Source organism: Calypte anna, chromosome 1, assembly GCF_003957555.1.
Source record: "Calypte anna isolate BGI_N300 chromosome 1, bCalAnn1_v1.p, whole genome shotgun sequence".
Taxonomy (NCBI): domain Eukaryota; kingdom Metazoa; phylum Chordata; class Aves; order Apodiformes; family Trochilidae; genus Calypte; species Calypte anna.
Genome location: NC_044244.1, coordinates 75,383,145 through 75,435,453, shown reverse-complemented (window position 1 = coordinate 75,435,453; position 52,309 = coordinate 75,383,145). Strand labels below are relative to the sequence as shown.

Below are 52,309 nucleotides of genomic sequence, written 5' to 3'. Positions count from 1 at the left end.
CAGCTCCAGGAATGCGTGCCCAGCCTCACGCTGGAGAAACCCAGCTGAAAACAGCCCTGCTACCTGCAGCATACTCCTTTGACAGCACAAATTAGCATGTTAGAAAAAAACTAGGATTCACAGGGCTTAGCAGGATCCTTTGCTGATTCAACTTCCCAAGTTGCTGGTACCCCTAAATTCACCAGCTTGGGTACCCCCTGCAGCAAGGCAGGGCAGAGGGCAAGGGTATCTGCAGCACCGGTGCAAGGGCTTCAGAGTTTTTTAGATTGATTTGAGCTTACTAGTTCAGCTTCAGCTTGTTTTCTCAAATGACAAGGCAGTGGTATTTAGGAGCCCTTTGAAAGGAAGGACAGAGGACATAGGTAAAAGTGAGACCAATTTGCTGGGTTTGTACTGCCAAGTAATTAATTTGATTGTCACATGCTCTCCAAAGTGGTTATACAGATATGGTTTTTGTTTTACTTTCTTTACACATACACATGAAAAAATACTCACACACACAAGCATATAAAGCACTCAAGGTGCTGTCCAGAAAACATCTAAAAAGTTCCAGTGCTAAAATGTGTACACATACATGCAAACACTTTCAGAATTTCAAGGTTTTTTTTTTCTGTAAACTCAAGGCACCATTTGATCTCTGTTCAAAGCTGTACAAGTGACCCTCAGATGTTACTTCTTCCCTCATCTTATTTACTGTGCAATATCTAGAGCAGCTGGACAAATTTTCAAGATCCCTACCAAGACAGACACAGCAGTCTTTCACATTTTAATTCAATTTCTTTCTAACAGCATCTTGGTAGGGATAAAAACTCTTCACCAACCAAGGCTGTTTTTTTCAACAGATTCCTCCTGGGGAACATAAAGCCCTAAGACAGCAGAGCTGCCAAACGTTACATTCAGCCCTCTGCTACTGCTGCAGTACATGCTTGAGACCTTCTGTCTTCTTGCTCTAAAGCAAAAACTTTCTTCTTCAGAAGCAGTCTTAACATTTTTCCTTTTTAAAGATCAAGGGCTATATAAGCATGATTATTGACAATGACTTTAACATCCGCCGAGCTGACCAATATTCCCAGCTGGAGGTACAACTTAAAACTAGCACAGCATGGCAAAATCTCTCTGCCATGGGGAGTGTGTCTTAGCTCTGGTGGAGCAATGGAATTACATCAGTTTGTGCATTTAGACAGAACAGTGTTAAAGAAACGTGTCATTTCACATTAGCCGTGCAAATGCCAGAGAAGTCACTCCAGTGTTAATCTCCAGGACTCAGGACAGATTCTCACAACTCCTACTATACACAAAAGTACTCTAAACCACTTCTGTGCAACCTAGCTCCATTTAGAGACCCCTTAGGGACAGTCTCTTAGCTATCACCTTCCTATCTCTTTTCTTTTTTTTTTCTCCCCCACGTGTATTCAGGGCCAGCCACTGAGGAAAACATAATGGTGTAAAGAAGCACTATGGCAGCTGGGAGAGAACTGCTTTTTCTTCAGCAGTCTCAGGTACTCAGACTTATGACAGAGAAGCCCATGTAGCGCACACCTTCTGGGTACAGAGAACTCAGTAAGACAAATCCACTGCCAGATACAAGAAGTTGGAAATGCTATTTGATTTATGGCCATAGGATTATTTTTAAAAGATACTATAGTCAGGAAAGAGCTTAAGATGTTTGCTTTCCTTTCCATCTGTTGTAGCTAACAACAAAAAGAGCTGGATTAGAACTCTGAATATGAACTCTGGAAGATCCTGAGAACACCTACCCCCTGCAGGAAGCCGATTGTGTCACACAGAGTTAAGTGGCATGCCCAGAAACCCCAACAATTTGGTGGTGTGCTCAGAGTTTGGAAAGGACAGACCTCACCTTTCTTCGCTGTGGCTATTGGAAGAGCTGACGTAACACTAATGGCTCATCCATGGTAGCAAGGAGAGCAGGCATTGCCTGTCTTTGGAAAGGGGACCCAGACATTCCTCAAGGGTTGTAACTCAGATTGGATTAAAGAATGCCTTGGACCAACGAGCTGCTTAAAATTGTACATTGCATAAGACACCACCTCTTGCAGATCACAGAGAAGACAGAAAACATGACTTGCAGGTACTGGTTAATCAGTCCACCCAGATGCACAAACTTTCCTAAGCAGTTATTCTAGCCAGCTACATGAATGTGCTGATACTAGAGAAGAGACATGTATTTGCCATTCAAGCAGCATCCTAGGATGACCAACACAAGCTCCATGTTTATTCCTACTAAAACCATAAGCCACATGAAAATCTTAGACACATCAAAACCACAGTGCAGTGTTAGAGTGCAGCTGGTTACCCACATTGAGAAGTGAGAGAGGTTGGTACTCACCCTGGAGAGCACACAGAAAGTCTCACAGCTCTGCCTGGTCCAGACTTTATATGCCCCTATCTCAAGGTCACTGGTGATAACTGTCTAAAAGCATCAGCAGTTTTGTTCCATGCCTATATTTGTCCACCGGATCCCGGGTGAGGAGACAATGCCTGAGGGGGGGACATATGTGGCTTGGACCTGGCAAAGGCAGGGGGGAGTGGGGTGGGGACAGGGGGTGGGAAGGAGCAGGAATGTCAGTGGGGAGTGGCACACCACCCCTGCCACACCATTCCTTCTCCATGACTTCATGGAAGAAGCTTTTCCTGCCTCTGTGTTTTCCCAGGGGCAACTATTGCTTTCCCGAGCGCCTCAGAACTCTGTTACTAAGAACTCAGACTTGGGGGACTGAAGTGGAAATAGAGGCTATTCAGATGTAACTCCCCTAGGAGATGAAAATCAAAGCTTCTGTCACAAGGTATAAGTGTTTAAAAAAGGAATTCTGTTATGTGAACCTAACACCTTCAAGCAGCAAAGCTAGGATGGGAGTTATCTCATCCCAGTCAGGCACTTTAAATCCCCTTCTTGGTCCCCTAAGGTTTAAAGAGCCAAGCTTATAGGCTCAGGTGTTGGATAAATAAGTGTGCCTCAGTTTATGAACAAGGCAAGAGAGTGCAGAAATTAAAACAATATATTGATTCTGCCTGGAAAATGAATCACAGGTAACGAGCAAAGTCAGCATCAATTTTAGTGAATGTTTTGCTTTAGGAAACTCATTTATGAGACTGAGTTTAGGCAGTGTCTGGTCGTAAACTTTTTATCGTAAACTCATTTTTCCTGTAAAATATGCACCATAAGTAACTCAGGTGTCGTGTCACTCCAGTCCATAAATAGCAAAAAAACCCTGACACATCCAGATTGATTTGCTTTTACCAGCATGGGATAGATACATAGGTTTCCTTTGGGTCTAGCATAAACTGAATAAAAAAGCACAAAGGAAAATAAATTTTGTGGATAATGCTTGTTGGCCACAAAAGAAGGGCTTCTGAAAACTCAATTCCAGGGAAGCAAGGGGGAGCAGGGAGAGAGTTTATCCATAGCTTCACAGAGTTCTTAGATACCCACAGGTGCAAGTGGTTTGGTTTGTGACCAGGCAAGAAGAAAAATGTTTGCATACTGACTCTGCTATTTTTAAAGCTGTTGTTCTGATGACTGGACAGTGACAGGTTGCACAGACAAAGTGGGTTTGTAAGAAACAGAGGAATTTGTGGAAGTGATAGACTCAAAGACAGGAGATTGATGTGGCGGGTCTGAGAATCTGAGTGCTTTGGTAACCTGGTATTTTTAGCATTTGGGGAATGCAACCAAGAGACACAGAATCACCGTGGCTTCACGAGATACACGGCCACCTCCAGACAGAGTTAAGTTGAGGAAAGGGCCCTCTGCTACAGCTTGGGGTCAAGTTTTAAGACCTGGTCTGGATACATCTGTGAAAGGAACCTGTGCTTCAGCTGAAAACAAGCAGCCTGTGTTACAAACAGTGCTCAACTGTCTGCCAGTCTTCTCACTCATTTTCTTAAACCAGAATTGCTTCCCACCCCTCCCAACCTGCTGCTTTAAAGGTGCTCAGTGCCCCACAGCATGGACATACGTTGGTGTTGGATCTCACTCATAATCTTCTTGCTTTATACCTGGCAAAAAAGCAAATAGAGCAATCCCAACTGCTTAGGTGAACAGTGAATGGTTGTGTAAAACTCAAGCAAACACCCTGACCACGTAATTTGAAGAAAGGCAAATTACATGCATCATCAAGATTTATGGGTGCTGTTAATCTGTGGAGAAGACTGTGATTATTTCATGCCATGAGGGTTTAACTCGCTGATACTCTCTGCCTTCTGCTCCTCTCTCACCATTACCTGTAGCTTTTATTACAAACACCACATTCCCATTACCACCTACTTTGCTTAGAAGAAAGCATCTTTTTAGAAATACACCGTTATCACTTGAATTTTTTCTGTTCTGCAAATATTCAGCTTTCACCAGTCCTGCATGAACGCTACAATCTCACTCCCACGCCTCCCTCTTCTTTTTTGGGGGCTGCAAACACCTCTTTGCAGAGCTGATGCCCATGCAATCTCAATGCTTGTGTTGCTTCAAAAGGGACACAGCCAGCACTGGTTCAAACAACATCAATTTATTTTCCTTCCAATCCTGTGAATCGATACGACATGTGTTATTCCTGCCTTTTTGAAGTTTATTTGCTTCCTTTTAATATGCACCAGAATTTTCTGCACATTTCTACTGGATTAAATTTGGAACGGTGACAACTAAAGACATTTGTCTCTCGAAGGGGCTACTTTTAGAAAGGTTAGTGCTGGCCACTGTTTCTAGGGAAACAAGGCACTTTGATAAGAAGCCCTTGTGACTACCCTATTTTTAATAACATTACATATTGGAAAGGAATGCAATAATGTTTATCAGCTCCAGACACAGATAGTGTCAATATTATCTTATATAAAAAAGCTGGCATCTGGGATCCTTAAAAGCCCAGTTATAAACCCTCCCTATTTTCTTGGGCAAAAAGATCAACCAGTTAGCAGTGTTTTGAAAAAAGCTGGCTTTAGACTACTGTCAAAAAAATGTGCAATGTAATAACCTGACACTCCTGAAGAGCAAGATCAGTGAGATAGGACACTAGTTCATGATACAGATGCTTTGAGAAAGTATCTTCTAGTCAGGATCCCCCTGGGCTGCTTCATAAGCAAGCAGAAAGACTATCCCTTCATGAGATCCATCTAAGTGACTGCATCTAAAAAGACTGTGAACCCATTATTTACCTCAGGGTTTTTTTTCGGTCACTGGTCCCTGCTGCTATTGCAGTCTCCGTTGAAAGGACAAATGGGAAAGAGCCAAAATGATCCACTTGGATGTACTCTGAAAGAGAAAGGTCATCCGTGTGGGAATAGATTCAGCAGAAGAAAAAAATGTGAACATTGTACCAAGCATCAAATCCAGACATTCTGTACCAGTGGATGTATTTTCTCTTGTGAAGAGCTATGGTTTAATTCTTCCAGCCGCTGGTGCCCCAAAGGGAAACTGGAGGGAGAGAGAAGCTAAGCTTTAAAAATAGTTGTGCTCTGCTACATCTCTAAATGATGAGAAAATTGGCACTAAAGAGTACACTTACAGTGTTTTTATGACAGCAGATTCACATCATTAGAACTGGAGATCTTGAGGTTTCTGCAAGCCTTCGTGCTCCCCCTACTGCAGTGCCCATGGCAGGCAGCAGACACAAGTCTCTGCCAGCTGAAGAGGTATTGGGAACTTTTATTCATGCACCTTTCAGAATCATCATTTAAAATGGTTTTCCCCTACCTAGTTCTCTGCTGATAGCTATGGTGTAGTAGTATAAAAGAGATCTAAATTTGTCTACGGGAAGCATTTGTTTCCATGCAAACATGCCTGAGGAGATAACTTCTAAGCCACCAAAGATGTTTTAAATACCATTTTCACCACTGAAATTCATGCTCTATTGCTATCAGTATGCAGACCCTTGAGAGAGAATGCATTTTCCCATTTTGAACAGCTTGAAGCCACCATTGACTGCAGAGAATTAATGCACAAAACCTCAAGAGGAGAGATACTGATACTACTATCTTGGTAGAGCCCAGCAGCCTCCATCCCTCAGCCACACAGCCAGCAGGCCCTCGCCTGGCATCCTGTGCCAAGCACCCATTTCTGGGCTGCATTGGCACACTCCTCCCCTAACCCAGGCTAGGATAATAAACATTTCAGAGCTGTCATTGCTGCCTCTCTCCTGTTGACGTTCAGTCATTACAGTATCTTAAGAATGTTTAAATAGGTCAGGGTTTTAATGGGAGAGCTTGGCTTCTGGAAGTGAGACTGACAGCGCTTTGAGAGCAGATTAACAGCACTGATAAATCAATCTTAAACTGATTCACAGGCCTAAGAAAAAAAAAGGAGCATGAAAACAGTGAGAATGTCTAATTTAATAAATAGTCTTAGCTTTTCTGCTCTGGAGATGTACTGGGGAAGGGAAAGGTTCTTGTTATGTGCCATCTCACTCTTTAAAAGCTGATGAGACCTATCCTCTCTAAAAAGTTTCCAGTCTCCAATAATCTTGAGCATGCCACCTTGCCAGCCCAGTCAGAGAGTATGTAATGACATGCTCTCAGAATTGCTGTGCATCCTTTTCAAGCTTTCACATATCCTAATTGTCACTGGTGAGTTTTGGGGTTTTTTCCCCTAATCTTATATTGCTCTGTATTTTCCATAACCACTGGGGGAAGGCAGGGACTTGAAAGCCCTAATAATGCATGCAAGTAGTTCAGGTTAATCTTTTCAGTATTCATTAACTAAGCATTTATTTTCATAGCACATCATCAGAATTACCATAGCCCATTCACCAACTTTATTATGCACTTCTGAAGTTATTAGTCAGAAGAACTTTAGCCTTGATCAATGCAGAAAAGAGAAGAAAAAAAAATAATCTGTAAGTGTCTCTCTAGGGTTTGCATTACACAATCTAGCTTCAAAGACAGGGTACTTCATTACCCCTACTTCAGCCTGTGACTATGATCCACTCTCTCTGCTGGAGCAGCCTGAAAAATCACATTTCCATTTCAATAGGCATCACTGCCCTAAAATACTCCTAGGCCTTCAGACACAACATATTCGAGCTCTCAGAGCAAAGCCCCTGCAGCATAACTTGCCTTTCTTTTTACGTTTCAGCTTCAGGGATTCAGAGCTTGCCTTTCAGGTATGGACAGAGGCAGGTACAATCCTTGATGATGATCACCTGTGGAGGTGATCTTTACTGCTTTGGAGGTTTATTTTTTTTCAGAAGAGGTTAGGGGGAAGGAAAGGAAAATTTTCATGCCTTTTTAGGCCCAAACACTTTAAATATTTTTGCTTCTGTAACTCTCTTGGGTTGTAATATGATTTCCTGTCAACAATAGTTTATCTTGTGTTTACCTTATGCCAACCAAACTGTGCTAAAAAATGCAGCAACAGTTTAATGGGTGAAATAATTGCCATAGGGGGTATACTTTATTAACATTGCAAGTGCCAGCAGAATAAACCCTATGCGATTGACATAACACTGAATAGCAAGAAGGCACTGCAGGAAACAGACTGCTGGAGTTTTTTTCAGCATTTACATTCTGTCAGCAAAGACACTGTTTCTTTCCAAGCATAGTGACACCAAGCTGGTCACTTTTGCCAGGAAACTCAGTCAGCAAAGCTCCTTGAAGAAATAAGGCCAGTTTCTAAAGAAAAGCTGTTTCCAGAGGTATTACTTTCTGCCACGAGCCTGTGCTTCTCACATGGTCTATTGACGTGATGCTTCTCAGCAGTTGAATTTAAACAGCTCCAAAAATGGAGGTGACATCCTTCTCTCCAACAGCAATGCTCTGGAGTGACTGACTGGTGTGTGCATCTAAGTATACACACACACACACATATATATACTTACATGTCTGTGTCTATATCTAGACATGCATACTGATTCATATATGAGTCATATATTCAACATGATTCATATATGTGAAAACAAGTTTATTTTCTAACCTCTCCCCTCCCAGTTATGGTGCTCCATGCTTACAAGCTTAATACTAGGTAAAATCAACTTTCTGCCCTTGGGCACCTGATGAACTGACCCTATCAACCAGCTTTGTGCTACCCTGGCCCCTTTCATCACACCAGGCTCCTGCTACCCAACCTCAGCAAGACCCAGGGGCTGACACTGAAGCTGAAATCCTGCCACCAGCGAAACCCCTGCAGCACTTCCGGCTCAGCCTCTTGCCTACACAGGGCACTTCTGTTTTGCTGAATGAGCACATCATGTCTAACCCTGGATTAGTTTTTGAAAAAGCATGATAGGGTGATATCCAAAAGGGGTGAGCTGCAGCACCTTGGGCTGCTGCAGATTCCCACTGCTCCAGCACTCTTTGGGGAGCGCAGGGATGGGAGGTCTGAGGTGCTCAGGCTCAGGTGAGAGAGAAAGTCAGGGATGCCACAGAGAGAGAAGCCCATGCTGGACCAGCCAGAGAAACCCACAGAGCCCTTTGGAAAAAGGCTGTGCAATGTGTCTAGCCCAAAAACCACTGCAAGAGCACTGCTGAGATCAGCCAGGCATCACCTTTATGGAGGAGGACTGCTATTGCCTCAGCAGCTGAGATTTCCAGTGGGGCTACAGGAATTACTCCCTGTAGTAATGTAGAGTGTAGTCACACTGGCTCTCCAGCAGCAGCTAAGCCTGTTGTAAAAAAAATTGATTTTAAATAACTGTTCTTGCAATTGAAATGCACATTTTCCCTTTACAGGAAAAAAAAAGAGAGAAGGAGTTAAAATAAATTAGATTATATACTTGAGCCTTATGGCACAAGGCCAAATTATTTGCCACATGCAATTTCAGACACTTCAGTCTGACACAATGGTCTAGAAGAGGGAAGAAGACAAGAACTAAGGCTCTGGTATGACAATACAAAGCTGGATGGCTCTAAAAACACTGAGCAAGAATGACAACAATGCCTTGCCTCAGTGGGGCCCTCTGAAGATACATTTCATGCTCAGTAGCATGAAAATATCAATTGACTCATTTGACAGGACCACCAGCCCAGTTGAGTAAATTGTTAATTTTTCATCAAAACTGACTCAGCAGAAAACCTCAGGTTTTCATCCATCCAGGCCATCCCACAGAAACCTTTTACCAGCAGTTCAATCAATCCAAAACTATTAACCAAAAGTGCATTTTAGAACGGTCTTGATTGAAGAGCTGTTGCTGTACTGCCCTGTGGATGCAGATGGTTATTTATCTCACCTCTCCAGATGCTGTTCTGCAGGTTTGGACCCTGTTCCTTGCCTCTGCTAGAGGAGAGAAATGGATCCTAACAATCCTAACAATAACTCCTGCAGGGCAAAAAAATAACTGTTTCAATTTATATAGGTATAGAAAGATGTATATAATTAAAAAAAAAAATCACTTGTTTTTCAGAGAATAGAAATTTACAGCAGAAGGCTTAGCTGCAAAATCTAACAGAACTTTGAGAAAAATATAGGCTATTTTGGGGTATGAAGATCTGCTATGGAAAAAAAGAAAAGGAAGATTTATTTTTTTGAAGTTGGATTATTCTGACTGTTGCCTCTCACTTGTCCTGGTGGAAACTCTGGTTCTTCTTGTTGTGCTGCAGCTGATGAACAGGGAATTTCCAGAACAGAGAAATCTCTCCACCCACCCTCGCCCAAACGTGCACCAGAACCACCGAGAAGGAACTACAGAGCTTAATCATAGAATCATAGAATCCTAGGGGTTAGAAGGGACCTCGAAAGATCATCTAGTCCAACCCCCCCTGCCAGAGCAGGGCCACCTAGAGTACATCGTGCAGGAACGTGTCCAAGCGGGTTTTGAATGTCTCCAGTGAAGGAGACTCCACGACCCCCCTGGGCAGCCTGTTCCAGGGCTCTGTCACCCTTACAGTAAAAAAGTGTAGATTATTTCCATGGTATTGCCAGCACAGTCTAGATACCTACGTTCGTCCATTACTGACACACCTTCATACCGCAAAATCTGCCATGTATCCATCCTCAAGGGGGAAATAAAAAAAGAAAACCATTATAGAGAAATTACTGACACTTCTAGGGAAGGGAAGCTGATCAAAGCAAAGGCAGGGGCTACATCCATACACAAAATGAGGCATTTCATTCTCACTCATTTCTCTGTGTGGAGTTACAAAGCTTTGCCTCAGCAAAGAAGATGGACTAAGCAGCCTGTTCATAATCACGCTTTTGGACCATGAAAAGGGCTGTAAGGATTTGACAGAACTCTGGAAATCAGAATCCCACTCTTCTCCATGGAGACACAGGCTTCTTACCAGATGGCTCATCTCTTTCACAATTACTGGGCTTAAAAAGTAGGAAGTTTACCCATGTAAAAAATAATGGCAAATCATTCTTGCCTAACCAGCTGATTCTGAATCAAGAATGAGAGGGGAAGATTTCAGATACTGAAAGTATAAGGAACAATAGCACTAAGCAGCACTATTGTTCACAACAGAACTGGTAGACACATTAAAAGATAATAGCAATACCCATTATGTTTCATGTTACATCCCAGGAAAATTTGGCTTACTCTTCATTGGACACACAGACTTGAACTTTAGCTGCCTGCAGCAACCAGAAAACTGCTCAGAATACTCTTTACAGTTTTACATTAAGACACAGGGTGTTTGTACCTGGTGTGAAAAAAAGCATTTCATGGGAGTATAAGACCAATAAGTAGATTTTATTTTAATGAGAGGAAAAAGCAGACAGCAGGTATATACATCCATTCCCCAGAAATAATAAACCAAAGAACATTTAAGATAGAGCCCAGCAGTGGCCACTGATTGCACATTCATGCAATACAGACAGGTCTTGGTGATTTATCTCAGTATACTCATTAGATTCAAATTATAAAAGCACACCCAAATATTGCCTGAAGCAGAAAAGACACAATCTTCCGGACTATAGCTCAAGATGTGTTTTAGTGAGCACTTAAAAAAACAAGTATGAATGAATGCTTTTGTACAGCTTATGGAAAGGTGGTTGAAAAAGGACTAATGAAAGAAAATCTTCCACTCTCTTCCTATTCCCCATGGCACAGCCTGTTTGTTAGCAGTAACAGCGTGTGACATGTCACATGGGGCTCTGCTGAGCTTCAGACCTCTGACACTAAATCACTGATAAAAGGATAATGGAAAAAAGGGCCGTCCAAGTCCCTTCACAGTATCCAAGCTCTGGGAGCCAGCAGTGCCTGCCTTAATCCGGCTGCTACCATTAATCACCTCCCACCACCCTTATCTGAACGAGAGGTGAAAAAGTATTAGTAAAGGAAAGATTTTTTTTTGCATAGTGCTCTTTCCCTGGATAGGGTTCAGGTCTGATTTCCACTGTCCAGCTCAGCAGCAAAGAGGGTGAGCGAGAAGGATGCTTGTGTGTGAGGGCACAACGTAAGCACCATCAACCAGCCAGGAGGGCTGTAACCAGGTGCCTTCAAAAAGCAAGTCAGATAGTTCAACCAGGCTTTCACTTTTTCACAGCATTTAGTTTTCCTTTGCATTACCTTCTGTCCTTGAGCAAGGACAAGATGATCTAGGAGCTGGCCTGTAACCTGCCTCCACACCATGCTCTTCCTGGACTTGGAGAAAGCCCAAGGCTTTGCTGGTGGCCATCGCTGGTGGCTCTGTGGTTATGAAACAAAAGACAACCATATATAGGCAAGAAAGAGTGTTCAGCAGATATTGCTTCAATATCACTCCTCCTTCATTCATGACTGTCTTGAAAGACACCCCCTTCCTCTCCCAAAATAAACCCCTCATTAAAACAACAGGATGGACACATCAGCTTGGATGTTTTTACAACCTGACAAAATCTATTAAGCACTGACATCCAATTCATCACTCTCGAGATTTCAGCACAAAACAATTTCTTTAGAGGTCTGAAATAGCAGAAAAGGAATCCAGCACTTGCTAAGAGAGCATCTTCCTAGCCACAAAGAATTAGGGCCCTTAAACAAAATAAAAGCTGAAAGAGATGAAAATTCTATGTGAACAGATGAAAGGAGCAGATGATTAGCATTGAAGATGCAAATACACACAGGATACACCATTCTCCTGCACCAAGAGTATTGTGAGATTGATAAGAAAATCCAGCCCAGTATTTATACATTCAACTTGAAGAAAAATACATACTAAGGACAGAATTACATTTAGGAATATGAAGATGCTGCTGCTGTTGGTCTCTAACCAAGCACCACTGATCCAGGAAATTAAGATATTAGATAAAAAGAAATTCAACTAAATTCAAATAAGAAATACATAATTAGGGAGTTTGAAAAGCCTTAACGTTGCTGTATAGTGAGGCATCTAATTGTTAGTATTCCTACAAGCTTTTTTAAAGCAGACTCCACCTTTCTGAAGTCACTGAATGAGTAATCACTAGCATTCATTCATTTTAGCAGCCTTTTTTCACCCCCTTTTTCTCCTCTTCAGGAAGTTCCTTCTTCAAAACAATTACATGGAGACTGGAGATGAGCACCAGCTGGAGTTCCTGCACAAGATTTGTGTCCCTCTGGAGCAGCACAGCACCAAACAGCAGAGCCCTACTTTCAGGGCAGAGCTATAGGAGAAGCATCAGTCCATCAGTGGTTGCTAGTGCTCTAATGAGCCTTGCACCTATTTGCCTTTTGCCTCACAGAACAACCCATTCCACTCACAAGTCTGGCTTTTAATTTGCAGTAGGAGAAATGTCTTAGGGCTTCTTTTATTTTTAAGGGAGAACACGCAGGAAGAAATGGTGTGAAGAACCAACTTCCCAAGCCTTGCCACCACTAAACCTCTCGTGTTTTCTGTGGTTGTTCTTCATTCCCACCAGTAGGCAAGGCTTCAGTAGTATGGGAGACATTTCAAGCAGAAACATGCAAGCCACTCAGCCATTAAGCCATTTAACCTTTAAAGACTAAAGCTAAGTGACATAGTTAATCCACCAGTGAAAGTCTATGTGTGCCCTTAAGAGTGGCATTGCAGCCACTGCACAAGAGTGATAAGAAGCTACATTATCTCTGATATCACAGTGGACTGATTTAAGAATTTTTAGCCTGGCTATACTCTATCTGTAACGTTAAATACAGCCATTGCTAATAACTTGGCTTAATTATTAGTTGCTTTATTCATATACATGTTGGCGGAAAATTTCAATTATTTTTAATTATATGGAAAGTTCCAAGTATCTGCTTTATTCCATTAAGACCATTCAGAACTCAGTAAAACCCACAAATGCTTAATTCTTTAAATGACGGTTTTTAATTAATTTGAACTCCGGCTAATTAAAAGATTTGCAGATTGCAACAGTCTATTCCATTTTTACAGCAAATATGCTCTATTTTCCATTTAGATTAAAGATTCAGCTCCTACTTGAAGTGCAAAGCCTCTTCAGTCTTAACAGTGGAATTACAACTGATAGCAGGTAATAAAAGTGCTCCATCACCTCTTGAGAATACCCTCATCCACTGCTCCTCCCTGCAGTGGGCAGTGGAGACAGGAACAATAGATTTAGTCAGAACTTTTGGTGGTAACAGCCTCTGCTTAACCAAACATTTCTCTGTTTGTGCAGCACTATATAAAGGAAGAAACCAATACCTAGCTCTGCCAGCCACCAACAGCTACCCTGCAACAAAATAAGGGAAGTGTATTTGCCACAAACCCCACGGAACCACTGCCTTCAGCGGGTAACTTCAAAAAGGAATGATAAAATATTTTACATCACATTTATGACTGAGAAAAATAAGGCTGTGGTTGTGCTATACATCTCTTCCCACCCACAGTTACTTTTGTCCTCCCTGATCAAGTCCAATGACATTTGTTAAAGGGAATGTGGCTCTGGTAAAAGTGTCTGGCTAGAAGCTGAGCTCTGAAGGTAACATTGGCAGAAGTTGTTTGTCTCATATTCTGTGCATGAGAACCTGGGTCAGTTAACACTTTCATAATTTCTAAGCCAGCATCATGACATGCTGCTTCACCCTCATGGAACAACCTCCCCAGGGACATGGTAGAGCCCCCCATCACTGGAGGGTATTAGGATGTGATGGGACAAAGTGCTAGATAGTGTCAGATAGGGTCCCTTTCCCATGAAAGGTTGGACTAGACGATCTTTTCAGGCCCCTTTCAATTTGGACTGTTCTGTGATCATTAGGGGAATAGGAGTGAGGAAACCGAGGTCACTTTTTGCATCGACCAAAACGAGGGCTCAAAGGAGAACAAAGGACCTGATCCCACAGTGCCTAAGTTTTGTTGCTTTAAACGCATGAAAGTCACTCAGTCCTTGACTGGCACAAACAAAGTTGGATTTTCAGCATGACACCTTCACACAGCTGCTGGCAATGAGCTTCCTTCATATATAAATATAGTTAATATATACAGCATTTGCTGGCTTGATTTCTCCATTTAGAGTGAGTAATGCATATAGCCATAGTAACCAGCTCCTGCCACTGAGTTTTCCTTCTCTTCTGAAGTCAATCTATTTATGAAGAAGAGGAGTTTACATTTCACCTGCTTGGAAGAGCAGGTGGGGGAGACCTGGCTCTGCAGTTCTGCAACACTCTGCAGAAATGACATGGAGTGACCTTGGTTATTGTTCTGTAAGTGGTTTTCCAGCATGTCACATGCATCTGTTACCCACTTATCGACCTGCTTTTGAGTTTATATAAACCAGCCATATTCTCTTTACCAAACAGCATTATTAAAAACATCTGCAACATTTTTGCAGTAATAGCACCAAAAAAATTTCCAAGTCCAAGTATTAATAGTTCTAAGGTGTTGGGAAAACATTTTCAATGAGTTCACAGAGCTTCACAGTAATATAGGTTTGTCACTAACATTCACATTAGCATTTTGCCTGCTTAAAGGATCTTTCATCTGAGGATTTCTAGTTTTTAACAATTTAAATATCTGAGCATATCACAGCCTTTAACAAAAGATAACAAAATTCATTTTCACTTGCCTAGATCAGCCTTTGTAAGTGTTGCTACTCTAATGCTGAACTCAAAGTCCCAGATCTGATCTAAGCTTTATCCCTTTCTAACTGGGAAAAAATAAACACATTCTTTCTTACCCTTTATGGAGACAAAAACATTGCAAAGACAGTACTGTGAAGAATTGAGCCAAGCAACAAAGATTACTCTAAAAGGAGAGCAAATACTACTTTAGTCTTTGTTGTATGTAGCTCTTTGTTGTAAATAGAAGTGTTTATATGTAAAATTAGTGATTCAGATCGTAGCTTAGACTGCAGAGCTGTGCCTGAAAGATGGGAAACATCCTGCCTCCTTGTCCAGAAAGCACTACAGAAATTAGCCCTTTGCATAAACAAAAAATACGTAGAGACTGAGAAAAAACTTAAAGCTATTGGGTAATTTTTTTTTTTTTTTACTGTTATACAGTACACACCTTATTGAACGAAAGGGAAGCTGGCCATGTGCATGAATTGTGGAAAGCAACTTATTTTAGGTAGCAGTAAAACAGGTTTGACCTAAATTGCTGAGCTTCAGAGCTTCACTTTACTTTGGGCTATGCCCAAGTGCAGAAGTTGCCAGAGTCTAGCTGGCATCAGTAAGCCCACTGAATCCCTTAGCTTATCCCCAAGTTGTGAGGCATCATTGTTACTATCTAATAAAAAAAAATTACCAGTTCATATCTGTGGTATTCCAGCCCAGCAGAGTTCTCATCCAAGTACACGACGTCCTTGTTAGATTTGCCTGGGACTGATAATATTTAATGAATCTGGGAAAAATCCAGGAAAATGTTATCACTGAATAACAGACAGAGATTAATGCCAGACTCCAGCTACCTGATTTAAAATTTTTATCACACTTTAACATTGCAGTGAATGGAAAATACTTCCCAAAGATTAGTGCCAGCCACTCTTCCTCTCTCTCCTCTAGTCACTTTCTTCTACCTTAAGGTCTGAGAAATGGATGAATTTTGGGGAGGTGATGGTGGAGGGAACGCTGCAGGTTCTGTACTGCAAACCATCCCATACTTCTCAGCTTGTGGGGCAAAAGACATGCACTTGTCCTGCCTATGCATGGCTGTAATGCAGTAGCTTTTAAAATTACACACATCACACTTGACAGCAAAATTCTTACAGAATTTAAACAGCAACATTTTAAACACTTCCCTCGTTACCTGGGGGCTTAGTGACATAAAACATCTGTTTTATCTCAACGGACTATTAGGAAAAGAAAAAGGAGTCTTAACAAGTACCACCTTCCTATCAAAGAGTGAAGTCGTTTCCTAGAGAACCTCCATACCCCAGGACTTGCATTCACTTGGGATCAGCTAAAAAGGCTTTTCAGTGGTTGTTTGCAATCCTCCTCGTGCCCAGACTTGGTAAGCTAATAACATCGAATCTGCAGTTTAGGCCCAGCTTCTATCCTTCCTTCTCACCAACTCATGAATAAACATGGCTGTTTCTCATCAGGCCTTGAGTGGTTAGATTTATAATAAACAAGGCTTGGGAGCAGGAGGAAAAGGGGGGAGGAAAAGTGTCATTTGAGTACTCCAGGCTTCAGAAATAGAACTAAAATTGGAGGCTGTGCGACCTCGCTTCAGCACCTGTGTGCGTAAGCGCCCTGCTTCCAGCAATGTGATTAGATGCTATTTTTCCCCCTGGGGGCTCTGCCTCATTCTGCATATGAGATAGGCCTGTGTGGAGAGGAAGGCAAAGTCAGGTGGTGAAGGAGACACTGCTGTCTGCGTGTTCCTTTTTCACTCTGCTGCAGAAGCTGCCTTCTGTGTGAGTCAGGAGTGGGAAAAGAAAGATGATTTTAAGATTCAAGTAATTGCTTGCTGCATTAGCATGCCAAAAGGCTTCACCACCAAGTTTCTGGGTGATGGCAAGCAAGGCATTTACACCAATCGTTAGATTGGCAACCACCACGACTGGTTTTATTTTGCTGTGCAACTGGTTTGAAGTCCCCCAGTTGGCATGGAAGTGCTCTGTGGAAGCACATGACAGCACTGCATGCCAGGGCTGCAGCCAAAGCCACCAAGAATCACTCTAAGGAGCAACAGAAAAACCAACCTGTGCACATCTTACAGACTAACAAATGCAGGCCTTCAACTTTTCACATAATGAACCCCAATTTCCACTTGACCCCCAATTAGCATCTTAATTCTCTGCTGGTAACATGAAGGTAATCATATGGAATATTCTGAGTACCTTACAAAATGAGGTGAGAAAGGAGGGCTACATGTTGGCTAACTTCATTTTGTTTAATAGCCATGTACTGACATCCAGCTACCTGCAGCCACACACGTGTGAGCACAGCCCAAGCAGCAGCAAGCAGCCGCACTCTGCTCGTGCAGGGAGAGGCAGGAGCAGCCTCTGTTCTGGCACTCCACGGTGTTGAGCAGCCTCTTACCTCTCTCTGGGGGAGAACAAGTCACCTTGGAGGGTGGTGTGCATCAGCCAGCCCAAAGATTGCACTTGTCTAAGCACACCATGCCTAAAAATACACAGCACTTCAGCCACAGACATTAAACAGGTGAAGGAGTGACAACAGCCTCATGCGGACAGAATGCTGTTCCCCAACGTGTTAACACCCCTGCACCCCCAATAAAAACAACTCTTCCCAGTGAAAGGCATAAAAGGCATTTACTCAGTCTTTGCAGAGCACAAGCAAGAACAACAGCACAATACCCCGAAGCATATTCCGAGGAGCTTTCTGGTGTTGAAGCAAACCATTAAACTGATGCTGAAATGAACACAATGGCTCTCAGATTTCCTGCTGCCTATAGAAATCCACAACAAAAGAAGTTGTATTGATTCACCTCATCCTGAACGTAAGAAAAGTGATGGCTTCTTTTAAAACTAGATTCACTGCCAATTGCTAGATACACGATAAAAATAAACCCAAGATATTTTTCTAAGCTTTATGCTCAAGAAAGAAAAAGAGAAATAATTAGGGTACTTTTTACAACACAGAAGCAAGCAGAAATGACTCCTGATGATGGCCCCCACCCTCCAACAAAGATTAAACAAAATATATTGTAACTGAGCAGCAGTGGATTTTTTTCCCTAGGGCTTATCATAAGCCTCTGGATTTTATTACAATAACCTTATATCTCCTTCAAAGGTTACAGGACATTCTGGCTGTACTGCAAAACACAACTGAAATGTGACATTTGAGTATCAATATAAACAAATAATACACCCAGACAGATTATTCTGAAGTAAAACTGAGCCAAACCAACAGCTGCTTACTCACAAAATTAGTTTTTTACTATCTTAATACAGCAAAAAACCCTAAAACACATGGATAACTCAGTTACTGCGAAGAAAAAATTAACTATTACAGTATTTTCTCTCTCAATATAAAGGCTTAGCTATCTGCAGGTAAGCGGGGGCTTCCTGCCCTGCTATGTGGGAGATTCCAGCAGTATTGGATTCTTGTTTTCCATGCAGACATAACCTTTTCAGAGACACACTTTGGCCCACAAGAACAGGATCCTGCAGAAGTTAATCAGTGTGTATTAAGTGACAACCCACAGGCTGGAGTTAGAGTAGAGAGTGTATCAAAAGCCAACCACACTAAAAGAAAACTGCTGTCAACTCGTATACTACAGTAGCTTAGTCAAGGAAACCTGGAATTTCTCCTATCAATTTCTTTAGGATCTGGAGACATAAGCCTCTCCTTTCCCTGCACTATCCTTTGCTTATCCCAGAGCATAAGCAGTGCTTGGAATTTCCCACAGAAAAAAAAAACAAACAAAAACCCAACCCATTGCACACAATGCTGTGCTCAGGACAAGGATTGTTTACTGACTGAAATTATATTTCAGATCATTGCCAAATCTGCTTCAAGGTACCTTTGCACCTTCTTCCTTTCTCCTCCAATACACTAAATGTTTCTCGTTACCTCCTCTCCTCAAGGCTGTGCAAAGGCTCAGGTACCAGCCTAATAACGTCAGGTTCAGTTTTACAAGTGTAACACCACCTATTTGATGCAGCTGTGTTGATTTCTCACTCTTGCCATTCAGATGCCTTGCCCAGTCTGTGGCCAATTTTGTCTATGCAGTTCATTTTTCAAGCTAGACTAAAGCCTGCACTGGAAGACTGAAGTTCTGTGGTACGTAAACCCAGATTTCTTACCTTCCAGCTGATGTCTTACCTCCAACAGCATCTTTTTTGTTGTTTCTCCAGTCAGCATTGAGAAGGCATAAGGAGGAAGTTGCTGCCCCACTGGCTTTGTTCCACTGTTTTCCCTTTTTGAAGGTTTCTCTAGAAATCCTTCATTTTAGATAGGAAGATTCTGGCAGAAGGAAGAATATACATCGTGCAGTAGTGCTCTTATGCATAACTTCTGGAAAGATGGTGTGTAGTGAAATGAGGCAACCAGGTGCCACTAATTGCCAGGCAGTGGGCATGAGCTTGTGTCAAGCCCACCTGTGCCTGATTAGGGCAGGCCCCCACTGCGCATGAGCAGGATTAGGGGGCCAATGAGTGGTGAGGCTTGAAGCACAGGCTCCGCTCAGTCCTGAGCAAGCCAGCAGGGAGGCCGGGCTAGTCAACTCTGAGAGCCATAGGCTTAGAGCATTGCTCGTGAGTCTCTGCTGGAACACCTGGTTGAACCTTGAAGCGCCGTTCCCTAAGAGAGGTTTGTCTTGCTACAATGGTGTGGTGGTGCAAGCACCCCAAAAGTTTTTATAGATACCGCAGCAGACTTGTGTATTTCCAATTCCAAAGACATCCTCAGTGAAAACCAAAAAACCTCCTTATGAGCAAAGAGGCAGCAGTGTTAGCTCAAAACCCAACACAGCCCAACAACAGTGCATTAGGAAGACAGACTATAAACACATCAATAGTTGCCACAGAACCTTGAAAGGCTCTCATCATTCCCCAAGTTTTCATTTGCAGGCATAAGCTAATGGCCATTAAATACCATCAACCAACCAACTAGCCAAAAAAAACCCCTCTCAAAATAAGCCTTCAAGACTCAACCATGCATTTACAGTTCAACTAGAAAGACATCCAGATGTAAAAAGAGACATAGGAAAGTTTCATTGCATACCTGACTCCAATGCAGAGGGTGAAACACATGCATTTATCCAGCTGGCCCTTCGTACTATTTGCCCTTTACAAAGTCATTCCTGGCATGCATTAAAAAAGGGCAACATGGCAGAAAGGTCACAAAGTTGTTCCATAGGAACTTAACTTATTGCAACTATGACCACCTCAGGTATAGCAGATTCAGACAGAAGCCAAAACCAAAGTGGATTGTACCACTTTGTGTGCTGAAATTGATGCCCTTTTTGAACAAGATACCAAATTTTTCCAGTAGTGACCAAAAAAAAAAAGAGACTGCCATTCAGGAGTTGGGGAAGCACCTTGTCCTGGTTGTCAGGCATGTCAGGCAGGGTCTGTAAATTACCTGAAGAGCCATCTTTGTGGCATAATTAATCCTAACTAGTTATGCCTCACTTCTATGTAATCTTAGGAAAGTGGTCAACTTGGATTGGACTGGAGTAGAGATAGAAATGTGTCACTGGGGATATAAAGCTAGCAGACTGTTCCCAATTTCACCATGCTGCAGAAGGGAAACTGGTGAGAAAGAATTGGAAAGGAAGACTACTTCAGACAGTGAACAAATCTGAAGGTTCCAAAAGTAGCCAGATGGGAATATATGGAGGAGTTTATTTATATATAAACCAATTTTGCAAGCTTGAAAGCATTTTTTATTAAACAAGTACTTGGCTAAAAATACTTGACCTTTGGTTGCTAACACTAAAGCCAGAGAAAAAGAAGTAGAGAACCTCTCCTTACCCCTTCACAAGAAGACTTACACCAAACCTATAATGCTGGGTATCACAGTTTCAGTGGAATTTATCCCAATTTTGACCTGCATTTATTCCAGAAAAGTGCACTTTTAGAATATTCCTGGAGAAATATGCACATACCTCTGAATCAAGAAAATCATAAACATAAACAAGACTTAAATCCTGGCCAGCAGTTAACACTTGGCTCTGCCAATTCTGTAGCATGTTGGTTTTAGACTTCTTTACTTAGAATTTTGTATTTTGTTTACACCATCTTAAATAAATCCTACCACGCATTATCAGTGCTAAGTACTTCCTGAAAAGTCTGTCAAAGATCAGATCAACTGTTCATTAGATTGCTTGTTTTAAACCGGCTTAATCTCCAACACTTAGATTCAGGATTACTTGCTACAGTGAAACCATTCTTTCAGTTTCTAAAGCTCAGAAATCCTACTGTTTGTGCAGGATGTTAACTTTATCCTGAAGTTAAGAAAATTCCAGCCAAAGTTTCACAGGCTTGGGAGAAAAGGGTTTCTTGCCTTGAGGTGCATGTGCTAGGACAAATGCCACATCATAGATATTTTGACTACACCCATTAAAAAAAAAAAAAAGTGTTGTCTTGTTTATAACAGGGATAAGCATAAATGGAGGAAAACAACAGCATGGGAAGTGGTTCAAAGAAAGCTTCATGGTCCACCTTCTGGGCAGGAGCTGCCCTTAATTAAAAGTTGCACTTAATTAAAAGGCCAGAGTTTGATTCCACAGTCTGCTCTATCCCAGAGGTGGGGAAGACCCCATTACTAGATCTAAGCAGAACACAAGAGCAATTACCTATTTGAATACAAGGCAATAAGACTTGGCACCAGGCAAGAGCAAGTGGTAGGCACTGTCACTTAAATCAGTGGTGAAAGAGAGAGATGCAGAAGGCAAAGTGAAAGCCTAAAATAAAAACACCAGCAGAGGAGTAGAAAAAGATCAGAGCACAGAACTGAGAGTACAGAAGGGGCATGGAAAGCTGAAGATAACATACAACAGATGAACTGAAGACCATAAACTCCAAACTGTTTACCATCTCATCCCTAAAAAACGCACACCAAAAATGAACTGCAGAGCACAGAAAACACATGCGACAGAAGAGTGCTGCTTTTACAGCAGGCCTAAAATAATTTACAAAGCTATCTAGAACCACATGCCGAATGGAAAACTTTATCCAGATTGTGTGGAATAAAAGACAGCTGCATTCAGATAAGAAGTACTAGAGTGCCTGATTTTGAGAGAGGAGGTTGCTCTCAACTAAGACAGCTCAAGAATCCCTACACTTGTAAAGCAGGCAATTGACAACCTGACGTAACACAGATAATTAAAAAATCGACTCCACTGAAGAGCTACTCGTTGTGCTGGTGCCAGCTACTCTGCACTAGATGAGGGAGCCTGTGGGGAAAGAAAAAAGCCTAATAGAATATTGAATACAGCATGCAGCAAGAATATTCAAACTGCAAGGCAAACTTATTACAGAACTATTTTCAACACTGATAATATCAAGACACCTAAAAGCAAATTCCCAGAACACAGCTATTTCTCTGCATGACTTAACTGTAAAAATCTACAGGGTTTTTTCCACAGTGAAGAGAGCTGTATTGTTTTGAACATAATTTTAAACAGATATCAATTTATTTGCTAGTTCCATTAGTCAGGATTCATTATCAATTGGAAAAGCACTGCCAGGAACAAACACACAAATGCTGTCAAAGCAGCATGATGTGTCCACATATTTATTTGCTGTGCATCCCAACTGAGTTCAGCAACATTTAGAACAGCATAGTGAAGCAGCACATTTTTCCAGGGGGTTGAGGAGAAATAAATTTAAAAAAAAAGAAAAAGAAAAAGAATCAATATTTGTACACCATGCTTATCTCTGTGGATTCTATCATGTAAACTCCAAAGGCCCATTCACCACTTTCTGGGGACATACACCTTGTTGCTGCATAACCTTACTCTGGTGAGGGGCTTGATGCTTTTTTGCCCTGCCATTCAAGCATCTGAAACCAAAGCCAGACCAGCATTTATCAATTTGATTAGTAACATGCTTGACATTTCCTACTTGAGTTTCTCTGCATGAGCAGTTTCTGGCAGAAAAGCAGCAAACACACCCACATACTTACCCTTTCCCCATGACCAAGACACTTAAACTGAAGTGAACCTGCATCTGCAAATTGACTTTGACACTCAAATTCCTTAACCCGCTAGACCAAAGTAAAAACTTATGGTTAATGGAGCTTTCTTTCCCAATTTCAGTTTGCAGAACTCTTAACAAAACACTGTGCTTCAGCAATTCTGATAAAAAAGTTACCTTCTAAAGCAATAACCACATTGTATGCAAAAAAGCAAGTGATTTTGTGCACAAAATTGGCAGTCAATCCTGTAATTCATCTCACTTAACAGAATACATGAACTACAGAAAGTAGAGCAATTTTAATTTGTTTTTTTTTATTTCCCTGGTCTTCACAGACACCAGAGCAATGTCTTTAAATCTTACCTGTGGTTATAAAAATTGTATTTCAGTAAGAGGTTAAAATAGATACAATCCATCTGATGTATAATTGCAACAGAATGAACAAGGATGCACTTAGACATGACTTGAACAGATTCAGTAAGACACCTCTATTACACAACTGAAAACCAAAGAATCTCAGGTATTTTAAAATCTAGCAATTACAAGTTATATACAAATAAAGGCAGTAATGCTACAGAAAAAGAGACATACAAGGATCACCAAGACCCTGGTAGTTCTACCAAAATACAGATACTACTGAAATAGTTCTGCCAGTTGCATAAAAACAAGCTATTCATGTCACATATAAATGAAGGACACGGAAGTGTTCTGCCCCTCAAAAACATGCATCAGTTTCTGGTACTTGTCTTTAATATGAAAGTACATTAAAAAAAAATTACCTGGAAGTTATACTATGAACAACACATGAAGTTCTGTGGGTGTCCAACAGAAACCAGTGCTGACAATAGCTAGTATGCACCAGATAGGATTCTCAAAAAAGTGCATATCTTAAAGAGTGAAAGGAAGTGTTGTAGGATTAGAAAAGTATTAAAAGAAAGTATTTAATAACTATTGGTACATTCATGTATTTCATTTTAGTTTCAATTAAGGAAAGCATGCTGCTTGCTGAAAAGTCAAATGTGGTATTCTATTTGCTGAAATTCGTATTTCCTTTTAACTAGAAACATCTCCACATATTTACTACACAAAGCAATTGCACCAATATGTTACTATAGCCTTCAATTTAACATGTTTTAATTGATATAATCCATTTTTATATTTGTACCTTACACATCAGGAAGAAACACTGCACAAATAATAATGGTATTCACAAGGGTCAAAATTAACAAGATTAAACTATAATTGTGCTTGATCTATGAAGCACGCTGCTTGACAGACAGTAGAAGAATATACAAATAAAAAAAGTTCATAGTGAGTCCTATTTTGCTTTATGTTTCCATATTTAGGAACATTAGTCACCAGCAAAAGTTGCATTCAGCTCCCAATACAGATAAGAGTTGTACCAAGACCATCAGAAGACCTATTTGCTATTCAGAAACTCTTTTTTTCAGACCAAAGCTCACACAATTCCACTTTTCCTTAATTTTTAGGGTACTTTAATTTATTTTTTTTTTAAGTCAGAGGCATGCTAGCTTCAGTTTTAAAAAATCTTTACATATATTCACACATGTGTATAAAATACTAAAATCTTAACAACAGAGCCCTATAAACTGAGGTTCACTGTTTCTGCACTTAACTTTCCACCACTTAGACTGTGAATCATTGCAATCATAGTGGAGTGTTTGTTCAGTTCTTCCTTCTGTAGTTTTACAAGTGCTTCTTTTTCTTCCAAGCGTCCTTCCAGCTGGGATTTTTGCACTTCAAGAGAAGATGCCTGCAGAAACAAACAAAATGTTAGAATTTCCTCCATTATCAACTGAAAGACACACAACACAGTGAAAGCCAAGTGGCTTGGTGGTGAATCCAAGCAGGCAATTAAAAAGCAGCTTTAAAATTACAAGCTTGTTTCTGAAGTGTTTCTCAGCTACACATTTGGTCCACATGGCTACTGCCACATTTTAAAATGTTAGATACCATGGGAAAACACCAAGCCTCATGTTATCATTGTCCCATTTAAGCAGCAGAGGCATTCACAGTTAAGCCATGCACATTTCATTTAAATCCCAAAACCAGCAAATATTTACCAAGGATGAGGAAAATATTTGCTGTATACTGGGTAAATATTGCCTACAGAGATTAGGCTTTGCTTCCAGGAAATGGAAATACAGCAAACACATTTGCCAGACTGCACACTTTATGCTTGCTGATCCATTTGCATGTAAAATGAATCTCTGCCTTGCATGTTTACAGGAAGCCTTACCTGCAGGCTGCACTGTTTTCGTCAATTTAGCTTTATTTTTAAAAAAAAATTACCCTGTTGACTTGGTATAGCCAAACTGGTGTGTTTTGAAAAGAAGACACACTTTCTTAGAGATGAAAATAAATATTTTATTAGAATTTCAAAGATCAAAAAAACCTTTATGCATTTTGCTACGCAGATGTGTAGCATAGAACCTTAAATCAGGATGTGAGAAAGAAGCGAAAGTAAGCCCATCCACCTCTTCAGTAGTTTTGACTACTGTAAAATGAGTGTTCTACATTCTCCTATTTAATACTGTACTACAGGTTTTGTGGTTTTTTTTTATTTCCAAATGATATGCATTGACACCTCATGCAGCCTCATTATACCCTGATATTGCCTTCTCTTGATTTTAAGCTCAGCTACTCAAAAAAGGTATACAATGAAGCTGAAAGTTTGTTCTTGCCCACTTCATAAACTGCTCTAGTTTATTCATCTACTTTACCACTGAAACATTAATTTACAAACTCTTTCAGTTACATAGATAAGTAAAATTTCAGTCTCTAGAATACAGGTACAAATAAGTCCTTACCTTGATACTCAGTTCTTTCCTTGCTTGCTCCGTTTTACTTAATTCCTTTCTAAGGACATCTATAGCTTGTTCCATATCAGTTTTTTCTTTCTGCTGTGCTTTCAGTTTTTCTTCCAGAACTTTTATTTTCTGTTGCAAGGCTTAAGAAAATGAACACATTAAAAGGTGGGTTGCCAAACTTAGTAGAGAGATACAGCATTGCCTGGGAAACAAGTTTTTGGTTTCTTTTTTTTCTTTAGTCAACATTCCTGCTGAATTACTGAGTAATGCCACCTACTGCTAAGTTTTAGTGGTTGCAACTGGTCATGTGCAGAAAAATTAAACCAAGCTCTTGCAATTTTCAGTTTCTACCAAAAAACTTGCCATATACATGCTGGAAAGGTATCATGAAGGGACACAGACAGGATGCTGAGCAGAGATTCAGTGAAGACCATATTGCCTGGGAAATCAAGTTCACATAGCCTTTCTGGAAAATAGTAATCTATATTTGTTTAATTCAACTTTTAAGTTGCATGTCACTTAATCACCAAATTTACACATTACTAAGATATAGCTGCTTATCCAGAGCCCATAAAATCTATTTAATCTAGTTAGTTCTCTAGATTCAGTGACCTTTAGGTAAGTGACTTACTTGCTATTTTGCCATCTCTATCCTGTAACTGTTGCTGTAATTCTTTTTTCTGATCTTGAGTTTCTGCCAACTGTGCAGCAGTCCTAAAATTGCAGAGAAAAGAAATTTTAATGATCTAAGTAAGATATGCCACCATTTATCTGTCCTAGAGAAGCTTGAATGATTTTTGTATAGTTTCCAATAGCTGTCAGGAGTTTCAAATTATCAAAGCTATGAATTTGCAGAGTGGGAGCACAGATTTTATTTCCTCTCCCCAGCCACAAGTGTCTTTTTCCTTCTCTGATTAAGGGGACACAGTAGAAGCTACTGAAAAGGTTCATACCTGGAGAAACTGTTGCTTTTGATTGGAGTCACAAAGCATTGAAAATACACAACAGAACTGAAATTGTCATTGAACCCACGCCATTAAGTGATTAAGGATACTCAGTATTTAGCTTTTAGCATGCTGCTGAACTGACAATACCATTAGTAAAACCTGTTTCAGCTGTTATTCAAACATGCACATCTGTGCATAAAGGTTTTGCAGTACCATTCTGAGCATCTTCCAGACTGTCACACAACATTCAGCAAAAATGGACATTACACAAACTATTGCTGTAGCCCATGTGTAGGTCTAGTGCAGTCCTCATTAGTTAGGCACATGCTAAGCTGCAGCCTCTAGCAAGAGAGGAGGAAGTGTTTTTCCACATACTCCATTTTATCTGTGGTAGCTCAATAGCAGCTCTGTAAGTGCTCCTTCCACCCCCCTTTACAAAGGGACAGCCTTCATAAGAATACATCCCTCATTACAGTGAGTTGCTTACTGCACCAGTGGGAGTAACTGTCCAAATTTATTTAGTAGCAAAATAATATCAGCATGTGCATTTTTTTTTCCATTTGAATCAGAACTCAAAGCAGTGATTTGGACTGCTCTGATTACTGACAAGGCAAGAGCTTGGTAGGATGAAGTGAACTGTGCAAATAAATGCAAGAAGAGCAGTTATTTCTTCAATAAACACAAGACCTACCTATAAGCATATCTTAAAGATATCTTCTGCAAAATTAAGTATTAAATAAAATTTCTTAAAAAGGAACCCTACGGTTACACTGGTGAAGGGTACATAAGACCTCTATTTTGATACACCAAAAAGGAAAAAATTGGAATTAATACTCAATGAGACATAAGGAACGAGAGTTTTATGGTCGAAGAATGATGTTTTATACCACTAACAGAACATATACCATCCCTTTCTAATATAATTTAAAAATGCATTAGTTTGGTAGGGTGTTTGGCTTTTTTTTCCTCTCTTTCCCCCCACCCCCCTTTTTTTTTCTGATCTGATAAAAGTTACAGAGAAGCCTTGTAGACGTATAGGGAACATACGTGAAAATCTAGTGGTAACAGCATTAAAGAACTCAACAATATCCAAAAAGAAACCCTCACCCTGGGCAAAATGGAACCAAGAACTGGACTGTCTTCGTTGCTCTCTTTACTTCTTACTGTCACTGAAGTCTGTGGGTATTCCTCCCTCCCTCCAACAAATACAGTAGCAAATTTACTACTACAGATTTTTATCTAACATATACATACAAAGCAATGCTGAAGCATCTTTTGCTTCCTTGACCTCCACTTCTCCGATGTTAAAGCACAGAAGAAAAATGGAAACTGATGTGATATTTAATTTACTGTTTATCTTTAATTTACTTTAAAAAGACTGATTTGAACCCACCTGTCATTCTGCTGCTTGAGTGACTCATTTAGTTTCTTCATTGTTTCCATTTGTTTATTTAGTGAATTGCACACAATCTGTAGATCTTTATGCTGTCTTTCAGTTGTTTCATACCTAAAAATGAATTAGGGTATTACAGTTGAAGAATATAAGTGCTTTCGAAGAGCTTTTACTTTAATAGTTGTCAAAAATACTTGACATCACCTTTGTAACTATTCCATGCAAGCTAAAAGCAAGGTGTTATGGGGGCAGGAGGTATTTCAGTTGAGGATTTTCTGGTAATATTTTGTTGTTTGATGAGAGCTGGCTTTTTATTTTTTGCTTTTTAAATGAACATACTTCAAGGAAGAAGCTTCAGCAAATCCTTACATATCTTTAATTACCAACAATTAGGAAGCAACCTTCCTCAAGTATAAACAACAAAACATGCAGATGACATAAATTCACATAAATTAGATATTAGCAGCAATCTTTAAAGGGACTCCTTGAGCTAGTCTATGACCTCGACTTTCCTGGTGATACCAAGAAACTGAATTCACTGAAGGTAATGCAATGTACTACAAGGTTATGAGGCAGATCTTGAACTCTAAATAGATGTTTTTCTAACAAAAGGAAAATTCTCTCCCCTGAGGTAGTTATCTGATTGTTTTTAAGAACAGTATATCTAAAGCATGCAGACTGTTTAGAAAGCAAGTTTCTGCTATACAAACATGTTGCAGGATCAGAAAGAAATTTTATTCCTACTATGAAGAATTTAAATAGTATTAGCTACCAGACTGAGACTGTTTTATTTCACATAAATTAGTCAAATATAGGTTAACAGAGTGTATGGCTGCATACAATTCAAGCAAAAAGGAGTAATTTCCACAGTGACCATACAAGATACTTATTCAAGAAATCCCACAATGAACAAGAGTTTTAAACATTTTTCTTCCATGATGACTCCCTTAATGGCAGCAATATGCTTTCAAAATTTAATATAATGTTTGCTCCTGTTATTAAGCAAGAAATTTGTTATGAACTTTATCAGCTTCTTTGCCTTGCTGACACCTAGTGACAATACCAGCTCATGTGAGTAGAAAAACCAATGCTCTTAAGTCTTTATTCTTCCAAAGCATATTCTATTTTCATAGAAATTTCTATCTTTATGTACATTTTTTTGTCTCGCATGTCCTTTTTGAGCTTAGGAACCTAAAGAAATAATGCTTGAAAACAATTTGGGACACACACTCCTTTCTCCCTAAGTAGCTCACCTTTACCTTCAGTCAAGTTTGCTATTTATAGCATGTCATCAAGACAGCATGTAAGATCAAAAGAAGAGGATAAGAGCATGGTATAATACTAGGAGAAACTAAATGGTGTTAATTCTGTTTCTTGGAGAACAATGCTCCCTTTTATACAAAGGTCATGCTTTTTGCTGAACTAAACCTTCAATGTCTACAACTTCAGTTCTCATTCATTTAATGTATAAGCTTCTTTAATGAATTAATTTAACCTCACTGACAAACAAGTAAAAGAAAAAATTAATTTTTCACTTAACAACATGAAGTAGCATATAACGTTGCCCGTACAATGTGCTTAGCCAAATAAAGATAATTCCTTGAGTATGAAGTATTTGCTTAGAGATCTTATGCACCTTACCTCTGAAGAAGGTCAACAGAGGATTTTTTCAGCATTTCATGTTCTTCAGCAACTGTTTGTAATTTTCTGTTGTGTTGAAAGAGCTGTTCAATATCAGTCTGTGCTCTTTCAGATTCCACCTGCTGAGCTTTCAGCAAATCATTTAGTTCTTCATTTTTTCGTTCTGCATCCTTCAACATTGCTGCAAGAGTTCTTGCCTTTGAGTGAAGAAACCCCCAATAAATACAAGCAGCTGTTTCACAAGTTACTTTGTAATAGGCATATTTGAGGTCACATTAACTTTTTTAATGGGCCTGAAGACATTTTATTTCTCTCATCTAATATTAACTGCATATTAATTTGTTCACTAAATTCCTATCCCTTAGCCCCCTTTATAGACAGTGGGAGGGGAGAGGGAAGAGAATAAAAGATGATACATTTGAGCTATGGATTTAGTAATCTGCAGCCCAATCTTTACTATAACTTTTAAAGAATGGAAATTATTCTGAGTCTTCAATACACAGCTCACATAGATACTCTGTGGAATTAGGCTATATTTGAAAGTTCATCTTTTACAAGTTGTTAAAAGGCTGTGTGTAGCAGCAAATTCTACATGAATGTGAGTGAACGGCTTAATGATAATAATATTGAAAATTAATAAACACTAATGATTAACAAACAATAACCAGCACACAGCAGGGTAGCTTTGTTGACTTCCTATAAGGGCAAGAACAAAGAAAACTTTTCCAAAGAACAATCCAAAGGAAAACAGGATTTTTATGATGAAAATTAAGACTGCCCTAACTGGCAAGCATAGCTTACAGCTACGTAGAACAGAGTTTCCACACAGGCAATCAGTGTTAAAGCTACCCAGACAGACTCTACTCAGCCCCACCCTGGAGACCCAGAAGGAAGTTCTGCACTTACCTCAGACTCAGCCTGGGCTCTCTGACATCGGTACTGAGCCATCAGCCTATCAGCCTGAGCCAGAGCTACTGCCTTGGCTTCCAGAAGGTCTTGCAGCCTAGTTTCTTTAGACTGTACATGAGAAGAACATTTTTTGTTAACACTCCCTGATTGTAGACAGCTATCTGTCACATACACATCAGGCTGTACTCACTGCTAATGCCGACAGCTTCTGCTCATAGACATCCATTATGTCAGATATCCGCATATCCGTGATCATCTCCTTCATCTGTGGAAATGGTTTCCAATTACTGCTACTGCAAATTCATATTTACTTCAATAGGTAACAAGCAACTAAACAGCTCCATAGTTCTGTGATCTCCACCCGTCTGCTAGCTTTTTAAGTTCTTATTTTTTATCTGAGACTGTCTGCTCAAATGCATCCACCTCAATCTTGGTGAAAGATTGTGGATAATTGAATTATTTAGGCTGAATAGGATTCATCTGCACAAGACTATCAGTCCAGCCCCATGTAAAGGTAACATAACCACTCTAAAATGGTTTTGCTCAGCCTGGTCTTTGCTGAAGAATAGGTGACCTATGAGGGGACTAGTAAAAGTAATTTGCTCTAAATATTAACAGCATGAAATGCACATGGCTGAAAATCCTTGTTCGCACTCCACGGCCTTCTCAACATTGACTACCAAAAAAAGCCCCAAAAAGTTACTCTGAAATGACACCATCCAGAGCAAAAATGTCTGTGTTAACCCATCATCTTTAGAGGAAATATATTTATCATTTATGGCACAAGAAAGTGTTTATTAAAATATATGCCCAAGTCAAGTGAGAAAGCTATTCAGTGATTTCAGGATCTTTTTTTCTTAGTGCTACTGTAACACTGATTTTGAGGTGTCCATACAATGAACACTTACTGGAAAGCTACCATCTCTGCACCATTTTGAACCATAATGGAAGAATGTATACTTTTTTCATATTAATAGTAGCTCCCACATAGTTCCAGTTCTCAGCTCATTTTCCTATTCCTGAAGGAGAAGACAGTTTCTTCTCATGCTTGCAAACTTGTCATCTCTGACCTATTAGATGTTACTACTATAAGAAAAGCTTCTCTATGTTCCTTTCACTCTCTCTGGATAGTAATACCATTGAAAATGTTTCCTCAATTATGTTTTTACACGCATTTGAGCTTCACACAGCCTACAGAATGGACGCAGATAACATACTGGATATTTTAAGTGAAGGTGTAAATTGATTTTTGGAGGAAAGTTCTACTAATTAGGAGGTCTAAGAAAAGACTCACTCAACAATTCAGCAACAACTTTCTCCCCTAAAAATCAAAGCAGCTTTACAATCTGTCACTGCTGCACTAGTGCTCTTAGGTACCTGTAGCTGCTTTGATTTGAAAAGGGTTGATGGGAGCATCCCACAGTGATACAGAGCAATAAGCAAGCCAGTGAAAACTCACTTGACCTTTTTAACAATTAGTCTAGCAGCTGAATGGAACTGGTAGCTTTCTGAGTTTAATTCTTAACAGTTAGAAAGAGAGAAGGACTGCAAAGCTAAAGCTGGACGAAATGCCACTAATACAGCTAATCAAGCCATTATCATGATTTTTCCCTTAATTTTCTCTATCTGCATACTGCTCTTTTAGGGCAAAAAAATCACTCAGTTTAAAGTAGCTGCAAAGCAGCTAACTTGCTTTGAACAGAGGAGAAAGAATATATTTGGCACCTGACAGATTGGCTTGCAAATAAGCACACTGTATGTAGTGTTAAGAGTGTCACGTTCACAATGCACGCTGCTGTAGAGGAAAGCAAAACCTTCCTTCTGAAGTAATAATACTGCCTTTTCAAGAAGGCTTTAAAAATGCTTAAGAGTCAGCTACACACATAGAAAGGAAAACATTTGTACATCTGTTCAGGCATAGAAGAGATGCACCATAATCTTACAAGCCAGCATATCATCTATATTTTATCACAGGCTACTCCTAAGGAGTGGGAGGAAGCTCCTTGTATATGTCCTGGCAAATCTGGACAGTTGCAGCTATATCTGACACCTGACTTGACATCTGAGAACTAGAAGAGTGTGGGCAACCCCACTGAAGAGGGGGATCTCAATTAGGAAGCCAGCTTCTGATGCAGCACAAAGAATAATGGTTGAATTCTGCTAAGGATGTAAAGGGAGCACATTCTAAATAGCCAGGAAAGAACTCAACTAATCCATGCGTTCTAGACTGGCATTTGGATTTTAATAGCTGTCCCCCGTAATAAAAGTGTCAAACATTTAACAATGTTATATGATTCTACTAACTTCTAGTCCAGAATGAAGTTTTTGTATTAATTCCTGAATATTTGAAGTTGTGGATCCATCACTTGAAGGACAGGATGAAGAACACCTCACCGAAGAAACGCTTGTCACAGGTGACTGCATTTGGATTCTTTTTGATGCATGGTCCATTTCTTGTTGTCTGTAAGCATTATTTGCTGCAATGCTTTCACCAAGCCTGCATACAACAAAGGCTTCTAATGAAACAACCTGATAAAAACCTCGCTTCAAGGATTGAAAAGGAGAACAGTTTCATAACATAATTAACTTCTCTTTTGTTGAAAACAGTTACATTTGCATTATCACACAGTGTTAAGGTGTAGTATCAGACACACGCCCAAACCATCCAGAGACTCAGCATGTAGAAAAAAAATGAATGCCTGTCACGGCTCGCCTTGAGAAACAAATGCAGTACCTCACATGAAAGGGCATGGTGTTCAGCTCTTATCAAACAGATCAGATCATGTCTATTATTAGCTTAAGAAAAAGGTTATTTCATGTCACTATTCAACTCAAATAGGCCGTTGTTTGTAAGTAGGAAGACTGAGAAAGTATTTAGTAAGGGGTTTTAATAGGCATAAAAATAAGACTGAATCATGAAAAGGCAGTGCTACAAATAAGCCTTAGTTTTGTCTCATCTTTGATGCTATTTAAGAATACTATAGAGTACAGCACATTTTATTTTCTAAGTTTATGCAGATAAAGAGCAATCAGTTAAAATCTCTACAGGGATGAGAACACAAAAGCTTAGACATAAATAATTACTCCACTGTCTGTATGTAACTTGTGATTGGTAATCACAAGCTTCTAATGACATGTTCCAAATCAAAGAGAATGAGAAGTCAAAAGAGCTGATTCTGAGGCTCCAGTCAAAATATCTTTTCCTTGTGATAAAATCCTTAATTACAAAGTTATCCCAACCACTTCAGTGAAGTGCTGTCTCAATTGCTTCCTAAGTGAAGAGAGGCTATTTTAAATTTCTATTTATGGACATGTTATTTGACTATTCCATTGTACAACTCAGGCATACTGCATAGTACAGAGCATTCATTCATTCTTCCAGACAGAATATTTGTTACTGACCATTATAAAAATGTTTCCTACATCCACAAAATCATGGCATCATAGAAGAGTTGAGATTGAAGGGGATTTCTAAAGATTGCCTAGTTCAACTCTCCTGGTCTAAGCAGGTTGCACAGGATTACATCCAGCTTTTTTTACTATCTCAAGGTGAAGTCTTCACAGCTTCTCTGGACAGACTTTTCCAGTGTATGGTAACTCTCACACTAAAAAGGTTTTTTTTTTTCTTATATTTAGAGATCTTGAAAAGGATGCCTGAGAAGACTCTAGCCCCATTTCTTTGTTTCATTCTGTCAGATGTTTATACATATTGATATATACAATATATCAATATACATATTGATAAGATGCCCAAAGCTAACCAAACCCCAGCTCTGTCTCACCTTGTATGACACATACTAATTCCTCAAACATCTTAATATCCCCTTCTAGTATGTCTGTGCCTCTCTTGTGTTAGTGAGCCCAGACCTGAACACACTGCTTCAGATGTGGTCTCACCAGGGCTGGGAAAAGGGAAATGATCACCACCTTCAACCTGCCAGCAAAACTCCCCCTAGTGCAGTCCAGGGTGCTACTGACAATCTTCACCATTCCTGAAGACAGAAGTCACATTTGTTTTATTCTAGCCCTTGGGAACCTCTCCCAGTCACCCCCAGGTCTGGCAGAATCCCTCCTATCATCACCTTCTCAAACCTCTGTGGTAGCATCAATGTGATCCAGAAACCTTCTGGATTGCTTATGCCCTACTCTGTTACCTCTCCAGAAGATAGCAAGGTGGTCAATGTCTTCTAAAAGGACAACAACCTGTGAATGTAAGACTTCTTCCAGTTGTCTATAAAGGCTTCATCTACTACTTCTTTCTGATCTGGCAGTCTGAAACAGACAGACACCCACTACAACATTCCTCATTTTGGTCTGCCTCCTAGCTCATGAACTCTCAGCTGGTTTATCTTTTCCAAGGCAGAAGTTCCATCCATTCCCTCCACCTTTTCATAAAAAGGGCAACTGGGCAGCCTCTTCCTCATCATCTCCAGTACTCGAAGGCTTCTGACCTCCTTCAGGTCCTTTGCTTGACACCACAGATCATCACCAACTACTCAACTCCAGCAGGCCAGAAGACCTCCTATTAACAGTCTTAGTAAGAGGTACCATTCTTAGTAAGAGGTACCAAACACTCCCCTCCAACCTCCAGAGCTGTATACCTCTTCTGAAACTATTTAGGCTGGTGCTTCAGCTTTCAAAATTTTGTACCTCTTTTGATAGTTTAACAGATATTTCTCTATTTAGATAATACCCTCTCCCTCTCTGTATTTCTCTCCTAAAGTCTACAGCTAACTAGATATCAATATACAGTACTACTTGGTAATCATAAAAATAGCACTAATGTTTTCAGGACCAACACAGTTCTGGACTCCTATTACTGTGTTCTTATCTCTGACCTACTTGCAGATTATAACAGAAAAAAAAAAAGTAGGGTGTGTGGAGTTTTTTTGTTGTTTCATTTTTATTTAATTTTTTTAATGTTCCTGTATATTGTTTGAGAAAGCTTGTGAATATAGTGCAGCCAAAAAACCACAAGGACCCAATTTATGTGATGATTAGGTGATCTTCCTTTACTTTTTACTATTACATATATGTAGTAATCGAGTCACTGTTCCAAGATAAGCTAGTTACGTTACAAATCTTTCACTTGAGAAAAGGAGCTCAAATGCCTATAAAGCATTATATCTGGAAGGCCTTTCAAACAATTCCCATTTTTATTTAAAAAGCTCTGCTAATAAATCAGGAAGAAGCTTCAGATTTGTTTTCAAGGTTGCAAAGACTATGATACAATTAAAGATATTTTTTTCCTTTTATTACATCTACAGAAATAAAGACTCCATCAAGTAGAGTTTCTTAATATTTTTCCCCATACCTAAACCACCTTAAAAACTATCTGAACTGCCATCTGCCTGTGTCTCATCCTATTATGTTCTTTTAAGTTCTTTTGTAAGAACACCATCAGCATTTGAACTATTTCCACTAGCCTCAAAGATCACTACTGTCTCTTAACTGCAGATAAAGAAATAAGACATTTTCTAAAGTTTGTTTCTGATGAACTGAGAGTAATATGCCAAGAAACACAAATATCACTAGGCCAGACTACCAGAAAAATAAACTTACACTATGGCAGGAAAATCTGGTAGGGGTGCAGCCTCAAACAGTATTCCAAGTCCCACTTGGACCTGCTCTCTATGGTCTGATGTTAAAGCAAATGTCAAAGGCATAATCAAACGTTGATCCTGAAAAAAAAACAAACAATAAAAAAAGAAACTGCTTTGATCAAAGCAAGATAAGTCAACACCAACAAAAAACCCCACCCAGACATCAAAACATCCAGGCCTATGAGAACAAAAGTGTTTATTCAGAACTTAAGCTACCTTCTTAAAGTTTACCCTCATAAGTTTGAGCCAGAAGTCAATGGCAGAGAAGAAAATTTGAAAAATAATTTACACTTCAAAGTACTTTGGAAAGGTGTCTTCACATTAAAGCCAATGCAGGAAGTAAAGAGACTATTTATTTCTCCCAAGTGTTTGATTTCCATCATCAAGGGTTACAGCTCAAGTTTTATAAGGATTTCCTCAGGACTACAAAACTCTCATTGCTATTTATTATATTACACAATTCCAGTTCTTGAAAGAAAACCCTCCAAAACAGCATTAAGTGTTTCTACATGGATTACTTTTCCACCTACAAAGTAAATTGCTAAGATACCATCTGACCAATAGTTACCAAAAGCTATTTTGACTATGGAAAGTCACAAGTTAGATGCATATTTAATAGTAACCAACCACAGAAATAATTATATGGTTATGATGTTTTTTTCTGGTTTGCTACTTCTAAACTACAGTCCTAATGCATTCTTAAAAGGAGAACTTACTAGGCAGGTGAAGGACAATTTCACATGCATTACAGAAATAAATTATTGGAGTTAAAGCAAATTGCTTTTAAAATAAAAGACTTAACAACGAAACAACCTTAAAGAATTGTGCCCAGGGGACTATATCTCTGAAATGGTAAAACTGCTAGGATAAGCATGCAAAACATTAAGAACCAAAACTACCACAGTGCAATGGCACTTCCCTTTGCAGATACACTTCATAAGACATTTTAAAATCATACCTGTAAAATTTTGTAAAAGCTGACCTCCATACCAGGCACATCCTGCTTCAGTCTGCTCATAAGATCAAGTGTTTTCAGAATAATATCTGCAGCAAGTTTGCTTTTAAGCAAACAAATAGAAAAGCAGCAAAATGGAAGGGAAAAAAACAGCAGAGCAAGATTTGTCAAATCAGTACCAATAAATAAATCCAGTTAAAGAAAAAAAAGTCAGTAGCTTCACAGAGAAATTAAATCTCCAGCAAGGCAACAATGCCAAAACCAAGAAAGATCCCACATTTCCATGGACATGCTGCTGAACTTCTCCATCATGCCAAGGACTGAAATGGTGAAGACCAAAAAAAACCACTATTAACTTGAAAGTGAGGAGTGTTTAACTGTAGGTGAAATTATATCTCACTTTTTTTTGGCCAGACAACTCTTAGTTATATCAATATTCAGATTAATGACACAGAGCTGAAAGAATGTGTATTCCATTTTCAGAGCAGTAATTCCCTCTCTCTCCCAACATTCAGTATTTTTGAATTCTGGCTGCATAAAATCCAAATGAAAAGTTAGGTACCATGACCAGCTCTAATACCTTTCAACTTGGATAAGCTTAAACAACTGCATGATGTTTAAGACCAGTGTTCACCTAAGTGGGTCTCCAGTTTATGCCAAAAACACTATCTGTAGGCTGAAGACAGGTTTTATTATTGAACTCACCAGCAATATTACTTCCTACTGCCACAAAAAAACAAATTTTGATTTAAGAATAATCTTCATTTACATCTATTTAAACACAACTTTCAACTATTTGATAGTTTTCATTGTAACAATATCACAACTGTCATACAAGTCTTGATAAATTAGGTCTTAAATAGATTTGCATGCTCACCATATTTTAGAGTCCACAACTTTTGTCCCAAAACCAGCGTCAATCCCACTGTAGGTAAACTGGTGTTCTATTAGAGATGTGCATTGGCTGGCAGTCAGTACCTTCGAGGCATGTATTTTCAGTATGTCATCGCTACACAGCAGTAGACTGAGTTAAGAATAAACTTAAGATACCTGTGCTTAGGTATTGGCACCAAAAGGCAAGATTTTCTAATGCTAAAAGTTAACATATAAAAGCACAAGAGCCTCTAAAAACGCTTTTAAAAACCAACTTCATAAACCACTTAAATAACGGTTAACTCACAAGCCAAGTAATCCTGACTTTTCAAATAACACACACACCTACATAGAAAAAAATTAGGGAAAGCACAATAAAATGTGGCATAAAGAAATATGACAGACAAAAGGAAGTGAACCATCAGTTCCTAGTACAAAAATATTTCCTCTAGCAGTGAATTAACAAAGTTATACTTCACAGAACTCTGCTTAAGTTCAAGACTGTCCTGCAGTCACCTCCTCCTTACTACAAGACATTGTGGACGCTAAGGACTCCAGATGAGTGTAAAAATGCATCATTCCACTTTATTTTTCCTTGGTTTGATGATCTAAATTTCATGTATTTACATAAACTTATATATTTGGCTGGGAGCTGCAGGTGATTTAGCTAGCTAAAAATACTACACTGATCAAGAAGATGGCTACTCAAACATCATTTGCAATTTCACCAGAAAACAGCCATCTTGATTTTTGATCTGTGAAGTGCTTCTATAATCTTGAGTAGCCACATTTTATCCTGTATCACTGTATTACACAATAAATACACAGCAATTAAAAACTACCCTAAATTTACTGAGACTGTCATGTTGAAACATCTTCAGTAGATTTCTGTCATTTAAAACTATTGAAGTTACTTATTGAAGAAACAGCCATTTCTTCTAAGATAGGAAGAATAAATTAGCCACCAACAGGCGTACAAAAAAGGATATTTGTCAGGACATTAATAGCCTTGACCATTCTTTCACACTTTTTCTTCACCAATAGCTCGTCCACAATCTGTTCTGGCATCTGAAGATGATCAAGAATAACAGGCAGCAGAAGATCTACAAAGTGTTCAGCTGAGGTGCTGTTTCCAGTATTAATAACATCCTGTAATGAACACATTTTACTTTATGTCAGTATTTAAAACTACACAAAGAAGCTAAGCTTATTCCACCTCTTCCTTCCCTGTGTTCTGGCTTTTCCAGCTTCTTAGTATTTCAGGTTTAAGACTGCTGATTAGTGTCATACTGGAGGAGGAAATTCAACAAAGAGCACAGAAACAGCAAAAACATCCTCACTTCTGCAAGTCCTAGAAAGCAATTCTTTGATGCCTTTGTCTCTACCTCACGTGAAGTGACATATCTTCAATGCAGATGTGTTTCTGAAATACAACATCTCTTAAAAATAATAGTTTGTATACTCAGTATGGAATTCTAGAACAGAAGAATTTTCTTCCACATATATTTTTACATGATTTCTTTTTTAGGAAAATGCTAATAGTTGATTAAATTAAATTAAAAATATAGCTGCTAAAAAGCTCTTTAAACTCAATTATCAGCCTTGGTACCTCAAAAATCTCTTTGAAGAGTTGCAATGCTAGAACTGAACAGTCTTCAGAGCCTTCCAATGGTTGGTTTGACAAGTGCACCAGTGCAACAGATGGTTCAAAATTCTTTGAGCGAGTCAGAAATCTGGTATTCCCAGAGACTGGCAAGCCAGATGGTTCCAGTATTGCCTGCCGCAAGGTATGACGCAGTTCTATCACAGAACAGAAGGCAAGCAGTAGTTCTAAGATCTGTATGAAGAGAATGAGAGTTGAAATGCTTTTAAATCAAGTACTTATACAGAAATTGCACCTCCCATATTACAAGTCTAAAAAGACATCTTGGTTCTAAGCAACTCCATTTAGCACCTTAAAAGTTTTCTGAGGAATAGTTTTCTTTCCTTAAAGCCAAGTCAGCAGCAGAAATACAGTTTATGAGCCTGACGAAAGCTTGTGACAGTCAGTATTCAGTATATTGATATCCCTTCATTTTTAAAAAAAGTGTGACTGCTGACTAGCAGTCTACTAAACAGTAAAAGTGTGTATACACTTAGAAAACTATGGAAGGGAAAATATTCTGAGACACAAATGGACACGTGTGTATACTTTGAGATGAAGAGGAAAGCACCATGGGTAAGCTTCTTGTCAATGTCTTTTTAAATAAAAGTAGTAACAACAAAAATCACATACATGGAAACATTAGCGTATTTACTATGATGTGAAACAATTTGTAAAAAAGCTTAAAATTAATTTCACAGATAGACTGAGCCAAATATTTTCACAACACTTTGTATATTGGCCTTTAGCAACAGATAGCCAATGTTTCATTCATGTAAGGTGGCAGTGAGACAAAGCTGAAAGCAACATTTAACTGCTTAAGCAAAAAATGCATTTATTTGTTCAACTGATATGAAATCTTCCTAATCTTCCACGTCAGCATCGTGGTTCCTTGACCATCAGTACACAGTCTGAGTAGTATTAATTGAAGTTGTAGCCAATGAAGTGGGGTTCACATTTGACTTCATTTATGCTTTCAGGCAACAGACAATCTGGCAAAAACACCAACAATTAGTTTCAACCTGACAGCCTTTTGACCAACTAGCAAATACAAACTTGGTGGATACCATAGGCCAGTTAGGAGTCCTGAAGTCAATGTATTTCATTATCATCCCTTGTACACACATACCCCCTTATGACTACAGAAGTGGAGCTAGATTAGGAGTTGCGCCCTCTTAGGCTTAAACTGAAAAAAGTATAAATACCTTAGATGATGAATCAGGATCCCTTCCATGAAGAAGATCTAATACTTGACCTAGACATGAGGTAAAGTGCTCATATCTACAGCATACAGAGGAAAAACAAAACAAAACAAACAATGAAGAAATGGAGTTTCTGCACATAGACATTTATTCTGAGCAATGAATACTAGTGCCCTGTTCTCCTTACCCCCAAACTCTTGAATTAGTGATACTTTTGATAATATAATTTATATTTAACAGAGAATAATAATTTAAGAGTGAAAGCAAATTCCTTAAAATAAGCCAAGATTCTCCAGCTACTTTTACTGCTAGATTTAGATTGCTAGCTGAATTTGCAGAACAACTGCTCAAGCCTTCCATAGAACTACTCTGTGATACACTCTAGTAAAATTATTATAGCTTCAACCATACCTTTCCACTTCAAGATAATACAGGCCTGTAAAAGCAAGGTAGGTATTCATCAAGTTGTCTGATCACTGACACTGTCTAGACAAATAATTTCTAAACACAACTATTAAATATTCCTTAAATAATAGTAACAACAAAAAAGATTTTGATTCACACTTCTTTGAGAAACTAGTAGCACAAGAATCCTTTAGCTTTGAGTACATCAGCTGTAATCAACTAGTAAGAATTAAAAAGCATCTAGGGAATTTTTTGGTGTTTGGTTCAGATTACAAATAGCAAACAGTAAGGAACTGAACAAGAGTCTAGGAATAATTACCTGCACATTTTAGGAAGTGAAGCCCTACCTGGTAAGATAAACTGCAACTTTGGGGTTCTTCAGAAGGTCCATGAGTAGATCAACAGAGTATTTTCTTGTTAAAGTACCATCTCCATTTACAACAATATTAAATATTAACTGAAATGTCTGATGGATATTTCGAGCATGAAAAAGCTGAAAGGAAGAAGAAAGGTATGTATGAGTACCTATTACCTTTGCTGGGTCACTTGCTTATTCAAAATCTGTTTTTTAACATTAGATTTTTATTTTGCCAGTGTGACTATTAGTTTTATCTGCAAATTAAGAATGGAACAGACTTCAAAGTATCACTTACCTTTTCTCCTACTTCTTCATTTAAAGTAAGGCTTGATAATAGTGAAAGTGCAAACACAACCATAGTCAAACTACTATGGGCCAGGAAACTTATTAAGGTACGATAGAAACTCTTCACATTATTCTAAAGCAAAAAAGAGAAACATAGCCATTGTAAATTTTGTTCTGTTCTATAAAAACACTGAATTTACAGGTTGTGCACAATTATAAATATGTCATACAAACCATCAATAATACTACAAAAATATATTAGGATGATAAAGCTTCTCTAGAAACCTGAGTGTTCTATTGCACAATACTAGTGTTAATTTCAATTACTAAATTCCCAAACCTGAACACAGGGAAAAAAAAAAAATGATGCATTATTATAAAGATGAGAAATTTATATTGCTAAAATATCTAACGGAAAATATCTACTGAAAGCTAATGCCCATGTCTTCTATGCCCAGTGATAAGATCTAACAATAGCTCCTTCCTCTCATCCTTTCTTCCAAAGTAAGCAGTGAAACACTGACTACCAAGTAGATGAATTTATATTTCTCAATTGAAAAGTAAGTTATATTCACTGATTTATGAAGAGATAGGAACCGAGTATCTCAGATATAGATGTCTATTTGAAGACTCAAGGGTGCAGACCTGACACCAAAAAATGCATAAGAAATACTAACATGACTCCCCAGAGACAAGTAACCCTCATTTCCCCTCAAGCCAGAGAATCATACCACAAAAACAAAACTCTTACCACAGATTTTATCTGAGTTTGAATAGATAAGTTGTGACGACAGAGATTTGCCAGGAGTCCTAAACATGGTATTGTTAACTCATCTTCAGTGGACTGACTTAAAAGAAAAATCCAGAAATTTAATCAGCTGCAAGAATATGTGAGCTAGGGGCAGGGTGCTTGGGGAACTTATTTTGTTTGGGGTTTTTAAATTTTGTTTTATAATTAAGCATCATTCCACCAAAAAAACTAAAATAAAACAAAATAATTTAAATTGCAATTCCCATATTGTGAGCAGTTTTTAAATGAGCACATCTGTAAAAAAACAGTACCAGAGATCAGTACTGTCAAAGGTCCTTTTAATACTTATTAGATCTCTTACAAGGTAATTTGCACACAATTTATATCATTGTAACATAAGTCTGTTTTTAATGACAAGCATGAATTCTCTCCTGGCCGTTCTCTTTGTTAGCTTTCTCCTGCTGGGGGCACAGGGGTGTGGGCTATTAATATTCAATCACCCAAAGTCCCACAACCACTGCATTTGACAATCTGAAACAACATAGCTTTCAAAGAAAGAAGTCTGAACTTGAGAGCAAAAATACTACAGCTCTCTCTGGGGTGTGTAATATGCTAGCAGCCTTCATAAAGTTTAGAAACATAGCTAGCTATTTCTCTTAAGAAAAGACAACTGAGTACACACTTACACATGATGCATTAGAAATGAAATTAATTCATCCATGTTGGCACCAGCACAAAAGACAGGAACATTGTAGGTCAGCCTCTGCAGCAATTGAATACTCTGAGGAAATAAAAAGCTCTTCACGTAAGTCTTTCCTATAGCGCCACACTGAAGAATGCTACAAGGTACAAAAGCTGAAACTAAAAGCATAAATAACAAGACAGCACAAATTAATTAATTGTCAGACTGTAATGTATTAAATACAATTACATAAGCTGCTGCAAACGCATTGAATAGTGTCCTACCACACTGATATACTTATTAAAAGCCCAAAGATATGAATAAAGTTTTATTTTGACAGCTATGTTTTTAGCCAACCTGATTTCCCCCTTTGCCTCGACAGCAAGTTCTTCACTGTCAGCGTGAAAGCTTTGTTCTATTGAAAGATGTAGAAGTTTTACAAAAAAACAGAAAGAGCTTTTCTCACTCTTGCAGAAAGTATGTTTATAGGAAACCAGATATTCTGCAAAGACTGACAAGAGATCTAATGCAAGTGAAGTCCTTCACACAGCATTCTTGCAGCACATAACATGAAAGAGTTAATGTAAAGTTAATATAGTTGAACATGAGAAAAAAATCACAGCATAGGACAGCAGCTGAAACACAATCTCACCATATTATTATGTAAGAATTTAAAAGTTCTTATAACTGGAGCTACCTGGTGACTACAAAACTCCTCCCACTGACTGGCAAGACCCCTGGACCCCCAAGTCTTCTGGTACTCCTACTGCTTCTCAAACAGTGAGAACAGTGTGCGTTAGCAGATGCTCGACTCATTTTCCACAGATCAAGGGCAAGAGAACAGCTAGCAAATTATTTTTGTTTTTCTTCTCCAGAACAGATGTGACCACAAGCAGACAGCAAATGCTCACTGAAAGCTCAGAGCTACATATGAGAAACCTGTGCATATTAAAAATATTTTTGCCCAACTTTATTGTTCAATGCACCCAAAAGGACAAGTTAAAATTGATGGAGTCAGTCTGATACCATGTGCTCACAAAAAAATTTAATATTAAAGCAAAAATAAATAATCAATGTCTGCTCCTGGCTCCTTAAAAGTAAGCTTCCATTAGGCACAGCCCCCTTGCATTCACTGGCAGATAGCACTGAGCAGAGGGAAGGAGGAATTCACACCCCACAAACCTTCCAGGACAACTGACAGCCACAGCTTTGCTTTCACTGATTCAATTACCCGGTTAAGGTATTGATTACACAAAATTTAGACAAAACTATCTTCAGGCTTTTGTTATGGACATTAGGAACACAAACTAAATAACTCAAGTGGAAAAGAACCTCCCAAGCTCACTAACAGTGATTACTTGCAAAAACTTTAAAATCAGGTTTTTTGTTTGGTTGTCGGGTTGTTTTTTGTTTTAATATTAGAGCAGGTAAGAAGTGCAAACAAGATGAAATAGAGAATACAAAGAAGTCCATGCAGTGTAAAAATCCTGTCAGACTAGTCTCATTCAAATACACAAAATCAAATACACAGCTAAGATCAACTTTCCCTCAACACATAATTTCAGACAGGTCTTTTAAAGAGCTATTATATGTATACAGTATAACATATAATTTTGTAACAGCAGCCAAATATTATTAAGTATTAGTTCCTGTTACCTGTAATAAGAGTGGGTCACTAAGATTAGTAGAACTTCGATGGACCACTCCTGCCAGCACACTGGTCAGATTGTAGGTATCCTGAAGAGCTTCTCTAGTCTCATTGTCTAAAGCTAGAATTTAAAAATTATAGGTATTAAAAATACCTATAAATTAAAAAATAAATTTAAAATAAATTTTAAAAATTAAAAATAACAAAGGCAACTGTTGTATTAGCTACCAACCTAAGCAAAAGCTCAAATCTTTGACCAAGTTTTCATGTGTATTTCACAAATAACTACAAATAAATCACAGCTCCTATGCACTTGCACTTCTACCTTAGTTGTGAACTTAAAGCAAAATGACACTCCAATAGTTTTCCTTAAGATGCTTGGACACTGAAGAAATGGCCTCACTCCTACCTACAAATTTTAGTTCTGTTTCAGATGTTGAAACCTACACTTAAAAGGTTTTAAAGCTTAAAATCATTGATCTCAGTTTCTTGCTTCACACTATAGTGGGCAAGTAGATTAAAACTTACACCCTGATATGGTTATTTAGCCATAGTTAAAAAAATAGCTATGCTTAGGTAGCCCTGAAAAACATGGAGCAAACAAGGATGACTGCTAAAGCAGCAGAACAGTGGGCAGAAGACCAATTCTTAAAATTTTCAACAGGATGAGAAAAAACCAAACAATAAGAACAGCAGCAAAAATTATGATTTTACAGTAACTGTTTCAAAAACCTAAAAGAAAGCTCAAAGAGGCTAAAAACAAGAAGCAGAGAAGATAAACAAAGGGCCATCATAAAGGACACAATTTTTTTTAGTAACTACTCATACATGATGAGAAATTAAGCAACAAAGGGATAATTTTTGTATATGTAATCTATAAATACATATTATAGTAAGCACAGAGCTGTCTAGACAATAGAGGCCCATTTCTGTGAAATGGAAAAAAAATTTAAACCACTAATAAGAAACAAATAAAAGGCAGTAAAACCTATTTCTTCATTGAAAAACTTGATGCTCACATTCCCAGGCCCTTGGGGAGCCTGAACTGCTCGCCAGCATTCCAGTGGGTGAGGTAAACCAAGGTGACTACAGTTGTTGATGTAACATGGCTTCTTCCTGTCTTTTCTTCATTTCATCTTTTTAAGATAGTCTTTTCCAAGCTCCAAAAACCAAGGACAAGAGAATAATGCTTTACCCTACCCAGTGACAAAGCAAATTCTAATAAGCATGATCACTGTCATGTCAGTTATGATTTCAAATCTGCTTCACATGGTGATTTAACATCTTATGCAGCCTTGTACATACAATCAGATAGCTCAGCCAAGCACCACAATTAAAAAAACTTCATTTTTCACACCTTACACTTTTTTCCAAGAACTCCAAGTCCAGGCCTGTCTTGTCTTCCCTTTCCCAGACCACAGATTAAAAAAGTTCAGCAGCTAATCTTACCTAGGTGTGATAGCAAAGTAAGCACAGATGAAGTTAGGGATGGGTTTATATTGGTGTCCTCAAGGAGTTCTACCAGGCTACTAAGACATTCACTTGGCAGAATCTGGTTTGAAGCAAATAGTCGTGTAAGTTTCAGTCCAGAGATAACCTGGAGATGAAGGCAGAAAAACAACCTTAATTACTCAACCGCAACAAACTGTTTACCACAGAAGTTAAATTAGAGTTGTATTAAATAGATTTTGCCATACTCAACAAAACAAGAATGCAAGTGCTACTCTAACAGTTGCAGACATTTGCATTCACGATTGCTGCTGCAACAAAAAACCAATTTTTTTTTAAAAAAAACCTCAACTTTTACTCTTGGAAAATGCTAAGTTTGCACTGTGATAATTTATAACATTTTGGTGCTTCTTTTGTTTGCTGACTGACAGCATTCATCCTAACAGTATTCTTTGCAACCTTATGGCTGTGGCAGAGCAATACTGCATTTCTTCACGCATTGAACAGAATTAATACCAGGTTACTCTTCCTACATATGTTTTAGCACAGATAAAAGATAGGTTTTATTTATTTTGGAAGACAACCAAACATTTTGCTCAGTGAAAACATTTAGTCACCAGTCTTCAGCTGAATCAAAACAGCCTGCTTTCTGAAGACAGGGACAGGAACCCAAAGGTACCTCTCTGCAGTAACAGGTAGTGCTGCTTAGGAATCATTGTGGTTTTGAGATGAAAAAAATGGAACCCGAGTTCAGGGAAGTCTACATAAGAAGATACTGAAAATTACACACCTGCATATCAATAGAGGCAGGAACAAGTTATAATTGCATAGCAAAACAACAGAATGATGTTTTTGCGTATCCCCTGCACACTTCTTTACAGTGGATACAGAGAAGAAAACTAAGATGAATACTAACTCGTACATTAAATGTTTTCGATATTAAATAAATCTGTATTTGAAAACGGTACCTTGCAGATTAAGCAACTGAGTCATTGTGTCAGTCAGTCCCAACACCAAGGGTGCCCCCTGTGAGTGTCCTAGTAGCAAGCACCTTTTATTACACATTGGATTAAATTGGCAAACTCCAAATACAAGACCAGTTCATCGTTAACACTTCGGTTTTCAGTTATGAAAATAAATAATCCTTGTGGGTCGGGGTTTATGGGATATGAAAAAGACCCAAGTCCTCCATAAGGCACAATAGAGGCTTAGCCTACGTGCAATCAAACATACTCCACACACCTCTATTATTTACAAGCAGCTCGACACATTACGCAGTAATAGTCCGGAGGCTGTGCTAAAAATTTAAATATTTCTTTTATCCAACAGCCTCAGCCTCCAGCTCCCCTGGCAATCGGGTCACCAGGCGAGTTTACACGTCCCCGGCCGCAGATCCACTGAGGAGGCCGCGGCGCCCCGGACGGCGCCAGCAGCCGCCAACAGCCAGCGGCGGGGCGGACCCTGCCGAAGCCTCGGCAGCTCCGGAGCCAGCGCTGCGGAGGAGAGAAGGCAGCCGAGGCCGGTCACCGAAAAGATCCACCCGTGTTCCCCCCCGCCTCAGGCGGCTCCCGCATTCCCAACCGCGTCGCCGCCCTCCCAGCGCGATCCCGTGACCCAGAACCTGCGCCCCTCTCACCTCCAGGCTGCGCTGCAGGAGCGCCGCGTTGGACTCTGTCTTGGCGGCCCGGTACTGCGCTGCTGCCAGGAGCAGCGATTTCATGGAACCCAGGGCATCCATGGCGCCTCGGCTGCTCTGCCCTCAGAGGAGCCGCAGACAAAACGCAATCGTACTTCCCGCCGCCGCCGCCATTTTGATGGCAGCAGCCACTGAGAGGGAGGCACCGCCTACCCCGCGCGGTATGACGGGAGAGCCCGCACCCACCATCTTGCTATAGGGGGGAATGGAGTGGGGAGGAGACTCGACCATGGGTGTCGGCGGGTTTAACCCCTCCTGCTTTAACCCCTGAGGGGGAGGCGAGGGAGATCCAGGCTTCAGCAGGGACTCCGGTGTTAGCGCTGAAGTGCGGCGGAGGTGGTCCAGAAAAAGGCGGGGGCGCAGACAGCGGGCTGCCCGCGAGTGGAACCAAATCCTCCTCCCCTGTCGTAGGTCCCCGCCGCGCAGTGACTCCCTACAGACCCTACACACCCTGCGCGCCACCGCTCGCACCCCCGAGCCGGGGCATCCGGACACTGCTCTCCTTCCCACCCTTCTGCTTACCCGCCACACTCCCTGCAGCCCCCGGTCCCTCGCCTCCAGTGCTCCCGCTCTGGACAGGACATGGAGCCTCACCCCAACCCCACCCGTTCCCCCGTCTCTAGCTGCCTCCAGGCAGGGCCACCGCAACCCCCTCGCCGCCTTGTCCCCGTTCCTGATTCCCTGCCTCCACCCCGGCAAACTTTACCCCTCCTTCTGCTGGGGGCCTCGGAGTGTCGCCGGAATGTCACAGCTGGCTCATGGCCACCCAGGGGAGAGCGAAGTGCAGCGTGATGAGAGCAAGGCTTTAGTGCTGGGCATGAGGCGACCTGTTGCAGTTGGGGCGCCCTGAATGTGGTCTCATGTTTGTTGCTTACGCCTTTGGATCGTTTGGGTACAACCCGGTTTAAGCCCCCCGCTGCTCAACCTCTACACGGACAGGCAGTGCACATACCCTACTCTATGTTGGAAAGTACATGTGAAGCTTTTAAATATACTTTTTTGACTCATGCACTGATTGCTTTCTTGTGTAGTAGGCCTGTGGAGAAGTGTAGGAATGCGTATATTATCCTCACTTATACTGTTAACAAATATATTCCTGTATAGATGTAATTGTAATGTAAAGTAAAACGAAATGTACGTTTCTCTTCGTTCTGGGTTCTTGCTTCCACCTTTAAATCAATGATCTTTTGCAGGCTCTGCTTTAGCTGAACACCTTGGAGGTAATGGCTGAGAAGTGACCAGAGCATAGGATGGGATGCACCCTCAGGTCTCAATGCAGCATCTGAAGCTGCAGCCACTGCAGCGTTGGAGTTCAAAGCACAGGGGACTGCAGCACAGCACTTGGACCAGAGCTAATGCCAACTAAAAAAGCACCACAGCCCAGCCCCTCGTCCTCATCTCCTATACTAGTCTGTTCAGCCATCAGGAATCATGCTGACAGGTTCGTGAGGCATGGCCGGGGATTCCCTGTCACTCAGCCTTTTCCTGTGGTTTGAACATCACTATGTCTGAGCATGTGGGAGACTGCTGAGACTCTCCAGAAAAACTGTGCTGTTCTGTTAGAGATCGGGCTACTGGAGTTAGGATGTTTCAGCTCAGCAGCTGCTCAGTCTGATACATCTGATAACCAACTATCAGGCAGGCTTCTAAATTGTGCAAATAAAGAGACACATCAGTGTATGTGGTTTTACAGAGCAAGGACTGTTTTATTTTGGTGTGGTTTTTTTTTTTTTTTCAATAGTACCGTTTTTTATGGACAACTACTTTCTTTTCAGCTCATTATTTTTGGATGCATATGTTAGTATTTTTGACAATGCCAGAGATAATCAATACTCTTTTTTTTGTGTGTCTGTTGAGCTAGAAGTACCAGTTGAGCCTGGTACCAAAAACTGTTAGCACTGGTAAATTCGTAATGCAATCCAAAGATCTGTCTTTCAACAAACAGTGGTGTGAAAGAAACATAGTAGAAAACAATGTAATTATTATTACCCATTAAAATACATAAGTAATCTGTGAAAGATCTTAAACACAACCAATATAAATGTCTTCCTTGAGATCGTAAATGAATATAGAGTTGGTACTAGCTAGCAACTGGGACAATCAGGACATGTATCTTCCAGTTTTGGCTTTTGCTGCTAGTTGCAAGCCACCTTCAGAAAAAATGTATTAAACATTTAAAATTAGAGGTGAGATTAACTTACATTTTTTAAAAAGTAACCCATACACATTATAATACAGAGACAATGGCAGCAGCAAATAAAGTATGTACTCATATGTACGGTACCTATTAAAAAAAAAGGATGTGTTCATACTGACATGCATGTAGAACTTACACTCTTTTTGTAATCTACCAGAACCACTCATTGATAACAAAAGCATTTCAAATTATTTTAATGTTGTTGATTAGTTATTTATGGGATGGACTGAACAAAGCCTTTTTGGTTTAATACAGATTATTCCAAACAACAGGATAATATTCATATTCTTTGACATAGCTGAAATACTATCCACTTATCTAACAGTAAGGTAGCATGAATCATGCACAGAACAACAGTTTAGAGGTTTAAAGATTTTTAGGCATCATATGAGGCCAACAGAATTTTTGTCATGTATGGTTTTTATCAACACATCAGTTTTGCCATAAACTACTGCTTTATGCACATTCATTTATTGTGCTTATATTGCTGCTTTCTAGCAGACTGTCCATTTAAGCAGTAGACATCTCGGAGAGCTGGCTAACTAAAAAACCAATATACATATACATTCACACAGATACCTTCCCCCCCCTATATATGTATATATGTATATGTGTCTGTTATTAAAAAAATTCTCTTATTGCTGAACAAAAATACATAGTAGCTTGGGAGAAAATGTACGCAGTCTGATTGTATGCAAAAGGAGGAGACTAATTCCAGAGGTACAGATCCACAGCAGAGGATGCCCAGCTGGCAGCTATCCCCAGCCGTGGCACAGTCTGAAACTGCAGCTTCCCAAATCCTCAGGCTGCAGATCATTCAGGTAAGACAGTAACATAATCACTGTCATCAATTTCTGTGAAGAAAGCAATAATTAAAAAAAAAAGTTATGTCATTGCATATGGTTCCTCTGAAAGCCCAAGGTAATGGCCTGTGGCCCTGTTGCTGGGCAAGTAACAACTCAGTTTGGTTTCCTGGTGTTCTCTGCACTTTTGCAGGGCAAACATTTAGGTCCCATGTCCTGTGGAATGGTTCCTCCAGGAGACCATACGAAGGCAAAGCCTGCATTGTCTTTTCTGAGCCCGCAAGCTCTGTTATCAAATGGTTGTATCCATGTGAGACTCCTTTTCCCTGATGAACAGTCAAATGTCAGAAATCATCCATTCTTAGTAAATCAGAGAATTAGCTGAGGTAGCTATGACTGTAGCATAATACATCCTTTCTTCACTAAATAAATACCCAACAGAAAAGCTCACCTACCAGCCAAGGGAGAAGAGCCAAAAAAGACCTGTTCTCTTCTAGGCCTTTTCAGTTCTACTATGCTTTTTTTGAGAAACCAGAAACTGGATGCTTAGGATTCAGTCTCCAGCAGGGAAACCTACCACCTCTTCAAGCAGCCACCCTCAGACAAGCTGTTCCTAGGCTAGATTAAAAGTGTTCAAAAATGTCCAACAACCAGTATCCTGATCCCAGTCCCTTGAAGTGTTCCACTGGAGCCCTAGCTCCTGCAGGTGCTGTAAAACCAGCTGCCAGAGCAACACCAGATAACAGGACAGAAAAGTCTGGTGCTTGCTTTAGGAAGCACTGTGGTGTTTTACATGTTGCTTATATTTCAGAGAGATGCCCATCATGACATTAACATAGGCTCCCCCTGTGAACATTTAATAATGCAGTCTGAGGGGGAGTTTTGGAATGCTGCGTAAGTGAAATTCAAAATAAAATGGAATATCAACAGTTCCAAAGTAATTTGATTATTTCTAATAGGCTCAGGTTTTATATACAAACACAAACATTTCCACAGTGAAATTAAAGGGTTTGTTTTCCTCCATGTGAGTCCAGACCAGGGCATCATGCATCTTCTAGAAAAGTTTGTGTTGCAGAATTAGGCAATAATTATTACACCTGATTTTTCTTAAAAATACATCCATGCTACTGCATCATTTTCCATCTCCCTGGGGTGGCAATGAAAAAATACTA

General features: G+C 39.6%; 2 protein-coding genes across 2 annotated transcripts in view; both read right to left on the bottom strand.

Annotated features, from left to right (window-relative positions):
* Window positions 1–24,406: 24,406 nt before the first annotated feature.
* CIP2A (cell proliferation regulating inhibitor of protein phosphatase 2A) lies at window positions 24,407–48,277 on the bottom strand. Its single transcript, XM_030456095.1, has 21 exons — window positions 48,078–48,277; window positions 46,442–46,589; window positions 45,001–45,113; window positions 43,349–43,443; window positions 42,663–42,759; window positions 41,922–42,044; window positions 41,616–41,761; window positions 40,867–40,942; window positions 39,629–39,856; window positions 39,009–39,168; window positions 38,024–38,165; window positions 37,150–37,249; window positions 36,151–36,269; window positions 32,893–33,085; window positions 30,779–30,853; window positions 30,586–30,696; window positions 29,680–29,876; window positions 28,039–28,152; window positions 26,330–26,412; window positions 25,699–25,838; window positions 24,407–24,641 (listed from the first exon to the last, which is right to left on the bottom strand). The coding sequence occupies exons 1-21, from the start codon at window positions 48,177–48,179 to the stop codon at window positions 24,471–24,473; spliced, it is 2,733 nt and encodes a 910-aa protein (XP_030311955.1). The 5' UTR covers window positions 48,180–48,277; the 3' UTR covers window positions 24,407–24,470.
* Window positions 48,278–50,750: 2,473 nt separating this feature from the next.
* Window positions 50,751–52,309, bottom strand: part of SH2D1B (SH2 domain containing 1B) — an 8,827-nt gene continuing 7,268 nt past the window's right edge. The window contains exon 4 of the mRNA XM_008496824.2: window positions 50,751–51,188. Coding sequence (XP_008495046.2) covers window positions 51,148–51,188 — 41 coding nt within the window. The 3' untranslated portion in view covers window positions 50,751–51,147. The remainder of the gene's footprint in view (window positions 51,189–52,309) is intronic.

Bases quoted from the DNA above. Each gene is read 5' to 3' on its own strand.
- CIP2A (XM_030456095.1), bottom strand. From the start codon at position 48,179: ATGGATGCCCTGGGTTCCATGAAATCGCTGCTCCTGGCAGCAGCGCAG. The intron at 42,045-42,662 runs GTAAGAGTTTTG...TTTTTGCTTTAG, and splicing joins AAACTCAGATAAAATCTGTG to AATAATGTGAAGAGTTTCTA. The intron at 30,854-32,892 runs GTTAGTAGAATC...CCATTTCCACAG, and splicing joins AACTTCATTCTGGACTAGAA to ATGAAGGAGATGATCACGGA.